We start from the raw sequence: 72,089 nt of genomic DNA, 5'->3' as shown, positions 1-72,089 counted from the left end.
GAATATGCTGAGGGAAGGAGCAGATGTCTTGGGGCAAAACTTTTTTTTTTTTTCCCTCAAAACTTTCTTGTCCTTCACAGACGGAGAAAACAGACTCGTGGTTGCTCTGGGGGAGGGGGTTGAGGAAGGAATGGAGTGAGAGGTTGGGGTTAGCAGATGTAAGTTGCTACGTGCAAAAGCGATACACAACAAGATCCTACTGTATAGCACAAAGAACCATATTCAACATCCTAACAGTAGTGGAAAAATATTTTAAAAAGGAATGTATATATATGTATACCTGAATCACTTTGCTATACAGCAGAAATTAACACAACATTCAAAATAAAAAAATTTTTCTCATCTTGAAGTTCAACTGAATAATGATGGACAATCCCTGAATTCAGGTCACATGCCCCATGGAACAGAATACATTGTGAAAATGCATCTCAGCAAATATCCTTCTTCAAAACATAGCTTTAAAATCAAGGACATGTTTAGCTTGGTAAAAGGAAATAAACAAAGTGTTCTGGAGAAACCCTGTGACCCACTGTTAAAGGAACCAAAACCCACAGGCACAAGACACGAGTCATGCTGAGGCAAGCAGCAGTTTCTTTGTGAGCTCAGAGGCTGTTCTTGTGAAGTCACACTTGGGGCTGCCCACAGCTGTGAAAGACCCAGAGTGTTCAATGCCTGTTCTTGCTAACCCTTGCTTTTGGCATCCCTGGTCTAGGCAGGTGGGCATGCACATGTAAGTTTGCTTTTGCATCAATTTCAATTGCCTCCTCATTTTTCAGGGTAAAAATGAGAAATAGTTTACCAGGAGTTACTGAATACACACATACATAATAAATCTAGAGAGACACTGAGTAAAAAATGTTATAAACTTGTTAAAATTCAAGAGACTTTTGTATAGGGAAGAAATTCATTATTGTTTAAAAGTCTGATTTATTTATTTTAAAGTTGACTTTAAAAACAGGCAACATTCTTTTAAATATTCACACACTTCTTGTCCAAACAATAAATAAAAAATAGAATTCCCTAAACTTTCATACTTTATTATAAACTTAAACATATCAAAATATAGTTTAAAATCATAAGTAAAGTATATCAGATTTTCTTAGTAGTAGGGAGAAGGCAATGGCACCCCACTCCAGTACTCTTGCCTGGAGAATCCCATGGATGGACGAGCCTGGTAGGTAGTCCATGGGGTGGCTAAGAGTTGGACACAATTGAGCGACTTCATTTTCACTTTTCACTTTCATGCATTGGAGGAAATGGCAACCCACTCCAGTGTTCTTGCCTGGAGAATCCCAGGGACGGGGGAGCCTGGTGGGCTGCCGTCTATGGGGTCGCACAGAGTCGGACATGACTGAAGAGACTTAGCAGCAGCAGCAGCAGACTGAATTATGACCACCTACAGATATCAAGTCTTAATTCCTAGAGCCTGTAAATATTACTTTATAAGCAACTGTTGGCCTTTGTGATGTGGTTAAAGATCTTGATAAGGGGAAATTACCCTGGCTGGGCCTTAAATACAATCATAAATGTCCTTATATAAGAAAGAGGGAGATTAGATGGACACACCCTGGTAGCTCAGTTGGTGAAGAATCTGCCTGCACTACAGGAGACCTGGGTTCAATCCCTGAGTCAGAAAAATCCCCTGGAGAAGAAAATGGCAACCCATTCCAGTATTCTTGCCTAGAAAATCCTATGGCCAAACACCCTGGCAGGCTACACTCCATGGGGTCACAAGAGTCAGATATGACTTAGCAACTAAAACACCACCAGATAGACATACAGAAGAGGAAGAGACAGGGATTGGAATGATGTGGCGACCAGTCAAGGAATGCTGGCAGCCACTAGAAGCTGGAAAAGAGGCAAGGGATGGAGTCTCCCTGAGAGCGTCTGAAAGCAGTGCGACCTAGATTTTGGACTTCTGCCCTCTTCTAGCACTGAGAGACAATACATTTCTGTTGTTTTAAGCCAGTAAGTCTGTGGTAACATAACAGCCAGCACAGGAAACTAATGTACTCTTTAACATCCCAAGAAGCAAGCAGAACAAGCTAAACTGTCACTATAATCATACAACTTTTTCATCATTCTTGCTTTAAAGAAAATCGATTTGATTTTGCCTTTTAATCTTATTTTCTAATCAGCTGAGATTGTGTATTCTGGGTATATTGCTTCCTTAACTAGGTCAGAGCCTATGTCCTGGTTTACAGGTCAAGATGATTCAAACCTGAGCCACTGATCATAGGTGAGGTCCTTCTATAACCAGGCCATCTGGTTTTGTCATGGAATTTTAATTGCCTTTCCTATTGACTTTCATTTATTTTTCTTTTGGCTTTTAACTATAATACAGTGATATAGACTTTAGGATATTTATTAGTTTTGCATGGGTAATTTAGTATACCAGTTAGGAAAAATCTAGCAGATTCATTTTCTTTTTTTAAATATAAATTTATTTATTTTAATTGGAGGCTAATTACTTTACAATATTGTATTGGTTTTGCCATACATCAGCATGAATCTGCCACGGATGTACACGTGTTCCACATCCTGAACTTCCCTCCCACCTCCCTCCCCATACCATCCCTCTGGGTCATCCCAGTGCACCAGCCCAGAGCATCCTGTATCATGCATCGAACCTGGACTGGTGATTCGTTTCACATATGATATTATACATGTTTCAATGCCATTCTCCCAAATCATCCCACCCTTGCCCTCTCCCACAGAGTCCAAAACACTGTTCTATACATCTGTGTCTCTTTTGCTGTCTTGCATACAGGGTTATCATTGTTTGCTGCTGCTGCTGCTGGTAAGTCACTTCAGTCGTGTCTGACTCTGTGCGACCCCATAGACGGCAGCCCACCAGGCTCCCCCATCCCTGGGATTCTCCAGGAAAGAACACTGGAGTGGGTTGCCATTTCCTTCTCCGTTTCCTTCTCCATGAAAGTGAAAAGTGAAAGTGAAGTCGCTCAGTCGTGTCCAACTCTTAGTGACCCCATGGACTGCAGCCTACCAGGCTCCTCCATCCATGAGATTTTCCAGGCAAGAGTACTGGAGTGGGGTGCCATTGCCTTCTCTGGGGTTATCATTATGATCTTTCTAAATTCCATATATATGCGTTAGTATACTGTATTGGTGTTTTTCTTTCTGGCTTCCTTCACTCTGTATAATAGGCTCCAGTTTCATCCACCTCATTAAAACTGATTCAAATGTATTCTTTTTAATGGCTGATTAATACTCCATTGTGTACATGTACCACAGCTTTCTTATCCATTCATCTGCTGATGGACATCTAGGTTGCTTCCATGTCCTGGCTATTATAAATAGTGCTGCGATGAACATTGGGGTACACGTGTCTCTTTCCCTTCTGGTTTCCTCAGTGTGTATGCCCAGCAGTGGGATTGCTGGGTTGTATGGCAGTTCTATTTCCAGTTTTTTAAGGAATCTCCACACTGTTCTCCATAGTGGCTGTACTAGTTTACATTCCCACCAACAGTGTAAGAGGGTTCCCTTTTCTCCACATCAGATTCATTTTCTTGAATGAACCATTAGCTTTCCTTCAAGTTGTCTTAGAATGCCCCTGTTAAGATTGCTCCTGGGACTTCCTGGTGGACCAGTGTTTAAGAGTCCACCTTCCAAAGCTGGGGCCATGGGTTTGATTCCTGGTTGAGGAACTAAAATTCCACATGCTTTGGGGCAACTAAACCCACGTGCTGCATCTAGAGAAGCCCGTGCACTGAAACTAGAGAAAGCTGGCACATCAAAACGGAAACCAACTGCAATTTCAAAATTTAAAAAAAAAAGCTCCTTAACTGATCATGTCTCCTTGCTCTCAACTGTTTGTACCTGGCGGTTGTGTGAGACCAGCAGCAGTAATGAATGGCTCTTCATGTCACTGATACAACTCCAGGACTCCCTGGGCATGTGCTCACCTACAGTTTTCTTCTCACAGTCTTGACTACATCACAGTTCTACAAAGTCACTAAATTTTAGACACATTCCAAATGCCTGTCTCCCACTTGAGGCCTTTCTCCTACTTTGCATCCTTAGTGTGTTGACTTTGTGTCTCTTGCTTCATGGATCACAGTTGACTGTTGCTCCAGGTGTTAGGCAGAAAGAAGAGTAAAATTGGTCAGTGACCTGTGGTTACCCTTACATCCCAAAGGCAAAAGCTTTCCCTAAATGACCAGTCCCAACAAAGCAGATTTCCATGCACCTCTCATTGGCCCAAAGTATGTCATGTGACCTCCTGACTTCAAAGAAGACTGGGTATAGGTGCTTAGAATTTCTAGTCTCTGATAGGGTGAGGCCAGCAAGGAGAAGGGTTGGGAAAGGTGTTTAATCAGCCAGCATCCTGTCTGCCCAGCAACTTCTCTTTGTATGTCTGCCTTACACTTCTCTTTCTCTAGACCTTTCTTCTGCTTCACCATTTACATGGCCCAAAACAACCACCTTTGATCTAGAGATCCTCCCAGTCCAGAAGCCTTTTTCTCTATTTGTGATCCACACCTTTCTGCTCTAGATGCATTGGTGCATTCTCAGTCGCCTCAGTCGTGTCAGACTCTTCATGACCCTATGGACTATAACACACCAGGCTCCTCTGTCCATGGGATTTCCCAACAAGAACACTGGAATGGGTTGTCATTTCCTCCTCCAGAGGATCTTCTGGACCCAGGGATCAAACCTGTGTCTCCTGCATTGGCAGGCAGATTCTTTACCACTCGAGCTGCCTGGGAAGCCCCAGATTCACTGGGGATACTTGTTAAAAAGATCCTGAGCTCCAAACCTACTGCATCAGACACATCCTGGAGATCAAAGATCCTGAAGATCAAATATCCTTCCCAAAGTCCCAAAGATATACTGGTGGAGCTTTGGAGTCTTGCATGATTCTCATGTAAATAAACTTTGAAGGTCAGTGAACTGGAGTCCTTGGGTCCCAATCCCAAATTTCTGGGGAAGGTCTCCTGATTGGTCTGCTTGGGTCCAGCATGTATAACCCTCAGTCATTCAAATGAGCGTGCCATCGAAAAGGTCAGTAGACTCAGGATTCATGGCACTGATCTCCTATCAGTGATGCTAGGAGTAGACTTTCTGAGGAGCAAGACAGGGCAAGAGAGGCAAATCTGCTAACTTCTGCTACACGACTTACAAATCCCAACATGCAATTTCTCATTTCACAGGTGCTCTCTGATGATCCCAGATGTCTATCTCACCCAGCAGGTTTCTGATTATGCAACTTAGGCATTGCCTCTGACCCAGTGACCAGCCCTCTCCTGTCTATTTGGGTCCAGCCTGCTACAGAGTTCATCTCATTTCAACTCCTTCCCGCCCATTACCTGCCCAAGCCTGACCTGACTCATGTCACTCAGTTTTAAAATGCTATAGTGTTTTTTTGTTGGTGCATCACAATTTAGCCCATGCAGCAAGTTCCAAAAATCAGATATGAAGAAATGTCCCATTAAAATTTTTTTTCTGTAATTAAAAATAGTTCGGTTCCATGTCTAGACTTCATTTGTTGTTGTTTGTTTGTTTTTTTTACTGATAAACTAAATTTCTTAATCTTTACATGTTAAGGTAACTCATTACTTCCAATTGAAGATTTTGCATCTTTTAGTAAGGTTGCAGTCAAATTCAGAGTTTTCTCTTTTTCTCCCTAAGAGTGATGTTGGTAGATAAGAGTGATGTTGGTAGACAAGAGTGATGTCAGTAGACAGGCGGCTTAGGAGTAATCTGGGTTCTCCTGTAATCCTCTGCCTTTGATAATCACTGTATTGTCACACTCTGGGTTTTGGGAAGTTCTGGCAGGTACCCATGAGGCATCACCCATCTTGCCTGACCTTTGACTTGGTGGGCTGGCTGCTGCTGCTGCTGGCTCTGCCTCAGTTCAGTTAATTCAGTCACTCAGTCATGTCCGACTCTTTGCGACCCCATGAATTGCAGCATGCCAGGCCTGCCTGTCCATCACCAACTTCTGGAGTTCACTCAGACTCACGTCCATTGAGTCAGTGATGCCATCCAGCCATCTCATCCTCTGTTGTCCCCTTCTTCTCTTGCCCCCAATCCCTCCCAGCATCAGAATCTTTTCCAATGAGTCAACTCTTCGCATGAGGTGGCCAAAGTACTGGAGTTTCAGCTTTAGCATCATTCCTTCCAAAGAAATCCCAGGGCTGATCTCCTTCAGAATGGACTGGTTGGATCTCCTTGCAGTCCAAGGGACTCTCAAGAGTCTTCTCCAACACCACAGTTCAAAAGCACCAATTTTTCGGCACTCAGCCTTCTTCACAGTCCAACTCTCACATCCATACATGACCACTGGAAAAACCATAGCCTTGACTAGATGGACCTTTGTTGGCAAAGTAATGTCTTTGCTTTTGAATATGTTATCCAGGTTGGTCATACTTTCCTTCCAAGGAGTAAGCGTCTTTTAATTTCATGGCTGCATTCACCATCTGCAGTGATTTTGGAGCCCAAAAAAATAAAGTCTGACACTGTTTCCACTGTTTTCCCATCTATTTCCCATGAAGTGATGGGACCAGATGCCATGATCTTCATTTTCTGAATGTTGAGCTTTAAGCCAACTTTTTCACTCTCCTCTTTCATTTTCATCAAGAGGCTTTTTAGTTCCTCTTCACTTTCTGCCATAAGGGTGGCATCATCTGCATATCTGAGGTTATTGAGATTTCTCCCCGCAATCTTGATTCCAGCTTGTGCTTCTTCCAGCCCAGTGTTTCTCATGATGTACTCTGCATAGAAGTTAAATAAGCAGGGTGACGTACTCCTTTTCCTATTTGGAACCAGTCTGTTGTTCCATGTCCAGTTCTAACTGTTGCTTCCTGACCTGCATACAGATTTCTCAAGAGGCAGGTCAGGTGGTCTGGTATTCCCATCTCTTTCAGAATTTTCCACAGTTTATTATAATCCACACAGTCAAAGGCTTTGGCATAGTCAATAAAGCAGAAATAGATGTTTTTCTGGAACTTTCTTGCTTTTTCCATGATCCAGCAGATGTTGGCAATTTGATCTCTGGTTCCTCTGTCTTTTTAAAACTAGCTTGAACATCAGGAAGTTCACGGTTCACATATTGCTGAAGCCTGGCTTGGAGAATTTTGAGCATTACTTTACTAGCATGTGAGATGAGTGCAATTGTGTGGTAGTTTGAGCATTCTTTGGCATTGCCTTTCTTTGGGATTGGAATGAAAACTGACTTTTCCAGTCCTGTGGCCACTGCTGAGTTTTCCAAATTTGCTGGCATATTGAGTGTAGCACTTTCACAGCATCATCTTTCAGGATTTGAAATAGCTCAACTGGAATGCCATCACCTCCACTAGCTTTGTTCGTAGTGATGCTTTCTAAGGCCCACTTGACTTCACATTCCAGGATGTCTGGCTCTAGGTCAGTGATCACATCATAGTGATTATCTGGGTCGTGAAGATCTTTTTTGTACAGTTCTTCTGTGTATTCTTGCCACCTCTTCTTAATATCTTCTGCTTCTGTTAGGTCCATACCATTTCTTTCCTTTATCGAGCTCAACTTTGCATGAAATGTTCCCTTGGTACCTCTAATTTTCTTGAAGAGATCTCTAGTCTTTCCCATTCTGTTATTTTCCTCTTTTTCTTTGCATTGATCACTAAGGAAGTCTTTCTTATCTCTTCTCGCTGTTCTTTGGAATTCTGCATTCAGATGCTTATATCTTTCCTTGTCTCCTTTGCTTTTCGCTTCTCTTCTTTTCACAGCTAGTTGTAAGGCCTCCCCAGACAGCCATTTTGCTTTTTTGCGTTTCTTTTCCATTGGGATGGTCTTGATCCCTGTCTCCTGTACAATGTCACGAACCTCATTCCATAGTTCATCAGGCACTCTATCTATCAGATCTAGGGCCTTAAATCTATTTCTCACTTCCACTGTATAATCATAAGGGATTTGATTTAGGTCATACCTGAATGGTCTAGTAGTTTTCCCTACTTTCTTCAATTTCAGTCTGAATTTGGTAACACGGAGTTCATGATCTGAGCCACAGTCACCTCTTGGTCTTGTTTTTGTTGACTGTATAGAGCTTCTCCATCTTTGGCTGCAAAGAACATAATCAATCTGGTTTCATTGTTGACCATCTGGTGATGTCCATGTGTAGAGTCTTCTCTTGTGTTGTTGGAAGAGGGTGTTTGCTATGACCAGTGCATTTTCTTGGCAAAACTCTATTAGTCTTTGCCCTCTTCATTCCGTATTCCAAGGCCAAATTTGCCTGTTACTCCAGGTGTTTCTTGACTTCCTACTTTTGCATTCCAGTCCACTATAATGAAAAGGACATCTTTTTTGGGTGTTAGTTCTAAAAGGTCTTGTAGGTCTTCATAGATCCGTTCAACTTCAGCTTCTTCAGCATTGCTGGTTGGGGCATAGACTTGGATTACTCTGATATTAAATGGTTTGCCTTGGAAACGAACAGAGATCATTCTGTCATTTTTGATATTGCATCCAAGTACTGCACTACGGACTCTTTTATTGATCATGATGGCTACTCCATTTCTTCTGAGGGATTCCTGTCTGCAGTAGAAGATATAATGGTCATCTGAGTTAAATTCACCCATTCCAGTCCATTTGAGTTCACTGATTCCTAGAATGTCGACATTCACTCTTGCCATCTCTTATTTGACCACTTCCAATTTGCCTTGATTCATGGACCTGACATTCCAGGTTCCTATGCAATATTGCTCTTTACAGCATCAGACCTTGCTTCTATCACCAGTCACATCCACAGCTGGGTATTGTTTTTGCTTTGGCTCCATCCCTTCATTCTTTCTGGAGTTATTTCTCCACTGATCTCCAGTAGCATATTGGGCACCTACTGACCTGGGAAGTTCCTCTTTCAGTATCCTATCATTTTGTCTTTTCATACTGTTCATGGGGTTCTCAAGGCAAGAATACTGAAGTGGTTTGCCATTCCTTTCTCCAGTGGACCACATTCTGTCAGATCTCTCTACCATGACCCGCCCATCTTGGGTTGCCCCACGGGCATGGCTTAGTTTCATTGAGTTAGACAAGGCTGTCATCCTAGTGTGATTAGATTGACTAGTTTACTGTGAGTATGGTTTCAGTGTGTCTGCCCTCTGATGCCCTCTTGCGATGCCTACCATCTTACCTGGGTTTCTCTTACCTTGGACAAGGGGTATCTCCTCACTGCCGCCGTTCCTGACCTTCAATGTGGCTCTGCCTCAGTAGTGATCAACCATGAAGCCCATACCTCTGCAACCTTCTGTTCTTTTCCTAGACCTTGTGATTCCTCACCTCCTGCAGCCCCTCCACACCTCTGCTTGGGGTTTCAAAACTCTCAGTTTCCTATTATTATTTTATTGTTGGCCAAAAGTTTCATTCTTTTATGGAAAAAGCCAAATGAACTTTTTGGCCAATCCAGTGTTATATTCAGGACTCTGCAAGTCTCTGTGAAGGCCTGTCTTCTTGGTTGCTTCCCTCATTCATTGCCAGTCTATTACCCAAGAGCTATGTTGCTTCAATGCCTTCAAAATCAAGGCTTTACTATGAGACTGGCTGTCCTCTTAGACTCTGACTCGGAAAGTCACGCTGTCTTTACCAAACTCCACCTAAGATTTGGCTGCACAAGGAAACAGATTTCACCACCAGCTGTCTTAATCTTATTAAGCACCTTGCCTTGTTCTCTCTGAATCTCCTTCTCTTATTCACTGGTAGATCTTTATTTTGTTTTGGGTAGGAAGATACACACAGCAACTGACATACTTCACTGTCTGTGGAAGTTACTGCAAACAGTGCTCAGTCCACCAAAGTAGGTCCTTGATCATCAAAGCCTTGCTCTTAGAATTCCATGCAAGCCATTCATTTCTCTCAGCAAAGGCTGATTCTTGTATATTAAAACAAATTAAAACAAAACTCTTCAGCTTTCAAATTGCAGTGTCTAGTCTGCATTTAAGAAATCTAGTCACAGTTTTCAAAGACTTCTTGGTTTTAGGCTGATCTGCTCACCCCTGACAAAAGCTCATATAAAAAGTATCACTGATACTTGAAAAGTCTGAGAAAGGGTAGGATAAAATCAATCAAGAACATGTAGATTAATATAAAACACTATCATCCTATTCACACTCTGGGTTATAATTTCACCTGTGACTCATGTGTGTTGATCTTGTCTCTCCTAATAGATTAATATCTCCTTGGTGATGGGGGTCATGTATTTGCAATCTCCCCTCAAACTTCCACTACTCAACAAGTTTTTTTTTTTTTCCAAAATCTATTTAGCGCCATTTTTTTTTTTTTTTTTTTGCATTTTTTTGTTTTGCTTTGGTGATTTCACTGTTTGAAATGATACCTAATCAGAGCGCTGAAGTGCTAACTCATGTTCCCAAGTACAAGAAGGCTGGGATGCACCTTATGGAGAAGGTATGAGTGTTAGATAAGCTTCATTTGGGCATGTGTTAGTGTTCTTGGCTGTGAGTTCAATGTCAATGAATCAACAACATACATTGAATAAGGTGTCTTTAAACAGAAACACATATGACAGTAAGTATTGGTTGGTCAATGGACATGTTGTGAACAAGAGAGTCTTGTGGGACCTTAACAGTGTGTTTCCCCAGGAGCGAAGTGATTCAGTTCTGCTAAATCAGTGTTCCAGTGACTTTATAGAACATAACTACTGAAAGTATTGTGAATCAAATGTATGAGTTTGCAGAACTATGTGAAAGTTGAAATCATTGGGACAATTTATCCCCACATCTTCATCTTCATGATGCTTATCTTATGGAGGGTCACAAAATAATAGAACTACACTTAGGCATAAATCTAGATATAAAAACAGAACTACACTTAGATATAACCATATCTTATGGAGGGGAGGGTCACAAAATAATAAAACTACACTTTGATATAAACATATTAACTACACTTCGGTTCAGTTCAGTCCCTCAGTCGTGTCCGACTCTTTGCGACCCCATGAATCACAGCACGCCAGGCCTCCCTGTCCATCACCATCTCCCAGAGTTCACTCAAACTCACGTCCATCGAGTCGGTGATGCCATCCAGCATCTACACTTACTACATCCAGCAAACTACACTTAGATATATACAATTAGATATAAACAAGTTCTTCCTCTGGTCAAGTAGGATCAATGAATCTCAGTTTTATTATTTTTAAAATAAAAACCTTCCAAATTAATTGCGATGATTAAAATGAGATAATACAGTAGACATTTAACAAATAGTAGGTATAACTGTTGTTATCAGTCAACAAATAGTTGATTTCTCAAGATAAATCTAACCGGATGTTTGAGTAGAGGCAGGTAACTATGTCAACACCTGATGCTCATTTCAACTGGGAGTTTGGGATTGGATTGATTGCCTTAGATCACATTTCTGAGATTGTGGGAACAGGTTAGCCTTAGGACCCTACCAGAGCAGAATAGAAAAAATTCAACCCAAATCAGTTTATCATAATCAGTGCCAAGCTAGTTTGCATATTATTATGTGTTTCAGGAAAAATACAACTCTGAGGGTACCTCACTTTCTTTTTTCCTCCCAGAAGAAAGAATTTTAGCTATACCCATCACAAGATCTGAACAAGTGAAGCAGCATTTTATCTAGAATAAATATAACTATATGCTGTAAGAATTCTGTTGATATGGAAATCATGCTTCTGATACTCCAATTGGATCATCACTTGCTTTGTCAGGTTTTGATGACCACAGAGAAATTATGGTTTTTACTGAGCCAACTCTTGTGTGTCAACAAAGTAGCTTCAGAGTCATTTAAATAAAAGTTTTCAAGAAGATCTAACTTCACAAAAAACAGTACATATCACCAGTTAATAGAGTTAACTTTTGTTTTTCAATTTGGTAAGACTGAATTGGACATTTTACATAGAACAAGTTTACATTACACTTTAAGCAAATCTTCTCACAGGAGTAGTCCTGATCTCTAGACTGTGTGCTTGGCATCTCCACTTAGGTGTCTGACTATCCTGACACCAACCATCCCTCCCTCCTCTTTCCTATCCTGGCAATGGCTTTACTAGTCAGGCTGAGGCTCAAGTCTAATATCTGGGAATTAGCCCTGATCGTGTTCCTTCGTTCACATCCTATTCTTTAGGAAGTCCTGTCAGCTCTACCTCCAAAACATATCCCCCATCCAAATACGTCTCATCCCCTCTACTGCTACAGGCTAGTCCCAGAAACAATAGTCTCTCATCTAAACTGCTACAGCCTCATTACTGGTCTGCCTGCTTTCATGTTCTCTCCACCCACAATTACTACCCATTCATTCTTCAGATATCAGACATAATGCTCTTTTTAAAGATTATATTTGATCATATCACTCTCCACTGAAACCCTCCCCATTGTAATTAAATAGACTCTGAACTCTATTAGGGACCAAGAGTTACCTGAACTGTTCTTACCAACATCTTGGACCTCATCTTGTACCCTTCTCCCTTACATTCCTCTCCCTGACACTCACTGCCCTTCTCTTTGTTTCTGCAAAACACAAGATTTGTGCTGGTCTCATAGCCTTTTCTCCCAACATTTGTTCTGGTTGGAATGGTCTTTTCCATGATCTTAACCTACTCTGGCTTCCTTTCTTATCATCCAAGATTCAGAGAAAATGATCCTTCATCAAGGGTCCTCCCGTGACTACTAGCTAGAGTAGGTACTCCATGCTGTAAGACAACTTCCATCTTATGACTGTTGCTCTAGGAAACAACACTCTCTGAATCTCTTTCTTCTCCTCCGCTCACTCCCTCTCTTACCATCTGTCTTCCTACTTTCCTTCTTCTTTTCCTACTTGTTTGTTGGCTATTTTCTCCTATCACAGTATTAAAGTCACTAAGACAAAGATTTTCCTTCATTCCCCACTGTAATTCTAGCACCTAGAATAGTACCTGGCTCATTGCAAATGTTCTATTAGTAAATCCATAATGTTTATTGAGTGGTCTCTGTGAGCCAGGCACAGGGTATCTTCATTAGATATCTATTTCTCAAAACAATCTTTCAAAGATTTAAATATGAATAAATAGAAACATAGAGAGGTTATGTGATGCAGCTAATTGGTGTGAAACTAAGTTGAATTGAGACAGTCTGTCCAATTTCAAATCCCTTTTTTTTTTTTCCCCTGTTATTCAACACTGCTTCACTCTACTTGATTTCTGGGCTCCATGTTTGTGAATAAGCTTCCTTGTATTTAGGTTTCCCTGGTGGCTCAGTGGTAAAGAATCCTCTCCCAATACAGGGGACTCAAGAGACCTAGGTTCGATACTTGGGTCGGGAAGACCCCCTGGATGAGGAAACGACAACCCAATCCAGTATTCTTGCCTTGGAAATTCCATGAACAGAGGAGCCTGGCAGACTACAGTCTATGGGGTCACAAAAGAGTCTGACATGACTTAGCAACTAAATAGCAACAATTCTTGTATTTATCTTTCTAATTTGATTTTACCAAATAATTGTCATTATACAGCTGTTTGCTATTTCGTGTCATTTTTGCTGAGATGGATATTAAGAAATTTACTAATCTTTTGGGTTATTTTTCTTTAGAGGTATAACACAACTTTTAATCAAGTACAATGAAACTGATGACAATTAGCATCATAGAAATTAGTTTTTCCCTGAGATATTAGTAGATACAGTAAATAGTACTTCGTAGTTTATCTTCCTCAATTAATTTCTTCATGGCTGACTCTGTTATAGTAATTATATCAGCTTGTATATTAGCTTCCCCTCTCTCTCCACAGAGTTTCTCATTCTCTGTTTCAGTTTGTGTGCTATGCTGTGCCGTGCTGCTTTCAGTTCAGTTCAGTCGCTCAGTCGTGTCCGACTCTTTGCGACCCCATGAATCACAGCACGCCAGGCCTCCCTGTCCATCACCAACTCCCAGAGTTCACTCAGACTCATGTCCATCGAGTCAGTGATGCCACCTAGCCATCTCATCCTCTGTTGTCCCATTCTCCTCCTGCCCCCAATCCCTCCCAGCATCAGGGTCTTTTCCAATGAATCAACTCTTTGCATGAGGTGGCCAAAGTATTGGAGTTTCAGCTGTAGCATCATTCCTTCCAAAGAACACCCAGGACTGATCTCCTTTAGAATGGACTGGTTGGATCTCCTTGCAGTCCAAGGGACTCTCAAGAGTCTTCTCCAACACCACAGTTCAAAAGCATCAATTCTTCAGCACTCAGCCTTCTTCACAGTCCAACTCTCACATCCATACATGACCACTGGAAAAACCATAGCCTTGACTAGACGAACCTTTGTTGGCAAAGTAATGTCTCTGCTTTTGAATATGCTATCTAGGTTGGTCATAACTTTCCTTCCAAGGAGTAAGCGTCTTTTAATTTCATGGCTGCATTCACCATCTGTAGTGATTCTGGAGCCCCCAAAAATAAAGTCTGACACTGTTTCCACTGTTTCCCCATCTATTTCCCATGAAGTGATGGGACCAGATGCCATGATCTTAGTTTTCTGAATGTTGAGCTTTAAGCCAACTTTTTAACTCTCCTCATTCACTTTCATCAAGAGGCTTTTTAGTTCCTCTTCACTTTCTGCCATAAGGGTGGTGTCATCTGCATATCTGAGGTTATTGAAATTTCTCCCAGCAATCTTGATTCCAGCTTGTGCTTCTTTAGTCGTGTTCAACTCTTTGTGACCCATGGACTGTAGCCTGCCAGGCTCCTCTGTCCATGGGATTCTTCAAGCAAGAATACTGGAGTGGATTACTATGCCCTCCTCCAGGGGATCTTCCTGGCCCAGAGACTGAATCCTCATCTCTTATATCTCCTGCGTTGGTAGATGGGTTCTTCACCACTACTGCTGCCTGAGAAGCCCATTTCAGTTTATATAGGACATTAAATTTATAGACCTTGGATCCTTTTTAAAAATGTGTGTGAATAGTGAGAGTAGAAACCATGAATGAATACATGCATTTGGAACTGTACTTGTGATTGAGTAATGTCATTCTGAACATCTTAAAGACAAATATTGTTGGAGTAGGAAATGGCAACCCACTCCAGTGTTCTTGCCTGGAAAATTCCATGAACAGAGAAGCCTGGCAGGCTTACAGTACGTGGAGTCACATGAGTCAGACATGCCTGTATAAGTTTCACTTTCACTTTCAAAAGAAAGACTGAGAAAGAAAAAAGAAATCACCAGCTAACAGTCACATGTGGTTCTGAAGGACACTGTTATTTGATACTGTTTTGATTTCTGGAGATCAGATTTTTTAGTACTCATGTATAGCTTTTCTCTTTTCTTTTACTATTAAAGGACAAAGCTGAAAGAGTATTCTATATATCTATGAAAAATAAAGTGCATTCCAAATGCGTATTCAATCCCACAAGGACTGATTTTATTAGTACTTGTACAGCCTTGTGAAAAGTGCACCATGTGCCAGGTCCTTCGGGGGCACATTCAGTCTCACAGAAAAGAGCAGCATTTCATGGGGAGAAGTTCTATAACCCACATCAAAAATAGTTAGGAAAACTATTATGTTCAAAGTTTAAAAATAAATGGGAAATGGATGTCTTAAAAAGACACAAAACCAGAGTCTCCACTCCTTGCAGACTGCTGATTAGAAGATTCAAGGATTTTCACAACATAAATCTTTGTTTTGTGTACTGTTTATTCAAACAGAAATTAATTCAATGATATGCAATAAAGGTTTTCTCAAAACAGACAAACAAAAGACAAATATCGTGAGGGAAGTGCTTGTGGTGAATCAAAAGAGAGAGCATAGGGTTGACTGAATTGAGGCCAGATGTTCCTCACTAGGGTCTCACGTACAAGCTGTATTTTTATATCTCAAGTTGGTGGGGCAAATCAGAACACTAGCAAGAATTACCCCAGAGCAGTGGAGAGAGTACCAGTCTCCATCCTCAGCCCTCCTTCCACCCCACCCTTGTCTTCGAACACCCACAGACTCCCCAGCATCTTCTCAATGTGCCCATCTCTGCCACCAGCAGATGGATGATACTCAGAAGCCTGGCTTACAGTTGCCCACTAGTGCCAGAATTAGCTATTGTACCTCTTTGGCATAAAAGGACACCAAAAATTAGAAGAAAGGAAATATGGAAGACCTAAGACTTACTCATCAGTTTGGAAAGAAACAGAGAGGCTACACCATGGGCTCCCCAGACACCCCATACTTTAGCTTCCTTGACTTATAACTGACAATTCCTTTGCATTCTTGGCACCAACACACACACACGCCTTTACCAGGACTCCCTGTACTCCCTGTGTGCTTTCTGTGCTCTGCCCCCACCCACTTGCCCATCAACCTGTCCTGACCGTCAGATTCCTGTTGCTGAAGGCCTAGTATCTCTGGCTTTGTCTCCTTCCAGCAGGGTTTTAAAAAGATACCTACCTGCCCATCTGCACTTTTTCACTGCAATTCACTCTTCCTTTATGACAGGATACCCCAATTCCCTCTATTAGTCTTGAAGAAAATAAAAAGCTCATTATCAACAAGGCTTATGCCTTTCCCAACCAAGTTCTAGAGGGCTGCTGAAGTGACATCTTGTGCCTGTAGCCCAAGCAATTTGATTTCATGCATAATATATCATGCAAAACAAAATAAGAGTGTAGGCAGTTCCTTCTCTCTACTTTACAGTTTCAAAATCTAAGTAAAAGTCGACTTATACTTGGTTCATTTTCAGTCTATTCTAACAGAAAGTCTGCACCACTCAGAATGTTTCAAATGATTAAACTATGTACAAAGAGGGATTTCTTTTTTTTCCTCCAGGTAATTCAATCAGATAACAGCCTAACAAAAATAACCAATTCCTTTTGTTCATATTGATCAGAAGATCACTGTGTATTAACCTGGCCTGTGGAAAAGTTTATGTGAATAATTATAATTTCTATGTAGTAATTTTCAATCCCTAGGTCAGGAAGATCCCCTGGAAAAGGAAATGACATCCCCTCCAGTACTCTTGCCTGGAAAATCCCATAGACTGAGAAGCCTGGTAGGCTACAGTCCATGGGGTCTCGAACAGTCAGACATGACTGAGCGACTTCACTTCACTTCGGAGAAAAAGAAACCAGTTGCTGAAAAGTTAAGATGCATGTGTGCGTGCTCAGTCATGTCCAACTCTTTGTGACCCTGTGGACTGTAGGCCTCCAGGCTCCTTCTGTCCATGGGATTTCCCAGGCAAGAGTACTTGAGTGGATAGCCATTTCCTTCTCCAGGGAATCTTCCTGACCCAGGGATCAAAACCATGTCTCCTGAAGCTTCGGAAAAGCTAATATAAACAAGGTAAATACTATTCTGATTAAGTTATTTTCAATATTTATTTTAAAAAAGTAAATTTTATGATAGGGTAATAAAAGTAAAAACATTTTTGTATTTCATAAATCTTGACTGTTCTGACAGTATAACAGTACTGTCAATATAGTATGAATTTATTTATTTATTATGTAAAACAAAGATACATTTTTCAGAATAATTTCTTTACTGAGCATAAATATAATTTCCCCCAGGAAAAATTCAGAGCACGTTGTGGTACGTTAGGCTGCTTTTTGCCATACTCTTTTATGAGCATTTCCCTGGGACAGTAAACATTCCTTTGAAAACATGATTTGTGATGACTACATACTATGTGATCAAATGCTGCTTCACAATTTTGTTGATATTTCATGAGATTTTGGTTGTTCTTTAATTTTGCATGTTAAAACATATGGCTGTAAGATTTTTTGGTTTCTTGAGCTCAAAATTTATTTTCCGCTGATCTGAAAGAGCAAGAATTAGTGCTGATTTAAGACCAAGCTTCTAAGCTGCTTCTGGAGTCTTCAGTCCTTCCATGTTAGCCTTGTGGATACATGGGGAGTTTTTAGGTGTCAGATTTCCTGACAGCCTTGGCCTGCTGCTTTCTTCCTCCCTGACTGAGAGCTGGGCCTTCTGACCACAGTGGGCCAGGATGGGTGGAAACAGGCCCACCTGGGTTCTAAGTGGCCAGGACCAAGCAGGAGGTGAGGATCTTGACCTCATGTTCCCACTAGATAAACTAGCCTCCCACTTCCTCCTTAGAGCATTCCTCATCTGATACTGTAGTTTTGATGGCTTGGTTTCTGTTGCTTCCAGTTCTCAAATTCCTCTTCTGGTAGCTGCTAGGCAGCTATGATAATGTGATTTATAATAAGAGAGAGATATTTGGTCTTTGATCCTGTTTCTGAAACAGAACTCCTAAAACCCTTGGAATTTCCTAAATGATGAGGGAGGTAAAGGTTATCTTTTGTGAAGTTAACAAGGTGGCTTCTGGAAAACACCTAAGGGTGGGAGCTGGTTGCCAGGAAAAATCTGCTATGTAATTAGAAGCTTGGAATATTCTGTCCTACCCACCCCCTGATCCTCCAGAGAGAGGAAAGGAGTTAGAAATTGAGTTCAAATGGCCACCAGGGGGTGGCTCAGACAGTAAAGCATCTGCCTGCAATGCAGGAGACTTGGGTTTGATCCCTAGGTTGGGAAGATCTCCTTGAGAAGGGAATGGCCACCCACTCCAATATTCTTGCCTGGAGAACTCCATGGATGGAGGAGCCTGGCACTAACACCAATGGGCAAGGATTTAATCTATCATGCCTATGTAATGAAGCCTCCATAAAACCTAAAAGGATGGGGTTCAGAACCTTCCCCTGATGGTGTAGGGATTTGGGGAGGCTGGTGTGCTTGGAGAGGGCACTGAAGTTCCCTGACCTTTACTCATACCTCATCCTGTGCATCTCTGCCATCTAGTTAGTTCTGAGTTACATCCTTTTATAATAAGCTGGTAACCTAGTGAGTATGATGTTTCCATGAATACTGAGTCTTCTAGGCCTGAGCCCTTAACCTTGGGGGATCAGATGCTCTCTCCAGGTAGACAGTGTAAGAATGATATTGAATTCTTGGACACCCAACTGCTGTTGGAGAATTGCTTGGTGGTGTGGAGAAAACCCCCACAAGTCGGAATTATTTGGAATTAGAATCTTAATAACCCAGAACTGTTTCAGTACCAGAGTCCATGTTGGGCTTTCATGATATATCCCCAGAAACTGGATGTTGATGTGTCAGTTGGGTCCTGCTCTCACTAAAGAGCTCCATGTGACACATAGTCCTGTCTTATGGACAAGAGATTTGCTCTTTCACAATTTCTTCATCACTGCAGTTAACTCCTATTTGCTAAACTCAATAGCCTTGGGTCTTTCCTCAAATATTGCCCTTTCTCTGATAAATGAAGACCTCTTTCAGTGTCTGCAACTGTACTGTTCTCTATTCTTTAAGTACCCATCCTACATCAGTGGTCCAGACCAGCTCCTGGGAGTCATCGCTTTTGATCCTGGTTCCTCTTTACTTTGTTGGCAGGTGATCCCACCTCTCTGTTCTTCTTCTGTATCTTTATAACAGTACTTGCTCATGGAATTATGAGGATGCAGAAAATTAACATGTGTAAAGAGTTTTTAACTCAGATGACTACTACTGCGGGCAGGAATCCCTCAGAAGAAATGGAGTAGCCATCATGGTCAACAAAAGAGTCCGAAATGCAGTACTTGGATGCAATCTCAAAAACGACCGAATGATCTCTGTTCATTTCCAAGGCAAACCATTCAATATCAGAGTAATCCAAGTCTATGCCCCAACCAGTAATGCTGAAGAAGCTGAAGTTGAATGGTTCTATGAAGACCTACAAGACCTTTTAGAACTAACACCCAAAAAAGATGTCCTTTTCATTATAGGGGACTGGAATGCAAAAGTAGGAAGTCAAGAAACACCTGGAGTAACAGGCAAATTTGGCCTTGGAATACGGAATGAAGAGGGCAAAGACTAGTAGAGTTTTGCCAAGAAAATGCACTGGTCATAGCAAACACCCTCTTCCAACAACACAAGAGAAGACTCTACACATGGACATCACCAGATGGTCAACACCGAAATCAGATTGATTATATTCTTTGCAGCCAAAGATGAAGAAGCTCTATACAGTCAACAAAAACAAGATCAGGAGCTGACTGTGGCTCAGATCATGAACTCCTTATTACCAAATTCAGACTGAAATTGAAGAAAGTAAGGAAAACTACTAGACCATTAGGGATGACCTAAATCAAATCCCTTATGATTATACAGTGGAAGTGAGAAATAGATTTAAGGCCCTAGATCTGATAGATAGAGTGCCTGATGAACTATGGAATGAGGTTCGTGACATTGTACAGGAGACAGGGATCAAGACCATCCCCATGGAAAAGAAATGCAAAAAAGCAAAATGGCTGTCTGGGGAGGCCTTACAACTAGCTGTGAAAAGAAGAGAAGTGAAAAGCAAAGGAGAAAAGGAAAGATATAAGCATCTGAATGCAGAATTCCAAAGAATAGCAAGAAGAGATAAGAAAGCCTTCCTCAGTGATCAATGTAAAGAAATAGAGGAAAACAACAGAATGGGAAAGACTAGAGATCTTTTCAAGAAAATTAGAGATACCAAGGGAACATTTCATGCAAAGATGGGCTCGATAAAGGACAGAAATGGTATGGACATAACAGAAGCAGAAGATATTAAGAAGAGGTGGCAAGAATACACAGAAGAACTGTACAAAAAAGATCTTCATGACCCAGATAATCACGATGGTGTGATCACTGACCTAGAGCCAGACATCCTGGAATGTGAAGTCAAGTGGGCCTTAGAAAGCATCACTACGAACAAAGCTAGTGGAGGTGATGGCATTCCAGTTGAGCTATTTCAAATCCTGAAAGATGATACTGTGAAAGTGCTACACTCAACATGCCAGCAAATTTGGAAAACTCAGCAGTGGCCACAGGACTGGAAAAGGTCAGTTTTCATTCCAATCCCAAAGAAAGGCAATGCCAAAGAATGCTCAAACTACCGCACAATTGTACTCATCTCACACGCCAGTAAAGTAATGCTCAAAATTCTCCAAGCCAGGCTTCAGCAATATGTGAACCGTGAACTTTCTGATGTTCAAGCTAGTTTTAGAAAAGGCAGAGGAACCAGAGATCAAATTGCCAACATCTGCTGGATCATGGAAAAAGCAAGAGAGTTCCAGAAAAACATCTATTTCTGCTTTATTGACTATGCCAAAGCCTTTGACTGTGTGGATCATAATAAACTGTGGAAAATTCTGAAAGAGATGGGAATACCAGACCACCTGACCTGCCTCTTGAGAAATCTGTATGCAGGTCAGGAAGCAACAGTTAGAACTGGACATGGAACAACAGACTGGTTCCAAATAGGAAAAGGAGTACGTCACCCTGCTTATTTAACTTCTATGCAGAGTACATCATGAGAAATGCTGGACTGGAAGAAACACAAGCTGGAATCAAGATTGCTGGGAGAAATATCAATAACCTCAGATATGCAGATGATGCCACCCTTATGGCAGAAAGTGAAGAGGAACTAAAAAGCCTCTTGATGAAAGTGAAAGTGGAGAGTTAAAAAGTTGGCTTAAAGCTCAGCATTCAGAAAACGAAGATCATGTCATGTGGTCCCATCACTTCATGGGAAATAGATGGGGAAACAGTGGAAACAGTGTCAGACTTTATTTTTTTGGGCTCCAAAATCACTACAGATGGTGAATGCAGCCATGAAATTAAAAGACGCTTACTCATTGGAAGGCAAGTTATGACCAACCTAGATAGCATATTCAAAAGCAGAGACATTACTTTGCCAACAAAGGTCCGTCTAGTCAAGGCTATGGTTTTACCAGTGGTCATGTATGGATGTGAGAGTTGGACTATGAAGAAGGCTGAGTGCCAAAGAATTGATGCTTTTGACTGTGGTGTTGGAGAAGACTCTTGAGAGTCCCCTGGACTGCAAGGAGATCCAACCAGTCCATTCTGAAGGAGATCAGCCCTGGGATTTCTTTGGAAGGAATGATGCTAAAGCTGAAACTCCAGTACTTTGGCTACCTCATGCGAAGAGTTGACTCATTGGAAAAGACTCTGATGCTGGGAGGGATTGGGGGCAGGAGGAGAAGGGGACGACAGAGGATGAGATGGCTGGATGGCATCACTGACTTGATGGACGTGAGTCTGGGTGAACTCTGGGAATTGGTGATGGACAGGGAGGCCTGGTGTGTTGCGATTCATGGGGTTGCAAAGAGTTGGACACGACTGAGCGACTGAACTGAACTGAACTGAAAGAGCTTAGAATATTGCCATCTAAGTGTTTAATGTGTGTGCAAGCTCAGTTGCTTCGGTTGTGTCCAACTCTTTGTGACCCTATGGACTCTAGCCCTCCAGGTTCTTCTGTCCATGGGATTCTCCAGGCAAGAATACTGGAGTGGGTTGCCATGCCCTCCTTCAGGGGATTTTCCTGATCCAGGGATTGAACCCATGTATCCTGCATTGCAGGTGGATTCTTTACTGCTGAGTCACTGGGGAAGCTCAAGTGTTTATTACATCTTAGCTTTATTATCTTAGGAAATTTCTCTCCAAGCACTATTATCACCAGTGAATTCAGGAGGGTCTTTCCTCTCAAGATGGCAGAGTAGAAGGATATGTGCTCATCTTCTCCTGCAAGAACTCTGAAATTACAACTCACTGCTAAACAACCATCAACAGGAAAATGTAGGATTCCACCAAAATAAGATATCCCATGTTCAGGAGTAGGGAGAAGCCCCCCAGCAAAACGATAGGAGGGGCAAAATCACGTTTAGAATCAAACCCCATACCCACCAGAGACACTCAGGGAGCTCAAACAAAACCTTGTGCTCACCAGGATACCCCATAGAGACTGAGCCAGACCTACCTTTGAGTATTTGAGTGTCTCCTCTGGAGGTATGGGTCAGCAGTGGCCTGCTGCAGGGACAGGGGCTCTGGGTGCAGCAGACTTGGGTATGGCATAAGCCCTCTTGGAGGAGGTCACCATTAACCCCACAATAGAGCCACCAGAACTTACACAGGAGTGGGGAAACAGACTCTTGGAGGGCACAAACAAAACCTTGTGTGCACCAGGACCCAGGAGCAAGGAGCAGTGACCCCACAGGAGACTGACCCAGATTTTCCCATGAGTGTCCAGGAGTCTCCAGTGGAGGCGTGGGTTGGTGGTGGCCTGCTGCAGGGTCAGGGACAATGAGTGCAGCAGTGTGTGCACAGGACCCTTTGAAGGACTTCACCATTATCTTCATTATCTCCACCATAGTTTGGCCAAACAACAGGGAGGGAACACAGCCCCACCCATCAACAAAAAAACTGGATTAAAAATTTACTGAGCTTAGCCCCACCCATCAGAACAAGACCCAGTTTCCCCCCTCAGGCAGTCTCTCCCATCAGGAAGCTTCCCTAAGCCTCTTATCCTTATCCATCAGAGGGCAGACAAAATGAAAACCAGAATCACAGAAAACTAATCAAACTGATCACAAGGACCACAGCTTTGTCTAACTCAGTGAAACTATCAGCCATGCCATGTAGGGACACCCAAGATGGACAGGCCATGGTGCAGAGTTCTGACAAAACGTGGTTCATTGGAGAATGAAATGGCAAACCACTTCAATATTCTTGCCTTGAGAACCCCATGAACAGTATGAAAAGGCAAAAAGATAGACCACTGAAGATGAACTCCCCAGGCCGGTAGGTGCCCAATATGTTACTGGAGAACAGTGGAGAAATAACTCCAGAAAGAATGAAGAGATGGAGTCAAAGCAAAAATAACACCTAGTTGTGGATGTGACTGGTGATGGAAATAAAGTCTGATGCTGTAAAGAACAATATTGCATAGGAACCTGGATTGTTAGGTCTATGAATCAAGATAAGTTGAAAGTGGTCAAACAGGAGATGGCAAGAGAGACCATCAACATTTTAGGAATCAGTGAACTCAAATGGACTGGAATGGGTGAATTTAACTCAGATGACCATTATCTACTACTGTGGGCAAGAAGCCCTTAAAATAAATGGAGTAGCCCTCATAGTCAACCAAAGAGTCTGAAATGCAGTACTTGGATACAATCTCAAAAACAACAGAAAGATCTCTGTTCATTTCCAAGGCAAGCAATTCAATATCACAATAATCCAAGACTAGGCCCCAACCAATAATGCTGAAGAAGCTGAAGTTGAATGGTTCTATGAAGACCTACAAGACCTTCTAGAATTAACACGCAAAAAAGATGACTTTTTCATTACAGGGGACTGGAATGCAAAAGTATGAAGTCAAGAGAAACCTGGAGTAAAATCGGGAAAGCCCAGTGTTTCTCATGATGTAGTCTGCACATAAGTTAAATAAGCAGGGTGACAATATACAGCCTTGACATACTCCTTTCCCGATTTGGAACCAGTCTGTTGTTCCATGTCCAGTTCTAACTGTTTTTCCTGACCTGCATACAGGTTTCTCAGGAGACAGGTCAGGTGGTCTGGTATTCCCATCTCTTTCAGAATTTTCCAGTTTGTTGTGATCCACACAGTCAAAGGTGGCATAGTCAATAAAGCAAAAACAGATGTTTTTTCTGGAACTCTGGAACTCTCTTGCTTTTTTGATGATCCCATGGATGTTGGCAATTTGATGACTGGTTCCTCTCCCTTTTCTAAAACCAGCTTGAACATCTGAAAGTTCACAGTTCATGTACTCTTGAAGCCTGGCTTTGAGAATTTTGACCATTACTTTGCTAGTGTGTGAGATAAGTGCAATTGTACAGTAGTTTGAGCATTCTTTGGCATTGCCTTTCTTTGGGATTGGAATAAAAACTGACCTTTTCCAGTCCTGTGGCCACTGCTGAGTTTTCCAAATTTGCTGGCATATTGAGTGTAGCACTTTCACACATCATCTTTTAGGGTTTGAAATAGCTCAACTGGAATGCCATCACCTCCACTAGCTTTGTTCATAGTGATACTTCCTAAGGCCCACTTGACTTTGCATTCCAGGACGTGTGGCCCTAGGTGAGTGATCACACCTTCGTGATTATCTGGGTCATGAAAATCTTTTTTGTATAGTTCTTCTGTGTATTGTTCCTACCTCTTCTTTATATCTTCTGTTTCTGTTAGGTCCATACCATTTCTGTCCTTTATTGTGCCCATCTTTGCATGTAATGTCCCATTGGTATCTCTAATTTTCTTGACAAGATCCCTAGTCTTTCCCACTCTATTGTTTTCTTCTATTTCTTTGCATTGATCACTGAGGAAGGCTTTCTTATCTCTCCTTACTACTCATTGGAACTCTGCGTTCAGATGCTTATATCTTTCCTTTTCTCCTTTGCCTTTCACCTCTCTTCTCTTCACAGCTATTTGTAAGGCCTCCTCAGACAACCATTTCACCTTTTGGCATTTCTTTTTCTTGGGGATGCTCTTGATCCCTGCCTCCTATACAATGTCATGAACCTCCATCCATAGTTCATCAAGCACTCTATCTATTAGATCTAATCCCTTGAATCTATTTGTCACTTCCACTGTATAATTGTAAGGGATTTGATTTCGGTCATACCTGAATGGTCTAGTGGTTTTCCCTACTTTCTTCAATTTAAGTCTGAATTTGGCAATAAGGAGTTTATGATCTGAGCCACAGTCATCTCCCAGTCTTGGTTTTGCTGACTGTATAGAGCTTCTCCATCTTTGGCTGCAAAGAATATAATCAATCTGATTTTGGTATTGACCATCTGGTGATGTCCATGTGTAGAGTCTTCTCTTTTGTTTTTGGAAGAGGGTGTTTGCTATGACCAGTGCATTCTCTTGGCAAAACTCTGTTAGCCTTTGCCCTGTTTCATTTTGTGCTCCAAGGCCAAATTTGCCTGTTACTCCAGGTCACACCTAGGGAGCTACAAAGGATGGGAGGAAATTCTCTGAGTATTGTTTCTCTACCCAGGAAACCACAAGTGCCATAATAGCCCTTCTGCCAAACTCAGGGCCAGTGATCAATAATATTTCCCATTTATCTTATCCGAAAGAAGCAAGTGAAAGGCAATACGCTCTTCTGAATTGTACACAACAGGATTCTGACTGATGTCTGTTAAAGGGAATATTCTCCATGTACCAAGGTCTTGATTTGAGCTGCATCTTCCTTAATCTCACATTTTATGCTTATTGTGAGATAGGAAGAGACTGGCAAAAGCATGTGCAAATTTAGTATGTCATGTAATTCTCAAGGGTTGGATCACAGAAAAATGTATGTTGACAAACTCAGAGAAACAGAAAGTAGAATGGTGGTTGCCAGGATCTGGTGGGGTTAGGGAACAGAAGGGGGGTTTCAGTCAAAGGGACAAACTTCCACTTTTAAGATGAATAAGTTCTGGGAATCTAATATCAGTGTGATGGCTATAGTTAACAACACTGTATCATATGCCTGAAATTTACTAAGAGAGATCTCAAAAGTTTCACCACACACACAAAAATGTAATAATGTGAGGTGATGGATGTGTTAATTAACTTTATTATGGTAATCATCCTGTGTATATACCTGTGTCAAATCATCCTCCTGTATATTAAACTTAAACGTCATCTGTCCATTATGTCTCACTAAAGATGGGACAAAGAAATGTGATGAGAACCCTTTATAGATGGGCCTCCAAATTGCAATCATGGTTTCAAATTTACTGGCAGCAAATCCATTTACTTTTGCAATGTCTACTTGTGAAAACACTGAACCAAGCCCACAAGATGATGTTGAGTAGAGCAGGTGTTTTAGCTGTAAGAGATCAGCATCATAGTTGGAGGTGATGATACCCTTCACTCCCCAGTATTAAGGTCTGTTAACCAGAACATACAAAAACTGTGCCTTGAGCATCTTCAGGAGGATGTCATCAGGGCAGTATCCAGTTATCCCCACAAACCTGTGACTATGTTGAAGGCTGACAAAAAGAAAGAGGTAGGAACACTTTTTACATGCACACAGAGACACTATTAGTCAGTATTGATGGTTGAGTGGTAATCATTCCCAACTTGTTTTGTTCTGTGTAGAGCCCATTACTCCTTTAAATCATACCTAAAATTTTTGCACTGAGTTATATATATTTTTAAAAAATTTGTTGCCACTGGAATATTCTAAAAATTGTAAAAGTGCCACTGGAATATTCTAAAAAAGGCAGTAGAGATCCTTCAAGTGCATACACAGCACAATTAGAAGTCACACAATGCAGGCGATGATAATGACAAACAAGACTGTCAAGTGGAAGACCTCTTGTTTGAACTCGAACCTTCCCAGTTTGCTAGGTCTGAGACATCCCCCGAAATAGCAGCAAGTCCTGGAAGCCTTGGTCACAGCCTGACTAGGACGTGGAATCGAGAGGAAATTGGGATGAGGTGGCCGGCTATGCCTCATTCCTCTCGGACACCCTGACGTACACAGGAAGTAACAGGCAGGACTGTCATCCGTTAGGACAAAGGATAATGATGTAAAAAGAGTCCAAAATTCAAAGATCTCAGATAATCATCCCCAAGTCATGGGAACTGCTTACCTGACAGAAAATCAAATTTACTATTGGAACTGTAACATGTCATGTCATTTCCTTGGCTGTGTATCCCCTTCTGTTCCCTGATGATGAAACACATATTTTTTTTTCTCTCGTCAGGTTTCCAAGACCAGCCTGATGATGCCTCCCTCAGGGGCACAACAGCAGCTCCTGTTGAAACTCTTTTGACATGACTCCACGGAATTTTGAACTTGTCCTAAATCCAGGTTAAACATGAAAAAACAGAAGGTCTTTGGAAAGAGATACTTTTGCTTGTTTTCTTTTTTTGCCCCGAAAACAAAAGAGAACAAAGCAGGCTAACCAATGGAATTAAATGCCCCCTTGAGATCATGTTTGCTGTGATATCAAAATTTCTTGCCCTTAAGCCCTCATGTTGATGCTGGTGTTTGTATATGCCAAACCTTTACGTTTTTGGTGTTCTTGAGCTATTTTTATCCATAATTATACCAACCACTTTTAAAAAAAACTTACATTTCCCTATGTTCTGGAATACTTTTGACTAAACATCATATTAGTTCATAATAAATGAAAAGTTTGAAGTTTTCCTTGGAAATATCAGGTTTTAAAGAGTTGCTTTTCATTATAGGCATCTGCTCAGAATTTTCAGAATACTATTGTAATAATTGCCTTTGATAGATATAGATTCCAAGGCAGTAACATCTAATACATTTTTAGTATCTGAATCCTTGCAAAGTAATTTTCTGGACTATTTCATTTTCACTCCTTCTGAACTTATGACAGGAAATCCTTGTTTTCCACGTGTCCTGTTAACTGAAACATGTTTGTATCAGAACCATCCAAACCATGCGTTTTTTAATTTAACCTTGTCAAGATTCAAGCATCACTGTTCTAATAGCAGTGGCATTTTTCTCTAAAATTATTAAAAAGTTACTCAGATTGCCTTAAATCTATGTATTCTTGGGCTACTGATGGAGTGCAGGACAAGCACAAAGGGCTTCTGCAGAGTTCTCCATGATCTCATGGGTTCCTAGTCCTGGATGGAGCAGCCACGTACTTCTAAGGAGCCTGGCCAAGCTGTGCCACTGTCCCCAGACACTGCTTTCTAAAAATCTGTCAACTGCACAGCATGTGGCTCCACTCTCTAGTTCCCATGCCTCTTGCCCCTAGCAGTCTATTCATCTCTGTTGAGAAAAAAAGGAAGAAAACTATTAGTGTGTACCCCAGTTATGGGTTTTTGTGGGGGTCAAATTAAAAGCCTACAAGGCACTCTGTAGAAAACACAGTAAGGATTCAATGAAAAGTGAAAGTTGCTCAGTCATGTCCTACTTTGTGACCCCATGGAATGTAGCCTGCCAGGCTCCTCTGTCCATGGAATTCTCCAGGCAAGATTACTGGAGTGGGTAGCCATTCTCTTCTCCTTGGAATCTTTCCAACCCGGGGACTGAATCCAGATCTCCTGCATTGCAGGCAAATTCTTTGCCATCTGAGCCAACAGGGAAGCCCAAGAAGTCAATAAGTGTTAGCAATTTAATGAGTGTTTGCCACAATTCTGTCTGCTTATAGGAGATAATTCTGAGGCTTGTAGCCATATTCATAAAAGACATTCATTTTCCCTTTCCAAGAGCCATTTGAAGCTTCCATGCTAATTTGATCTGGGTTATTGTATTAGTTTTCTACTGCTGCTGTAAAAAATTACCACAAATGCAGTGGCTGAAAACAGCACAGGGCTGCTTTCCCCAGGAGGCTCAGGAGAGAACCCATCTCCTTGTCTTTTCTAGCTTCTACAGGCCTCCTGCATTTGTTGGCACATGAACTCTTCCTTAATCTTCAAAATCAGGAGTGTAGAATTGTCAAATCTCCCACTGCTTCCAAAACCGCAGCTCTTTCTGTGACCATGACATTTTGGCTTCCCTCTTCTAAGGAACCTTGTCCTTACATTGGGCCCAGCCAAATAATCCACAATAACCTTCCCATCTCTCCATCTCAAGATCATAAGTCTTGGAGATTAGGATGTGGACAGAACTGAGGGTCCATTAGTCCATCTACCCCAACACTTGATTTCTCATCTTCAGTGAAAACAAGGGACTAGGTGACATTGGAATTTTCAGATGACTCAAAACTATCAAAGCTATTTATTTTCAGGATTGTTTACATATTATCATGTATCAGAAATATCCAGATAAAAACTCCGTCAAACATTGAGTTGGTTGATGCATCATCCATTTCTAACTCTTTTCTTGCTTTGTTACCCCTGCTCAGAAAGTGCATACTTCCTTGGAATGGCCAAGTGACACAGTTCTTGCCAATGAGATATAAGTCAAATCTGTTGGGAATTTTGGGGAAACTTTGCTTACATCATTCAAAAAGACCTATGTCTCCCCCTTATTTGGGGGTACATACCTGATTGCTGGAATTTCAGCAGTCATCCTGTAACCATGAGGAGAAGGCTAGGCTAGGGAATCACAAAGACATTGACCCTGCCATTATTAAGTTACTGAAACAACAGTAGCAACCACCCTAGTAACTTCCTGTTATGTAAGAATAAGTAAACTCATATTTGTGCTACCCACAGTACTTAGATTCTCTATAACTTACAGTTGAACAAATATAGCAGCTTAATAAATTACCGAGTCTAACCCTGAATGCCATATCCCATAGAAGTCACATAGCAAGACAATAGCAGGAATAAACACTGATAATATTTTACTGGATAATGAATTTATGCTATTATCTGATTATTTTTAAACTTATTAATGGAAAACTCCCCTCTTGAGTCAAACCGATAACTTTACAGGCCAGAAATAAATTGTTGTCCAGCGTAAGCCGGCTGAGGAAAGCTTGCCAAGTATTTTTCTCTTTAAAAGCATCTCCTATTTCTTATGCTGAGTGCTGAAGAATTGATGCTTTTGAACTGTGGTGTTGGAAAAGACTCTTGAGAGTGCCTTGGACTGCAAGAGATCAAACCAGTCCATCCTAAAGGAAATCAATGCTGAATATTCATAAGAAGGACTGATGCTGAAGCTGAAATTCCAATACTTTGGCCACCTGATGTGAAAAGCTAACTCACTGGAAAAGACCCTGATGCTAAAATGATGGGAAAGATTGAAGGCAAGAGGAGAAGGGGATTAGGTTGTTGGATTAGATGGTTGGATGGCATCACTGACTCAATGGACATCAGTTTAAGCAAGCTTCGGAAAGATGATGAAGGACAGGAAAGCCTGGCATGCTGCAGTCCATGGGGTTGTAAAGAGTCAGACACGACTGAGTGACTGAACAACAACAGCAAATTCCTTATGTTTAGTCTTCATCTCTGCTTACCCTTAAAGGTCTATTATTTCTACAATAGAAAATATTTTTCTACCTCTGTTTACATTGGACTTGGATTACTTATTGTCTCACCATTGTTTTTTTCCCTTGGGTAAGTGCAGTTCCTTTCAGTTCTGAAAGTCAAGGTTTTGTACCACTGCAGAAGAAAAACCTTTGTTTTTGAAGCTAAAATACTTTGCTCATAGGGGATTTCCAAAAGAATTGAATGGCACACTCAGGGGTGCAAATTCTAGGGAACCCCCTTAACTTCTCCTGTTCCCCCAATAGCAGCCAGTTTCCATGAAGCACTGGCTGCAGCCTGGATAAAGGGATTTTCATACTTTCTGACCCCTGAAGATACTTACCTTGGGTCAGAAGCCTGAGTGGTCAGCAACCTTTATGTAGAATTATGTGGAATATGCAATGCAGAAGTAAAAACAAGGAAAAGCAGAAAGATAAGAGACAGAGGTTCATGGTCAGGCAGTCTTGATGGAAGTATTAATCATAAAAGAATAGTCTACAAACCCGTCTTAAACATAATGGTTAGTGTGTTAGTCGAGAAGGCAATAGCAACCCACTCCAGTACTCTTGCCTGGAAAATCCCATGGGTGGAGGAGCCTGGTAGGCTGTAGTCCACGGGGTTGCGAAGAATTGGACATGACTGGGCGACTTCACTTTCCCTTTTCACTTTCATGCATTGGAGAAGGAAATGGCAAGCCACTCCAGTGTTCTTGCCTGGAGAATCCCAGGGACAGGGGAGCCTGGTGGGCTGCCGTCTATGGGGTCGCAAAGTGTCCGACATTACTGAGGTGACTTGGCAGCAGCAGCAGCAGCAGCAGTGTGTTAGTCCCTCAGTCATGTCCAACTCTTTGCAACGCCATGGACTGTAGCCTGCCAGGCTCCTCTGTCCATAAGAGGGTAGTTACTATGAGAATTGCTGCTGCTGCTAAGTCGCTTCAGTCGTGTCCCACTCTATGCGACCCCATAGACGGCAGCCCACCAGGCTCCCCTGTCCCTGGGATTCTCCAGGCAAGAACACTGGAGTGGGTTGCCATTTCCTTCTCCAATGCATGAAAGTGAAAAGGGAAAGTGAAGCCGCTCAGTCGTGTCCGACTCTTTGCGACCCCATGGACTGCAGCCCACCAGGCTCCTCCATCCATGGGATTTTCCAGGCAAGAGTACTGGAGTGGGATGCCACTGTTAATTCTTGAAAATGTTAGAAAACTTATAAAAATTTTTATAATTTCAGGTATTTCGACTCCATTTTCAGTGTAGACACTTTAGAGATACCCATATACGTGTTTAATTTTAAGATGGTACAAACTTTAGAAAACACCATCAATTTAACTATAATTTTTTTATTTTTGTGTGGAGGACATAAAGCAAACCACATTGTGTAGACAAACAAATTTTTATGCAGCCTAATTTTATAAAAATATACAGCATGAAAAGTGAGAATTTTTGTCTTGAAGGAAAATTCTAGTTCTTGTGGCTCTGCCAGAGGGATCTAAGCTCAGATTCTTCACTGTGAACCTGGAATGTGAACTATGGTGGTGGAGCACGTGGTGGGGCTTGTGTTGTGAGGGCATGCTTGGAGAAATGTAAAAGAATTAAGAATAAGGAAAGATCATGTCACAACTTGGTCAATATTTACAACAAATTTTGGACTTGAGTGCCATAGAAAGTTAAGAATTGAGTTGATTTCACATGTCCTGGTTTATCTGAAGATAAATGGGTCCTACCCTTGACAATATTGTGAAAAGATGAAGACCCATTAGAGCTTATCAGGAAACACACAGGAAAACCAAGAATGAGAGTTTGGATTTCAGCTTACAATCAATTTGTGATGTGACCGAGCACATTATTTAGGCTTGCTGGCCTACGATATCTTCTGCAAAATTAGCACAAATAGGCTATTGATCTCCCACAAAATATCTGAGCCATTGAAAGCACAGGGTTGTACTTCTTTGGGATTACCCAGCGAGTCTGGGGCAGGGATGCGATGGAGGAATTTTCCTCATTTAGGCAGAGCGGCTGCAGGGCCTTGACTGGCGTAATGTAGGTTCTGGGGCCAAAGTGAGGAGCAGCACTGGGGCCAGGAGCTGGCACCTGCCACCCACCAGCATTGTTCAACCTTCTGAACTCCAGCCCTCTGGGCCAAGGGTCTGTGAGAGGAGTGAGGGCGAGCCCGCCAAAGACCACAAGACCATGTGGAGGCTGAGGATACAGACCTTGGCTTTCAAATCCGTATGACAGATGGTGAAAGTCAAGTGGTCATTTAGTTTCTGCCATCAGGCCTTAGCTTTCTGTCCATTCCCAAGTTCATGTCTGGTATGAGGCACTCATAAGCACTACTAACCTGATGAAATTTGTGAAGGGATGGAGCTGAGGGTAAGAAGAATTCTAAGGGCTACAACATGACCACAGTGTGAGAGAAAACAACTAATCACAAGTGGGAACAAAATCTTCTGCAAATGCAAATGGGAGAAATCTTAAAATAATAAAAAGGGTTCTGGAGAATAAAAATCTATCACAAAGTAAATTGATAAGCGTCCCATGCAATGCAATCAACAATGCTCACATGCTTTCTACAGTTAAACAGACTTAGGAACAATCTCTTGGGATCTAACTGAATCATAAGAACAAGAGTTTTTGTCCTCATTCTAGAATGGTGCTTTTCAAAATGTAGATTACAACTAATAAGTGGGTCATAAAAATTAGTGGGCCATGACTAGCATATTTTCTTTCTAATGAAGTAAAGTAGAATAGATGATATCAGATTGAATGACACAAAGTGAGTTCTGTGAAGCTTTTGCTTCAATTGTGTGTGTGTGTGTGTGTGTGTGTGTGCTGGGACACAATGCAGAATATACTTCTTACTGTGGGTAGCTGTCAATAAAAGATTAAAAAACTTTTTTTGAGACTTTCAAAAAATCTGGAGTAAACTTTGTGTTGCGGGCTGAATTGTATTCCTCAGAAACATATGTTGAAATCCTAAGCCCAAATGTGTATATGAACTTATTAGTATATAGCATCTCTGCAGGCCTAACACAAGTTGATACATTAGGGAACATTTTAAACATAATGTGAATTTCACATTTGCTTATGTATGATTTATTCTGGAAGAAATACTAAATGAATGCACCCAGCTGAACCTAACTGTCCTGGAAAACTCAAAATGCTCATAAGCACACATCTCAAATACCTACCTAAGTTGAACAGGTGTTATGAGCCATACCCATCTGCTGTTACAAGTCCCCTGACTGATTTCAGACAACTCTCCTTCCACCATATCACACTTAACTCACAACTGCTACCCTTCTTGTCTTTGTCAAGATGAAGTAACATTAATTTTAGTATTTTTGCATTTCTTATCCATTCAAAATATGTGGTTATGTTTTTTTCCAAGGTTCTATTTTTCTTTACATGTTACTGCTGACATTTTTGAGTATTGTGTCTGAATCACATTTTTTAAACAAGCCCTGAGGTTGTCATTGTGTGATTCTGTAGGACACAGTGAATGTTTTAGGAATGCTATGTCCTGTGATAGCAGAAGTGATTGCACAGTATTTAAAACCATGACACTGAATGAGATTATCTAAGGGGTAGAAACAGAAGAAGTTTGAGTCCAGGGGCACATAAACCATAAACTTCACAGGTAGAGGAGAGGAGGAGTCAGCAAAGGAACCATCTGGTGAGATTGGAGGAGTTGGCTTCTAGAGCTGTGGTTCTAGAGAGTGTTTCAAGGAAGCGCTAATCCACTGTGTCCAGTGCTACAGAGAAATCAAGAAGGAAGAGCACTGACTAAGCAATAACCCTGAATATAGTCACATGGAGGTCTTGAGGGATTTTGATAAGTGCAGGTTGGGTAGAGTAGTGAGGGTAAGCTGAATTGGAGAAGGCTTAGTAGAGAAAGGGAAGAAAAGAACCTATTTCTGAGTAATCATGATATACATTTTATTTGATTTTGATACAAGTCTTTTTCAAGTAAGTTCTATCTTTAACAGGCATATTTATGTGTTGCATGGTATCTCATAGATCAGATCTACTTATAATTTTCAAAGATGACTTTGGAGTTCCTACTGTATGCCTGGCAGTGGGAGGGAGGCGCTGTGTTTACGAGGGTAGAAGCTAGAATTGAGGCAGACTTCCTTGTGAATTGTGGTCCCATCCCTCACTAGTTGTCTGAAGTAAGCTTTGCTTTGTAATTCCTAAAATGGGGTTAATATCCTATCTCAGTGGGTCACTGTTGGGACAATGTAAGTGAAGTGCTTCAGGATCTTATCTGACACACAGGATGGCTTAATAAAGATCATTAACTTTTTTAAAAACAATGCTGACAGTAAAATTTGGCTTTGAGTTTACAATAAAGTCAGGGAGATGAGACAGATAAAAAAAATTAAATATGTAAATAAGTATGGTCGAAGTGATTACAGAAAATGGGACTTAAAATGGAATCTAATAGAGCAATAGCTCTGAGAGGGATTCACTCACTTTTACTGAAACCTGCCACTCTGCATAGAGGCTGTAAGCTCTTATTTGTTCAAGCCTCACAATCATGCCCCGAGGAGGCATTTCTCCCCAGCTCCTGGGAAGAAGACTGAGGCTCCAGGAGGCTCCTTCTTTTGCTCCAGGTCAACAATTTGTTGGGTAGCTGAATGCCCAGACCCCTATATCTTCCCCAGCAGGCTGTTCTGCAATGCATCCCAGAAGATTTCTCAGAGGACTGAAGGACTGAGTGCCACTTAATGAGAGCCATGGCTAGTTCAATAACTCACCCATGTTAAGGCTTTTACTCCCTCTCCAATTCCCCTGCCTCTCATTCCTGTGCTCCGAGAAAAGTTTCCGAATAAATTATGTGCACTCAAGCCTTCACCACAGCCTCTTCGTTCAGGGAAACTCAGGCTAAGTAACCATGCTAAAATCAGCAGGAGCAAGGAGGTTACTGGATTTGAGGAGTTACTGGGGGAAAGAGAGAGGATGCAAGTCAGAGGGAACTGAAGCGAAAGGAAACAAACTGTAGTCTTCCAAGGAGGGATGCAGGGTCAGCAGGCGAAAGTCCGGGGCAATTCCCAGCCCAAAGCTGATCTTCTTACCCTCACTGTCTTCTGCCAGGACCCTCCATGGCTGGACCAGTTCTCAGATAGTGAGGAAGGGTTAACCTTGATGCAGTCTATAGAGGTCAGCCTCCTAGGGCAGAGAAGGATGGAATGTAGAACAGGAAGCAAAAAAATTCTTAGCACAACTGGGCTTACTCACACATCAGATTTTCCTCCTGCAGACCATGTCTCACACAATTGACTGTAGCTTCGCCTTGCTTCTAAAGGCCATCTTTTCAAAGTATGTCAATCCTTCTAAGATGACGTTCCTCTTCTGAGCACACAGGAATCGCTTGTCTGCAAAACAGATTATTTTTATTTATTACTGTTGAGCATGGGTTTCCCAAGTGGCGCCAGTGGTAAAGAATCTACCTGCCAATGCAGGAGACACAAGAGACATGGGTTCGATCCCTGGAACCTGAAGATCCACTGGAAGAGGGAATGGAAAACCACTCCAGTATTCTTGCCTGGGAAAACACCATGGACAGAGGAGTCTGGTGTGCTATACAGTCCTTGGAGTCACAAAGAGTCAGACACAACTGAGCACGCACACCATCATCCATCCATATATTTTATACATGTTATTTATAGTTAGAATTAATGAATATATATATTTGTATATTTATTAGAATTAATGAACAAATCTTGATACATTATTAAAGTCCATAGTTTACTCAGATTTCCTTATTTTATACATATTGTCTTTTTTCTGATCTAAGACCCCATCCAGGATACCACATTAGTTGGCATGTCTTTTTAGGCCCTCTTGGCTTTGGCAATTTCTCATAGGTTACTTGCCATTGATAATCTTGACAGTTTTGAGGTGTACTGATCAGGTTTATCATAGGACGTCCCTTTATTTGTCTAATATCTTTCTCTAAGATAGATTTTTGGGGAGAAAGATTGTTACGGAGTCCAAGCTCCCTCTGCTCACCACACGATAAGTCGATGAATCTGAGACGAGGCGTTCGGACTAGGAAGTGCCTCTATTCTGGAGCTGGTTGATGGAGAAGATGGCAGGCTAGCACCTCAAGATAACCATCTTATCCGGGCCTGGATGTTAGATTCTGGATTAGAGATGGGGGAGGGGGGAGGTGAGGAAACAAAGTAAAAAGACCATTTAATTCTAGCGAACATCTCCTAGAATGGCAAGCCTCAGGTAGGGGGATGTGTTAGTTTCACTTCCTTGCAGTTATTTCATGGGTGGTATAAAATGGAGTATCTCCTGTCATATCAACAAACAAAGATGTCACATCTATCTGTGATTCAGTCCTCTGCAAATGTGAATTTCTGAAAGCCGTAGATGAGGGGTGCCAGGGCACTGTAGTCATTTGCCACACAAAGAATTCAAGAATGTCACGTCCTTCACAGGTGGGCGGGGTCAGGTTATCTCCCTGGAGGCAGGCCATTATGCATGCTTATAATACCAAAAGTGGCAAGATAAGAGTTAAAGTCACAGAAGCAGATCCAGCCTAAAATTCAGCCTAAATTAACCCTTCCTAGTTACAAGATCACAGAGGTGAAGTATATTGTCATCACATCATATCAAAGGTACATCCTGTCAATCTGATTCATGACCATTGATGCTGACCTTGATCACCTGTCTGGAATAGCGTCTGTCAGGTTTCTCCCCTGAAGTTATTCTCCTCCCAGCACTTTTCATACTATTCTCTTTGGAAGGGAGTCACTATGCACAGCCCACACTTGAGAAATGGGTAGTTACATTCCTCCTACTTTAGGGCAAATACATCATTTAGAATTCTTCTGCATTAACTGAATATGCAACATTATATAATATATAATGGAATAGATAGCTATTCCATTCTAGTATACATGCATAGTAGCATTAGAATTGTCAGCCTGTACCTCCATGAGAAATAACCTCATCAACTGCTCATATACAGTTCCTTTTTACCCTTAGTCTTACAAACTCCTCTCATGTCCAAAGTGACTTAGGTCTGCATGTCTCCCACCACCCACTTGGGTAAGATGGTCTAAAACATTCTTAATACATTTAGATTCCTTTTTCCCAATTTCATCAGTCTACAATGGTCTTTAATTAAAATCAACAGCGATGAAGTAATTTATGAAAGACTCTCCACGACAGTTTGCCTGATTACCACAGGGATGAATCACGGAGGGAAAGGCCCGCATTTCTGTGCTGCTGGAGGCGAGCTCTGAGTCGGCTGGGCTGCAGTCTGGCTCACTGTGACCTCTGCCTGGGAGCCCTGCACAAGGGACCTGCCATAGTAAGACAGCCTCAGCTGTGCTGTGACGGTTTTGCGAGCGCATCTGTCCTCCGTGTGTTCAGGAGGGTGTGCTCTGGTATAAGTCAGCCTTTAATATCCGGGTATTTGTGACTCTGAAACACAACTTTTGTTCTTACTGTTTAGTTCCTCAGTCTTGTCTAACTTTCTGTGACTCCATGGACGGTAGCCTGCTCGGCTACTCTGTCCATGGGCTTGCTCAGACAAGAATACTAGAGTGGGAAACCATTTCCTCCTCTGGGGGATCCTCCTGACCCAGGGATCGAACCCACATCTCCTGCACTGGCAGGCAGATTCTTTACCACTGAGCCACCAGGGAAGCCCGAAACACAAGTTACTTGGTTCTTTTCTTGTTCTTTGAGAAAAATCTACCAATTTCTTTTGGAGTCATGGAGCTATGTATAGGGTTGGCTAAAAGATTCATTCAGTTTCCCCAAACATCCTATGGAAAAACTCAAATGAACTTTTTGGCCAACCCAATAAATAAAATCTCTCTCCAGCCTCAAGAATAGTTTCTTCCTCTTATTTTTTCTCTTTCCCAAATAGGATTTATTTTTCTTGAGTGTGAGTTAAAAGATACTACAAGAAAAAGAGAGTTTAATAAAAAGGAAAACATGGGCACAACCCTAGCTTAATTTTTCTTAAAAAATGATGATAGTGCATCTAACTGGATAATGAAGAAAAGATTAGATATATTATGAAAATAATAACATCTCTGCTTTCTCTCTGGATTATGTAGCTGTTAAGCCGTTTATTTAATTTGTTGAATATTTTATGGTTATCACTCTGTTTATAAAAAATGGTTGCCAGTTTCAAGTCTCATTGAGGAGAAGGAGCCAGAGGGCATTGTAACAGATATGCACTAATCCTAAAACAGTGTTTGAACACGACAGCTGGCACTCCTTAGCAGGACTCAGGTGTTACAACCAAGTCTTAAGCCACAGCAGAATTAGAAAAATATCCTACATGGACACTTTTCTCAGTGGCATATAGTTTGAATTTCTATTTTCAGTGAACAGAAGGGGAAAGGACTGTGAAATCCATTTTCAGTTGGGGACATATGAAGAGGGCTTATGGAAAGAGGGAAGTTAAAAGATGAATCCAATCTTTCCTTTGAGAAAATAAATCAGAAAAGCCCTATTTAGACTGGACATTTGGAATACCATTGCCTTTGGGACTCTTTCAGTGGGAATGTTTGAACACAGATCCTTGGGAAATTGACCAGGCTCCTTGTGTCTGTGTGTGTTAGTTACTCAGTTGTGTCCAACTCTTTGCAACCCCCTGGACTTTAGCCTACCAGGCTCCTCTGTCCATGGGGTTCTCCAGGGCAAATTACTGGAGTGGGTTGCCATTTCCTCCTCCAGAGGATCTTCCTGACCCAGGGATTGAACCCAGGTCTCTTGTACTACAGGAAGATTTTTACTATCTGAGCCACCAGGGAAGCCCTTCATTGCTCCATACTTTTCTTTATTTAAGTGTCTACCTGCCACAGAATTGTTGAAACCCTTACACCTCCTGGAATTGGAAAGCCAGTCCTTCCCAAACCCTGCCTTTTGGGGGAGAGGCAGAGTTCAGGGAAGCCCTCCCTCGTCTTAGGGAGGTGCAAGCCAGCGTGAGCAACCTGACAGCGGGCCTCCTTGTGTTTTGCATCCGAGATGCCTCACTGGTCTCATCCTTGCCTTGGTCCCCAGAGGCACCCAACGTTATCTGCAAGATTTGAGGTTTAGGCACTACAGCAGCCTGGGCATCTCCCAGGCACATGCAGGAATGTGAGAGCACGGGGTTCAGCTACAGCATTAGCCCCAGTAAAAATAAAGGGCAAGTTGCTAGCCCTCAACCTCAGCTGTGCGAAATGAGTTTACTCCTCTGATCAAAATGCACCTAGAAGGCCCAAGTGCACCTGTAACCGATTAATCTCCCAGAGTCAGCCCAGTCTAATCTGCCTTCTTGAGCAGCTGAGAATGTGTGTTTTCGCAGCTGTGTAGTTTGACTATTTTTCCAGTGGCTTAGGGCTGGCTGGCTTGGTCTCCAAGTAGATTCTCCTTGGCCCATTCTTTCTAACTCTGACTTCTGTCCCCACTACAGGTCCTCAGACCCACCCTGGGTGGTGTTCTGTCAATGATTGTTAACTTTTCTGTAATCAGAATGCCTAGATGCTGATTCTCAGCTGGGTTGTGTCTTTCCTACTGCAGGGAAATTAACTTGTTCCTGGAAAAGTCTAGCACCTCAGTGTCTTGACTGCTCAGATTTTGCATATTTAGAGAAAGCTTTTCCTTATAATTCCCAGATATGACACTTTCCTCTCTACTCCCCCAAGCACCTGGCTTGCATTTCTCGTTACTGCTTCCTCTGCCCTGTATTTACAGGGCCTGCCATACATGTCTTGCCCTCACCAGTCTATGGGCTCCATGAGTCCTGGGTCAGTATCTCATTAGGCTCTGATTCTTCACAGCGTTTAATCCAGTGCATGTGGACTTGGGATGTGCCTCAGAAAAAAACAATTCTTAAACAAATAAACTAGTGAATAGTTGAATTTATAACTATCAAAGAATTCACAGAAAGCTTTGCCTCTGATTGGACAGGAATGTCTTCTTCCTGGTGTTGAAGCTTCTCTTTGTCAGCCAAAGAGCTGCTTTAGGGAGATGTTGTGGTCACTGAGGGGTGGCCACAGGGAGCGCTAAAACAGATCCGGGAAAGAGACATTGTCATGAGTCAAACTTAGGCACTTATTTGGATAATAAAGGGTAATGCCGGAGTTTGTAATAAGGTAGATCAGACAGTTACAAAAGTACAATATGAAGAAATAACTGTTAGTTGAAATCCTGTTGCTTTCAACTGTCAGTAAAAATCTATTTATGCTGGATAAGAGCTTTTAGACTCTATTTTTCCAAGTGTAAATTTTCTTATGATTCAATACTATGTATCTGCAGAGTTGAGTCTGGAGTATTATGATTTGATAGAAAAATTCCCCAGTGTACCCATCAAACACTCTCTGGTTGGTTGTTTTCTTTTTTAAGTTTTTTTTTTTGTTTTGATGTGTATCATTTTTAAAGTCTTTATTGAATTTGTTACAACATGGCTTCTGTTCTTTTTGTTTTGACTTTTTTTGGCCACAAGGCATGTAGGTCTTAGCTCCCTCATTAGGGATTGAATCCACACCCCCTGCACGGGAAACCAAAGTCTTAAAACCACTGGACCTCCAGGGACGTTCCTGGTCAGTTATTTAATTTAGAGTAAGCTAAAGGATGCCCAAGAGCTTGCCAATCTCTGAAACATTAGTTTATGCTTCCCAATGGTTTTTGAAAACACAATTATTTAAAAACAAAACAAAAGACACAATTACTCAGAGTGCTCGTTACTTAGAGATCCAAATGTACTTCTTGTCATAAATATAATTTAAATATTTAAATGTGATTTGTTATATGTTCAATGGCTCATTTGAATATATAGTGAATAAAATGTTAATATTTCAATAAGTAATATCTATTAACAAGACCTCAAAATGTATCAGCTATTTAATTAACACAATACCCACATTTTCCTCAAATACAAAACAAGAAGTACTTTCTGCTAGAAATTCCACACCATGATGATGTTCTCATCACAATTTGTGAACGACATTTTGTCAGAGCTGAGAGGAAGGGATTTCTCCTACAGCCCTGAGAGCCAAAAAAGTATTTATTTAAAACTCCGGTGGGAACATGTCGATCCCAAACTGACACACTGCTATATTTAAAACAGGTAACCAACAAGGACCTACTGTATAGCACAGGGAACTCTGTTCTGTGTTAAGTGGCAGCTTGCATGGGAGGGGATTTCGGGGAGAATGGATACATGTATATGTATGGCTGAATCCCTTTGCTGTCAACCTGAAACTATCACAGCATTGTTAATCAGCTATACTCCAATATGAAATAAAAAGTTAAAAAAAATTCCAGTGAGGAAATGAGCATGTCACAGGACCTAAGACCTAAGTAGGAAAGGAAGGGAAAAATCATCACTCGGATTAATGCCTTCTGCTGTAATTGTTCTCCTATCACCACGTCCATGGAACCAGAAAGAAGTATGGAGGACACAGAGATGAGTTACCTATGTATCATATACAAATTGAAATCCACCAGTTCCCCTCTCCTTCCCATTATTTCCCAGTGTTCCCCTTTATGAAACAGAGTAACCTGATATCATACACAGAAGACAGTAGAGTATGGCCCTGACTTAAAGAAAACTTCTGGTGAAAATTTAATTCCTTTTGCTTCACAAAAATATATAAATTAAGTATCCCTCAAATTCTTTATGATCTGACTTGAGCATGGAATCCCACTGACTCATATATAGCATGCTATGTTTTTTGGTCCACCGAAGTGTGTTTAAAAATGAGATTTTGTGGCTTTCCTAAGCTGGTTTAATAATGAGGAAGATAGTCAGGCTTGGCTTTTCCCTGTTTTAAGTTAAATAAGGTTCTGATAAAAAACAAACCAAACTTCCCCTTTCCTCTGTGTTTCTCCTCTTTCATAGCTTTAGATCCTTCCAAAATACCTATCAGATTAAGGTGGGATGCCTTCGAGATCACTATAGATGGCAGAAATTAACTTTTCAACAGTCTTAATTTATTAGGCATTATGCTAAAAGCTTGCTATTCATCATCACTGGGCAAAGATATATTTATGTGGGATGAGGTCTCCTTGATTGGAACCATAATCATATGCTGTCTGTTGCTGCTTAACCATAATCAGTGTCCAGGGAATTGCACAAGTGATCCGGGATTTTATTTCAGAGAGATCCTGTACTATGCATAAGCTCTCTGTGAACAAATTCACCATGAAATCCCAGAAAGTCCAAAGATGAGTCATCTGGTATATGGTAGTTCTGGTATATGAATCTCTGATCAAGCTGGTGTTATCTGGTGTGTTGATCAGACTGTAAATGAGGGTGTGTAGTGGGTGGCAGATGTAGAAAGAAGGCAATTTGATGAATGGCAGCTGTTAAAATGAAACAAGGAAGGAGTAGCAGTAAATCTGTGGTTCAGGATACTCTACCATGTACAGAGGGGCCCTATGCTGACAGCAACAAGCTGGCAGAATCAAGGAAATGAATCGCTAACTTTGGAAGCATCGGAGGTGGCCAGAAGTTGAACACGTGCCCACAGAGAAAATGATTTAATTTTGTACACGATTTCCCAGTTCACATGGACCCATCCCTGAATACACAGCAAACTCCTCCTCGAGAAGAAAAAACACACACACTCCTTCATTTCCCTCATTAATTTGTATTTTATATCAACATCATACATTTGGTTCCTTCTTCTCTTATTACAATCTACGGTTTCCTTCCTTTCTCTGGCAGAGTGAAATATGGAGAATCAGAAAAAAAAAAAAAGAGAGACTATCTCAACTTGTCCTTAAAACAGAGAGTCCTAGTGTGGCTTTTTGAAAAGAGGCAAGAGTTTGTCAACTCTATGGGGGGAAAAAAGTACCAAACTGTGCCGGATTTCTTGTTTGTTTTGTCTTTCTTTGTGTATGTGTATGATAATAGGTTCTGCATATGAGTTTGCAAAGTTGCTGGTTTAGGTAGGAGGATATTTGTACTGTTTGTCCTTGCTGATTGAGGCAGGGCATGGGATCCACAGCTGTGAGAAGGGCAGGGATAGTTGGAATGGACACAAGGCACCTGTGTTTTCTGTTCATTCTGTACTCTCACTAGCTACTCATTCAGCTCTGGGTTATCTTTCAAAACCTCCTACAGGTTCTGCCTCTCAGGAAACCATTTTCAATATACATTCCCTGATCTCCAACTCCATGCCTCATGGATCATTTTCCCCGTACTATTTCTACACTTTGTGCATATCTCAATATATTGAATCCTTAAGTTTGCATTCAGTTTACACAAGTATGTGAACCCCTACACAGAACTAATAGTGAATGGCAGAGTAGAGACCAAGTAAATGTACATTTAACTGACCTGGCTGCAGTCATTTGGATATGGCACATGGGCAAGCCCAGGAATTCACTGCTCTCCAAGGGTAGGATCAATCTCATTGATACCTTATTTATTTTTTGGCTCTATAAGTTTCCCTCCAAGTCAGTTCTGGTCTGTTGTGAAATGTCTTTCTCATGAGCCACTTCCTCTTCCATCCTGTTAACACACAAACTCACATAGTCCAGGCAGAATGTTTCTTTGTAGATTCTAGGCAGTGATGGGGAAATGAAAATACCGTATTGCATTAATCCTAAAACACAGATTTTTTTTTTCACCTTATGAGTTGAAATTAGGGCATATCTTAACATTCATGACTGACATTGGGGAGTAGTATACTCCTCATTGGAGAAGGCAATGGCACCCCACTCCAGTACTCTTGCCTGGAAAACCCCATGGACGGAGGAGCCCGGTAGGCTGCAGTCCATGGGGTCGCTCAGAATCGGACAAGACTGAGCGATTTCACTTTCACTTTTCACCTTCATGCATTGGAGAAAGAAATGGCAACCCACTCCAGTGTTCTTGCCTGGAGAATCCAAGGGACGGGGGAACCTGGTGGGCTGCTGTCTGTGGGGTCGCACAGAGTCGGACACGACTGAAGTGACTTAGCAACTTAGCAGCATACTCCTCATTGGAGAAGGAAATGGCAATCCTCTCCAGTATTCTTGCCTGGAAAATCCCATGGACAGAGAAGCCTGGCAGGCTATAGTCTACAGGGTCACAAAGAGTCGGACACAACTTAGTGACTAAACAACAACAATATTCCTCAAAACTAAATGAATGGTATTTTACCATTATGATTGGCCATGTCTTTTGCTTTCTGATTTGCACCTTTCTGAATTTGAATGATGGTGTCTTAGATCTCTTAAAATATGGTACTTAGGGAAGTAGTCCTACTAGCTAGCAGCCAGCCCAGCTCTACCAGGTTATATGGTGAATTCTGGATATGGTCCAAGTGGTACGTTAAAAATAAACTCCAAACAGACTTTTTTAGAATAAAATGAGAAGATCAGACTTAAGGATCAGAAGGCAAAGTTCACGTGATAGTCATTGTTACATCTCTGGCTTTTGACTATGTGCCTGCCATGTATATAATACATAAATCATTAAAATAATTACTAACAGCTCTGGGGTCTTTACTCTGTGGTCACTGTGTATTAAGTGCTTTTCATATATAAGGTCATCTAATGTTTAGGACATCACTTTGAGTGGATTTAAATATGATCTCTATTTTTCAGATGCATAGAGATAACATGCTTAAGTCTGTAGACAGTAAGTGTCAGAGCTGTGGTTGGATCCCTAGGTCCATCTGACTTCAAAGGCCATGCTCTTGTTCTCAGTGCAAAGCTTTCTCCCCAGCAGATACTGATATTGGACAAGTGATATTTCTACTGATCTTGCTTGGTCAGAGTTGTCAATTTTTAATTTTCTTTCCCAATTGTCCACTTTCCCAGGCACCATAGTGTCCACTGGTCATTAAGTGACTAGATTTCATATTTGGATAAATATTGCTAATTTGTAATAAACAGTATGTTATATTTTCTTAATTTAATGATAATAGGCAAAATTCTATCAAAACCAAAACCCTCATAAGAGCCATTTCGGTTCATGATGGTATTATACTTCATAAGTGCAATATAATAGAGATAAAATTTTTTAGAAGTAGAAGGAAAAACAAGTACGATCTGTCTTTGATATGTCACCTTGAGGTCATGGAAAACTAAGTTCAATGGGCTTGAACAACCTTCTCTGTTTGGGCCAAGATCTGGTTTTTCCAATACCGAGAATCCCAAGCGTAACCTTGAGAAATGACTGAGGAAATTCGCTTCAGGTACAAAAGATTCTGTTAGACCAGTCAGTCACCTTTTCTCTCTCTATTCATTACAGAGCTCAGAATGAGGTGGAGGTTGGTGGGGGGCAGGGCAGGGGGAGTGCACACCATGCCCGCAGTGGGAGGCGCACTAACTTAGCCCAGACTTCAGGGAGCTGGTTCATCTCCCGCTGCTGGGTGTGGCAGGCACTCCCCTCCCCACCCCTACCTCACAGTCACCTGGAGGCCTTGTTCCAACATGGACTGCTGGACCCACTCCGAGTTTCTGATTTATTAGGACTGTGGTGGGTCCTGAGAATTTGTGTATAAACAAATTCCCAGATGCTGCTGATGCTGGTCCTAGATGCCACATTCGGAGAACCACTGGCCTCAACATTAGGAGTCCTAGGCTTGGATCCTGGATTCCTCACTTGACTAGCCGTGATGTAAGGAAACTGTGATATAAGGAGTCTTGGTTCCTTATCTGTAAACCGAATGATAAACTACCTGTTCTACCCATTTTATGACTTGTGTGAAAAGAAAATAATACACTTGCCAATTACTTAAAAGCCTATTATTATCATTACTAATATTATTGTGAAAGAAATTATAGATTTATGGCACCCCAGCAAGGAGCTGGCAGAATGTTTTAATTACACAAGGCCTAGGAAACAATTCAGAGAATTCAGAGTAAATGTTAAACCCTGAAGTGTGCAACACAGCAGCGTTAGGGACCAGCATGGAATGTGAACCGAAAGAACATGGGTTCTTATGTGGCCCTCCAAAGCTGCATGTATGTGTTCAAATCCTGGCTCCATAGGACTGGAATCAGTTTCCCATCTAGAAAAAGAGAATGAGAGGACCCACCTTGCAAGCTTGTATGAGGGCTGTTCAGATAATGCATTTAAAGAACCAGCACAGTGCCTGACACACAGCTGGTACTCAACAAATATTAGCTCCTTATATAGATGTCACCTTTGGGAAAGATTGAGGGCAGGAGGAGAAGGGGGCAAGAGGATGAAACAGTTGGATAACAATATTGACTCAATGGACATGAGCAAACTTGAGGAGGTAGAGAAGGACAAGGAGGCCTGTTATGCTGCAATCCATGGAGTCACAAAGAGTTGGACACAACTGAGTGACTGAACAACAACAAATACAGCCATGTCCCACAAGGCAGCCAGCTTCCTAGTCCTTAAAGGCCATATTCCAACAATGCTGCTTTGAATGAGTAGTTGGACTCACTGACCTCCAAGGTTCCTTCCCAATGAGACCCTAATGTCAACACAAGGCAAATGCATCTGGTCAGCTGCCAGCAACCAAGGACTGTTTCCTTTAGCCTTCTGACTAACAGCTATACCACTCATGTCTTTGCCATGACCTACCATATAACCATTAAGCAACACTTTCTGGAATTCCCTAGCAGACAGAGTGCTAACAACAGAAAAATTGAAATTACAGGAGGATCAGTGAGTGGAGCCCTTTATTTTCCCCCTGGATTATGTGACAATCGAATCAAGTCTAAACCAGAGAATGCATGACGGTACAGTGAGCTCTTCACTCGCAGATGCCAGATAAGCTTCAGCAATCTGCTCTGGGTGGGTGGAAGTTCCAGACTTGCAAAACCTGGTAGTTAATAGAAGCAACAACTGGAGCAGAATTGCTGACTGAGTCGTGGAACCTGACGCCATGTCATGGGTCTGGAATGCAGTTAGCTCATGGTGCCATGCTGAACAGATTTGACTTTTATACCTCATGCTGATTAGAAGTTATTCACTCAGGCTGCCTGTCTTCTTGCGTATTACATGGACTCACACTTGGTCTTTTCAACTTGACATCACAGGCGATACAGATGGGCACGGGGTCCTTGAACATGCCAGCGTGTTTCAGCGATAGCAAGTGACTGACTGGACAAAAACGGGAGTGAATTTGCTCAGCTTCTCTCTTTCTCTTCCTTACTAGGTTCGTAGAGACTGGGAGAGTTGGTTGCCAGACAAGTGAGGAAAGGTGAGGGAGGGTACGGCAGTATAACTTGATCTGACAGCATTTGTTGCCTCTCTTGACATTCCTTGCCAGCAAATATAGAAAATGCAATTCTTTATATGAATGTCTAATATTTTATTTCTTTCCAGATAAGTGAGGAGTGAGATGCCTTTTTCTCATGAAAATACTTCCTATGATTGCAGGATAATACACTCTCCAATTTTCAGACATATTTTTTTTTCCTGATTTAAAGTAAATTTCCAACTTCTCTGCCCTCTGCTCTTCTGCTCCTGAATCCCAGTTGCCTTTAATTCTGAGGGCTGTTTCTCATTTTCTTCAATGGTCTCAGCCTTCAAAGTACTGACTTCTTTCCATGTGATTCATTGCCAACTTCCATGATGACTTCTAGATTCGTAGTCCTTCCATCTCGTCCACTTAGATGAGCTCTGTTTTCATCCTGTCTCAGTCACTCCCCCAGCAAATTCACATCTACACTTGGTCACAACTCAGATCTGCTCTGCTTCCAGGAGAACAAATTCTAAAATCTGTCTTCTTTTCTCTCCCTCATTCATTCTCTCTCTCTCTTTCCCTTCTCCCTCCCTCCTTCTCCTACCCGATCTCTCTGCTTTTTCTTTCAGCTTTAGTAAGACCTCTAGCCCATGATCCTGACCAGGTCACCTACTCCATTACCTGAATTGGTTTCATTGCATCCACAGGAGTCTGGACGTAGTGATTGATCATTTCAATTCACCAACACCTACGATCCCCTCTGCAATGTCTCTTAAAACTTTTCATTCCTACTGGTTCTTCTGTCCTATCTGTTCTTCCTTGCTTATAATCTGCTTTGCTCTAACCCATATTCATTCCTGTTTCTAAAATGATCATCCTGATTTTCAATCTCCCTGAGAGCTTGTGCAGCTCATCCTCCAAATGTGTGTGTATGTTCAGTCATGTCCGATTCTTTGCAACCTCAAGGACTGTAGCCTGCCAGGCTACAGTATTCTTTTCCAGGCAAGAATACTGGACTGGGTTGCCATTTCCTCCTCGAGGGGATCTTCCCAACCCAGGGACTGAACCCATGTCTCCTGCATTTGAAGGTGGATTCTTTACCATTAGCCACCTGGGAAGTATCTTCTACTTTTCCCCATGGACTTTCTCATCCCTACCTTAAAAAATACCATTTTTTAAAAAATCTATTTCAAATAACACCCCCAGATCCCCCCAACATCCCTTCTCAGTGTTATATTTCTGCACTACTTGTAATGCTTTGTATATTTGTTTTATATTCTCTGTGATGAGATTCAGTATACAGCACACGAGCTTTGGATTTAGAAAGAGATCTGGGAGAAGATCCCAGCTCTAGTATTTACCAGATGTTTGATCTTGGGCAAGTCACTCCATTTCACTAAAACCAAGATTGCTCTTCTGTATAAAGGGGATAATACACTCTATTTCATGGGATTGTTTTAATGATTAAATGAGATGAAATGACTGCCATATAATAGTCATTTAAGAAATATTATTTCTCCCCTTTTCCTCCATTCCTTGTGTCCTTGAATATGCCTTATTCATTTTGTAGCCATTGAAGTGTCAACAGGGTTTGGTCCTTTTTTTGTTTTTGTTTTTTGTTTGTTTAGTCACTAAGACATGTCTGACTCTTCTGCGACCCCATGGACTGTTAGCTTGCCAGGCTCTTCTGTCCCTGGGATTTCCCAGGCAAGCATACTAGAGTAGGTTGCCATTTCCTTCTCCAGGGGATCTTCCTGACCCAGGAATCGAACTCAAGTCTCCTGCATTGGCAGGCAAGTTCTTTACCACTGAGCCACCAGGGAAGCCCTATTTGATCCTTATGGACCTTCAATAAATATTTACTGAATTCACATGCCTGTATCATTATCTTTTTCATGTTGAAAGTTGTAACTCCAGCGACAGTGCTTTGTAAAATTTGCAGTCCATTTTTCTGCTTAATTTTAGTAAATTTAAAGCATATACTGAGAAAACAATAGGTTAGCCTAGTACCAACAATTCTGTCTTCTCCATTGAGAAGGACCTGTGGCTGTGTGTTCTGGGTCCTGGCCTGGAGTTGAGACAGTTTTTTTGTGTGTGAAAAAAACTCAGTTCTAATAACGACATCTGAGAAGATTCCCCTTCTGGTTACTGATTCCCCTTCTTGTTACTGACTGAACATGATCCAATAGCATCGGGCCCCTCTCCTAGATGCAGAGCTAACATGAAATGAGATGGGGAAGCAGATGCATTTCTTTGAATGCAGAGGTGTTACCAAAAGGGTGTGTATGGGGGTCTGACTGCTTGCTGCCAATAAATAGGCCAGGTTGATGGAAAGGAAAGTTTGCCTTATTTCAGGGTGCCAGCAACTGCAGGGTTGGGGGAGGGGGGAATAGAGGACATCTGTTCAAAGGCTGACTCCCCCTCATTGGGAACCAGTGGGACAAGAGATTTTACAGACAGAAGTGGGCAGCGGGGAGGCAGCTATGTTTAGAAATAGCAAGTCAGTTCTGACAGTCATCTTCAGATTGGTCATCGGTGGTCTGACCAGTGCCATTTTGATTGTTTTAGGTGTAGTTAATCTTCAGTTCCAGGGCCCATATGTTGCCATTTCTTTGAGGCCAATTCTGGAAACTGTGGCAGCTTATGTTGTGAATACAGTCTGGTCATCACGTAGTTAATTTCTCCACCTGGTGTCTTAGTGTCTATAAGACAGCTCACGGGATATGGCTCAGAATATTATCTATAACCCTTGAGAAAGAACTAAAAGTCCTTGACTATGCTCAGTGACTACATTATTATTATTTAGTCTCCTTTGACGGGTTCCTTTGTTTCCATATTTCTCGTGTCTCTGATAAAGCTTATTCTTTGACTGAAGCTTTCCACATGCAAAAGCAGGCAGAGGACATGGTGGGGTCAAGGACCACAGGGGCCTGCTCCATTGCAATCTCCCCTTTTCTCTGAAAGAGAATAAATTTTCATAGCACCTAGGCAAACATTTGAAAGTTACTAGACGTTTCAATGCAGTCCATGGGGTCGCTAGGAGTCGGACACGACTGAGCGACTTCACTTTCACTTTTCACTTTCATGCATTGGAGAAGGAAATGGCAACCCACTCCAGTGTTTTTGCCTGGAGAATCCCAGGGATAGCGGAGCCTGGTGGGCTGCCGTCTATGGGGTCACACAGAGTCAGACACAACTGAAGCGACTTAGCAGCAGCAGCAGACGTTTCAATGAGGATGATAATCAAAATGCATCTTGTATTTTTCTCTGAATATATTTTCTGTTAATGATTAAAGCAGATGTACACTGTATTAATACACTTAATAGACCACAAACAGGCTGTTTTAGTTAACCTAAAAGTTCAAATTAAATCACAATAGGCCAGAAAGATTTCCTCATACCAAATATGTGAAAATTTCTTCCATCATTTTCCGCTTTTAATTGTAACTCCTTTCCTAGAAAGCACTGATAGTCAAAAATATCTTTCCAGCACTGCCAGAGTGGCTCTTCTGCCTCCTCTGGGTCCATCCATACCCCTCAGTGCTAGGCCTCCTTTTTATTTATATATTTGCCTAGCTGTCCATGTTGAATGAAAACTAATCAGGTAACATGAATAGGCTCAGAGATATGTTATTAGGGAAATGCTTTATAGACCATACATTTCATTATTTATATCCAGCTGTCATGCAAACATTGTACATGTACTTTAAATAGTAAACTTAGAGCCAGGAGTGCTACATATGACAGCTTTCCTGGACAATTTCTTCATCTTGAACATTAGGATCAAAAGTATGATTAGAAACAAAACAATTATTTTCCATTAGAAATCTGTCACCAAAATCAGATCAGTATTCCAGGACAACTTTGTTTTCTTAGAGAGAAAACCAGATTCAGTCTTGCATCAGTTTACTGTTAGTAACAAAGTTCATTTAACTAATTAAATTCAATCTAATCTTAATTCTGGCAATGTAAAAAAATTTTTTTCAAAATTCCTTTTTAACAAACCCTTTGTTATATAAACCCTTTGTCATTTTTGATATCCAAACAAATTTGTCCTGTATTTCCTCATCCAGAAACAAACAACTGTAGAAAAAAGTTATTATCATTATTTTTCTTCAACAAAAATACCTCTATTCTTTATACCTTCTCTTTGCCAACAATACATATCCTACTTGCTTTGTATACAGAAATGTTTCCCTTATTATTTTCACATATTACAATTTTTTACCCTTAAAACCTTAACAAAACCAAGAAACAAGTGATTGAAATGTTACATCAGCATTTTCTGATTAAACTTAAGAACATATTCCATAACCTCAAAAAATTGCATTTTTTATAGCATAATTTTTCTTCGGTGGTATAATGTGTATGTTTAATAAAACTAAACATCTTTAGTTTCCCTCTTGGTCTTCAGTTCAGTTCAGTCACTCAGTCGTGTCCGACTCTTTGCAACCCAATGAATCGCAGCACGCCAGGCCTCCCTGTCCATCACCAACTCCCAGAGTTTACCCAAACTCATGTCCATTGAGTCGGTGATGCCATCCAGCCATCTCATCTTCTGTCGTCCCCTTCTCCTCCTGCCCCCAATCCCTCCCAGCATCAGGGTCTTTTCCAATGAGTCAACTCTTTGCATGAGGTAGCCAAAGTATCGGAGTTTCAGCTTCAACATCAATCCTTCCAATGAACACCCAGGACTGATCTCCTTTAGGATGGACTGGTTGGAGCTCCTTGCAGTCCAAGGGACTCTCAAGAGTCTTCTCCAACACCACAGTTCAAAAGCATCAATTCTTCGGAGCTCAGCTTTCTTCACAGTCCAACTCTCACATCCGTACATAACTACTAAAAACCATAGCTTTGACTAGATGGACCTTTGTTGGCAAAGTAATTTCTCTGCTTTTGACTATGCTATCTAGGTTGGTCATAACTTTCCTTCCAAGGAGTAAGCTCTTGGTCTTAAAAGAAGACAAAAGTAGGTAAATTCAGATTTGCTTGATTTGTAAGTGCTTATTTCTATTTAAGGTCAATTAAATAGTCCTCTTTTACAAATTAACCTCAGCAATATGATCCAAAGACAAAAGCATATATTGAGACATACAAGCATCCTGTCAGAGATCTCATTGTTTCATCTTTATACATTTCATGAATCAGACATTGCAATTAAACTTATCAGTTTATGGATAATAGTCAGAATAGCTGAATTTACAGACTCGGTTTTAAAAGGCTTCCCTCCTTTTATTTTTTCCTTAGTTTGAAGTTTTACAATTAACCCAAGGCTGGAGTTCCAGGCAAAGTGGACTGTATTTGTATTTCAATGACATGATAAGTGTTAACTTAGATTTTTCTCCTAGGCATATTTTTGTTTTTTCAGGATCTGAAAAAACTGTTTTACCAAGCTAGTTTTTTCTAACTACATATGTGAAACAAACTGGTTTTTGGATTTTCAAGAGTTTCATCTTAACCAACTGTCTCTCCAGAGTCTAAAGAATACTATTGCCATGTGAAGTGAAGTGGCTCAGTCGTGTCCGACTCTTTACAACCCCGTGGACTGTAGCCTACCAGGCTCCTCTGTCCATGAAATTTTCCAGGCAAGAGTACTGGAGTGGGTTGCCATTCCCTTCTCCAGCAGATCTTCCCAACCTAGGGATCGAACCCAGGTCTCCCGTGTTGCAGGCAGACACTTTACCATCTGAGCCACCAGGGAACCCCCATACATTGTCCAAAAAAATAAAATTACCTTTCTTTTTCTTTAGTCATAATATTACAGCTAAAATTTTTCTTAATAAATTGAACCTAAATTTCCCATTTTACAAAAAGCAGCAAGAGTACCAATCATACAAGTGAAATACACACTCACACACCAAATGACAGATCTATCATAAATCCTCTCCAAGGGTGACTGGTACGGAATCCCAAACACTTACCCAAAACAAATGGTACTCAAACAGCAGAACCAACTGGCAAAATGCCCAAACAGCATTAGCACTCACAAATGGGAAGGTTGCCCATGCACACACCGGTAGACTTACCCGGTCTCGGAGCTCATCAGCTTATCCCAAGTGCAAGTTTCCATTCTATCAAGAAAAAGCATTAAGTTGGCAGCCAGTGCTGAGCAGGGGAGAAACAGGGAGAATCCTTGAAACAAATAATTTTGGCAGATTCTAGGAGCGTCATCCAAATCCTCTACTTGTGGCTAAGTAGCCACAAGCCGCAAGCACATACACTGTCATGGCCACAGCTCTCCCCTGGAAAACTCAGGAGAACCATGAAAGCACAGGAGCCAGCAGTAGTCAGCCCCACGCTGGGCGACAGATCTGTTACCGAAAGGTGTATGTGGGGTCTGGCTGCTCGCCATTCAAAAGCCAATGAACAGCCCAGGTTGGTGGAAAGGAAAGCTTGCTTTGTTGCAGATGCTGGCAGCTGGGAATGGGGGGAGCAGACATCAGTCCAAAGGCTGACTTCCTCCCACTGGCAACCACTGGCAAGAGCTTTTATAGACAGAAGTGGAGGGGGGACTATATGCAGAAACAGCAGTCAGCTCTGACAGTCATATTCAAATTGGTGGTCTGACCAGTGCTATCTTGATTGTTTTAGGTGGAGTTAGTCTTAAATTCCAAGGTCTTTGAGGCCAATTCTTGGAATTGTGGCAGCTTATGTCATGGGTATAGTCTGGTCCCATGTAAATTAACTTAACTTCTCCAGCTGGTCATCAAGTTAACTTCTCCAGCTGGTGTTTTAGTATCTAGAAGACTGCTCACAGGATATGGCTTAGAATATTATCTATAACCCTTGAGAAAGAACTAAAGGTCCTTGACTATACTTGATGACTACATTATTATTATTTAGTTTCCTCTATTTTCCATTGCACCCACATTTCTCACTTCTATGATTAAACGTATTCTTTGACTAAAGATTTCCAGAGGCAAAAGGCAGGCCGAGGACATGGGGAGGTGGGGCAAGCACCTGCTCCATTTCAGAGGGTCTCCCTTATGACAATCTCATAGTATGACAGAATTCCTGGCAAAATAACTGCCGCTTCGAGGAAAAGCGAGGCTTCAAATTGGGTGTTTGTTAGAGGTATGTGATGTAGTAGAAAGATCAGTGAACTTGGGGTGGAAAGGCCTTTACTCACATGATATATTATCATGATGTATATATCATATATATATGTGCTCCATGATACATTGGCTATGGAACCTCATGCAAGTTACTGGTATCTCTTTTACCTTTAAGAGATGATAACAAGGGACTTCCCTGGTGGTCTGGTGGCTAAGACTCCACATTCCCAATGCAGGGGGCCTGGGGTTGGATCCCTGCTCAGGGAACTAGATCCCACATGCAGCAACTAAAGAGTCTGCATGTTGCAACTAAGACCAAGCTCAGTAAAATAAATAAAAGAAACCCCCCAAACAAAAACTTGTACTCATTTCACTGTAAAAAAAAAATAATAAATAAAGGTGACAGCACTACCCATATCACAAGCTGTTGTGAGTATTGAAAGTCATACAAGTGGAATCCCCCACTGGAGTAAACGGCATATTCAGAGAGAGCAGTTAACAAATATTAACAAGTTGACATGTACAGAGCAATTTCTCGTGAAAGACAGACCTAACTTATGTTGCAGACATATGATAATATACATTGTGCTGTCATGGATTACCTATGTACCTGAAGGACAGTTTTAAGGTGTCAACTTGGCTAGGCTTTGGTGACAAAATGTTAAGCCAAACACCAGTCTAGATGTTGCTGTGAAGGTTTATTTTTAGCTGTGATTAAAATTTAAATCAGTAATCTTTGGGTAAAGCTGATGACCCTCCATAATGTGGGTGGGCCTTGTTTAATCAGGCAAAGGCCTTAAGGAAAAAAGACTGCAGTCCCCTGAGGAAGGGGAAATTTCACCTCCAGACTGCCTTCAGACAGAAGCAGCAGCATCTCTCCTTCCCCCATGTCCAGCCTGCCAGTCTGCTCTGCAGATTCTGGGCTTGCCAGGCCCCACAGTTGTGTAAGCCAATTCTTGAAAACAAATCTCTTTACGAGATATGCCTCCTATGGGTTCTGTTTCTCTCAAGGACTTTGACTACTACAGCCTGCTTTGTTCACTAGGTGGTAATTGAATGTCCAGGGGTTATACCTAATTCTTTATATCTTCCAATAGCACAGTGCCAGGTTCATAGTAAATATCCATGTTTATTGAAATGAAAAAGAAAGGAATATCTTGCATTCTTATACTATCTCATAAGAAAGGTGTTTGCACATATGTCCAGTGAATTCATTCCTCTACTTATTTATTACTTATTTCTCAGACATTCTAGGGGTAGTCTATTCCATATTATTGTGCTTGACCAAGATGAGGCATAGAGAAAGCCAGAATGCCTCCTCCTTAGAAGCTATTTAATGGTTGATGTGAGTGGATGAGGCTGATGCATACATGGAAGATAGAAGTAGACATCAGGAGCCAGTGTATCCAGGTGAGAGAGCATGAGAGCCTAACTTTAGACAGGAGCAATAGGGAGGAACAGGAAGGGATGAATTCAAGAGAGAAATGGTAGGAGTTGAGAAACAAGGGAGCAGGGCATCTTCTTGACTCCCTGGTTTCTGGCTGAGGTATATGGGAACTGGGGGAGGACCAGGATTTTTCACAGTCTTATCTGATCCTCAGCATCATAAAACACAATGCCCTCATTTTAGGGGTGCAAACACAGAAGCTGAGAGCAGATCTGTTGCTCCAGACCTCATAAATTAGGAGCTGGCAGGGCTGGTCTTAAACCTAAAGCCCAGGCAGCTTGGGCCCCTCCTCTGCCACTCACCATACTTCTTTCTCAGTGAGGAGTGAGGAGGGGGCCTCAGAGCAGCCCTGTCGTTTCTCTGTGTTGCCCACCATGCTCTCTGAATGCACCTCATAGACAAGCCCGTGGTTCTTTTCCTTTCCTGCTAACTCAAGTCTAGCAGACTTGCTCTGCTGCCAGTTGCCTGTCCCACAAGGGACAGGGAGAGACATTTATTTGTAGTTGGGGAAAGAGAATGTTTGTTGGTGAAAATGAAAGTACACTTTCTGCAAAAGCTTGAGGTAATCTTAAGTTTTCCTCAGAAATGTTTAAGTCTTGCATGGGAATCAGGGTTGCCTTTCCAGTAAACGACAGCCCTGTCACTCCTGAAGGAAATCAGTCCTGCATATTCATTGGAAAGACTGATGCTCAAGCTGAAGCTCTAATCCTTTGGCCACCTGATGCGAAGAGCTGACTCATTGGAGAAGACCCTGATGCTGGGAAAGATTGAAGGCAGGAGGAGAAGGGGACGACTAGAGGATGAGATGGCTGGATGGCATCACCGACTTGATGGACATGAGTTTGAGCAAGCTCCAGGAGTTGGTGATGGACAGGGAGGCCTGGCGTGCTGCTGTCCATGAGGTGGCAAAGAGTTGGACACGACTGAACGACTGAACTGAACTGACTGTGCTGCCTTTTACAACCTGCCTGTCTCACCTCCTTCCTGTCCTCTCTGCTGTCCATAGTTGCTGACCCTGAGTCATAGATTAAGACGTACTTAAGCAGCCTAAGCCCGCTTTCCAGCCTGGCAGGCATGCAGCAACTGGTAGGGAGTGAGTTTCTCTTTCTCTCTGAGATAGACCTGGAAGCTGGAACCCAGAACCCAAACCAACCTCTGGCTCCCCCTTCATTCTCCAAAGCCCTCTTTGTCCTCCCCTCTGCTCTTTTTTGTCTTGACTCACTTAACCCAGCCCCTGAGTTGGGGTGATCCCCCAGACTACTAATCTGTCTTTGAGAGCACCGGTTCATTCATATACCTTTCCCTTGGTCTCAGTGTCTGAATTCTTACCTAAGCCCTCCAACTACATTTATTTTTCTAGCTCTTTTCTCCCTGCCCTGCAGGACTGCCCACACATTAACCTCTTAGCATCATGGTTACCAGGGAGTTCTAGTGGAATTTATTGATAGAACTCTGCTAGACCCAGAGTAATGGCTCAACAAATGGCAGGGCTTTTTACCACTGCCTGGACTCCCAGCCTTGCCCATCCTGAATTGCCCGGAGGTTTGCTTCACCCACCGTTTGGAACATCTTCACGTTGTGGTTGAGGGCAGCCTCCACCATCACAGAGTGAGTCAGTTGAGAGGCTCTGAATCTGAGGTCAGCTGGGCCTTGACCCAGCACTCGACTCATTCCTGGGGGAAAGATATCCTCATGCCAGGGTTCAGCCCCCACCTGACGCCCACCCAAGTTGTGTGATTTGAGTCATGACTTCCTGAATCTCAAGGGATGGCATTCAGATCCTTGCCAGATGGATGCTATTTTTACATAAAATTACTGCAAATCTTGTGGCTTTCCTGGTGGTTCAGACGGCAAAGAATCCACCTGCATTGAGGGAGACAAGTGTTTGATCCCTGGGTTGGGAAGATCCCCTGAAGAAGAAGCCATGGCAGCCCACTCCATTATTTTTGCCTGGAGAATCCCCACGGACAGAGGAGACTGGCGGGCTACAGTCCACGGGTCACAAAGAGTTGGACACAACTGAGCGACTAAACACAGCACAGCAGCTGCAAACCCTTGTGACCATTAGAACTGCCATTTTCATGGAGACCAGCTCAGGCTCTCTAACTAAGCAAATCTGGAGCACCTCAGAGCCTTCATTCACTTGAAGTCGGTGCTCTCCAACTGTGCTACATTATTTTGAGATCAAATTCATGGTTTACTTTACATTGGTGGTTTCCTGAGAATTGTCATCCTGAGAATTGGGGCAGGGTACAGGAAATATCAGCAGTTACCCCTTAGTTGCCAGATGACTTTTGGTGAACTAACATTTCTGGTCAGAAAAATAGTTTGGAGAGTTTAAAACTGCCCCTTAGCCCGCATTCTTTTGCAATTTAAAAACAATGATATAATTAGACTTCAATATCCTACTGCTTAATCCCTTGCTTAGATCTGAAGCTTTCAATTATTCATTTCACTCTGTGTTTCCAGTTTGGCAACGGAGAGTTACCAGCCTGTGCATGAGACTTGTGATGTGGTCCCTGGTGGAAGGTCATGGTGATGCCTCATAGCCTAGGCTGAGCCCAGCTTTGTCTGCTTCCGGAGCTCTGCTTGTCCTGAGGAGTTTGTTTGCTGACTGTCGGGCTGTGTATTCCATGAGGCCAGAGCCCTAGGCTGCCATGTCCACCGCTCTGTCCCCAGCACTGACTCAGGGCCGGGCACACAGAGATATAGAAAATAAACATTTATGGAGCGAATGCCCTGAGATCCATCATCAGCTGCATGATGGTGTTTTTGGTTCTTTTCTACAAGATTCTTAATGGTCAGGAAGGAGAGTGTAACAACAGGACTGAATCAGATAACCTTAGGCACAGCATCATCTCTCATGGTACCTGGATATCTGCAGTCAGGCTTCTGCTCAAATCCCAGGTCCTTTGCACAGCATTTTTCTCTCTGCTCTTAAAAGAAAACTGGGGAATTCCATGCAATTTGAGAAGTACAGTGGGGGAAAAAAAAAAGCGGGATAAAGGGAAGGGAGTTCAGAAGGACAAGTCTAAATATCCTCTTGATAATAGCAAAAATAATAAGACTAAATTGCATCAAGCACTTTCTGTGTGTCAGGCACTGTCTTTTAGGTTTATTATTTAATTAATCCTTGCAACAGTCTCAGGAGGCAGATATTATATTCACGAACATTTGTGGGGGGAAAAAAAGCCAGGATCTTAGAAGAATTGAAATAACTTGCTTAAGCCGATAAGTGGAGAAGCTGAAATTCCACCCCAGGTCTGTCTAAGTCCAGAGCTTAACGACCAGCCATGTAATTGTGTTCTTTGTCATTTGCTGGTTTGAATATTTAAGGACAAGGTCCAAGTCACATTCATCTTTGTGTAACTCATAGCACCTGGCCTAAGATCATGCATGCCACGGGGAGGCTTAAATATTTGTTGATTTGAAAGTACAGATAGTCCAAAGGCACTGGGTTAGGTTTATTTTACTCAAAAACAGAGCTCATACAAGAGAGGAAATTCCACAGCTAACAGAGGGAAAACAGCCTCCACAAGTGATCCTGTAGGCTACAAAGGGCAGAAGGTATCATTAAAAGTGTTTGGAATTCATAGTTTCAAGTTAAAAGAGTATTTTGAAGAGGCTATATTATCAGCAAGAATGAATCCTAGGAAACAGCTGGAAGGATCCTGAAGGTCTTTTGCTCTGACTTGTTCTTTTTCAGGATGATTAAACAAGGCAGGCTATGGTAAAACCACACCCTTCACATGAAGATATGGTCATCACAGGTAAAACATGCATAAGACAGTTATCATAGATTTGTGCTGTGTCTGCAGCCCAATCTTCAGATTGTTTCTTAAAGAGCTCGCTCCTACTGGGCAGGGCTGTCAAATCAGCTTCCAGAAATACCATCACAAGCTAGTTTCCTCTGTCAGCCTTCTCTAGAACTTTTGTGTGGTGTACCTAGATCCTTCTCAGAATGCTACCTCATTTTCTGACAGTTAAAGAAAACTGATGAAAGAGAAAGCTTAGATGAGAAAATGAGTAAGCACTCCTAGAACAGAACTATTAAGCTCACTTTCAATTCAGCTTAGAGTTAGCTCCTTTTTAGATAGATATCTTTAAACCCCTGCTGTCTAGAACTCTTATCTTTCAATAAGTTGATATTCACTACATATTTATCGCTTGAATGCATGCACAAATGAATATCTACTAAATATTTCTTAAATGTTACTGTAACATGTTGTGATGATAGAATCATTCCCACCGATCAGAATAAGAGAGCTCATGTGGATGCTTACATCATGAAGAACCTGATGATATTCTAACAAATGAGTAAATAGTCTCAAGGGGCAAATGTGATGATAAAAAAAAAAACTCAATAACAACAACTTATTGACAAAAGGTGCTATTTCCTTAAGAGAAGAGGAATTAATCTTCTTCTAAGTATATGTGGCTAACTCCATAGTATCTCAGATTGAGTAGATCCCAAAACATCATATTTGCCCAAAGAAGTTCCTGCTTCCAGATCTTCATTTTCCTGTTAACCCTGGCTCCATTACCTAATCTTCAGAGTCTAAATGAGCTGTCAGGGTATTTCCCTGAATTCAATAGTTTACCAAGACCTACTGATGTAAATATCTATTTTTTATGCTCTTGCTCTTGCCATTCCTTGCTTCCTTTCCATTCTTATCCTCCACGGCTCTCAGTCAGGCTGCGGCATTTTCAGCTGCTCATTTTTCACTGGTGGTCCTACCTACCTCCTTGCCTAAATTTCCCTTCCCATTAGCTGTTGGGGACTGAACTGTATCTCCCCAAAATTCATGTGTTGAAGCCCTAATCCCCAAGGTAACTGCATTTGGAAATGGGGATTTAAGGAAGGTAATTAAGGTTAACTAAGGTCATAAAGGTAGAATTCTAATCCAAAAAGAAGAGGAAGAAGTATCAGAGATTCCCCCCACTCTGTTTAAGCACAGAGAAGAGGTCATGTGAGGCCACAGTAAGAATGTAGCTCTATTTACAAACCAGGAAAGAAGGCCTCCCCTGGAACTGAATTTTCCAATAAGTGGGTCTTGGACTTCTGGTCTCTAGAATTGTGAGAAAACACATTTCTGTTGTTTAAGGCACCCACTCTATGGTATTCTGTTATGTCAGCCTGAGCAGACGAATACAAGGGGCCATTTTACATGTTATCAGAATTGTGTAAACAATATAAAGCATATAAAGATAGAAAGCAATATAAAACATATGAAGATTTTATAAAACAATAACCTGATCCCATGCTTTAAAATCCTTCAAGGTCCCTCACTGACTTTTAAGTCCAAACTCTTTAGTTGTGAACCTGAGGTCATCCTCCTCGTCAATCCGTTAACAACCTGTCCAGCCTGTAAGCCTTTTAACATTGTTTTGGGCAAATATTCTATGCCAGTGGTCTTCTAACTGTCCTCAAAGCATCCTGGGTATTTTCTGAAGCTGCACTGAAGCTTGATGCCCTTGGGGAACTGTCAATCATGTTCCCTGGCAGAAGGATGGGTTGAACATTAGAGGACAGGACAGTAAGATGTGAGGGAGAGAAGCCATGTTACAGACATGGTTACTTCCTGCCTTTCTTCCTTGTCAGCAGAGTCCTCACTGAGTTTGGGAGACGTGCTGGACCAAGGTCCAGAGAGAATATAACGTCTAAGGCAGAAGGGAACACACTTATTCCATAAAAGGCCAGGTGATGGGTCAGTGTTTTGGTTGTAAGGGCCACATGGCCTTCGTCACAACTCTGCCATTCTGATGCAAGAGCTGCTGCTGCTGCTAAGTCGCTTCCGTCGTGTCCGACTCTGTGCGACCCCAGAGATGGCAGCCCACCAGGCTCCCCCGTCCCTGGGATTCTCCAGGCAAGAACACTGGAGTGGGTTGCCATTTCCTTCTCCAATGCATGAAACTGAAAAGTGAAAATGAAGTCGCTCAGTCGTGTCTGACTCCTAGCAACTCCATGGACTGCAGCCTACCAGGCTCCTCCACCCATGGGATTTTCCAGGCAACAGTACTGGAGTGGGAGGCCATTGCAACAACAGGCAATATGTAAAAACAAAAACAAAAAACAGAGAGAGATCAAGGCTGTGTTCCAACAAAACTTTATTCACAAAAATAGTCAGTGGGCTAGATTTTGACCTGTGGGTCATATTCCTTACATGCTAATCCCAGAGCACTGACTTTGTTGATCTGAACCAAATCTATTGATACTTTCAAATTTCTCTGTTTTTGTGAAGGAGGGAAAATTCCATTCTGTGAAGGTATTGCTATTCATATTGTAGGCTATATACCAACAGAATCAGCATCACCTACGAGCTTGTTAGAAAAGAATTTCTCAGATTCTGCTCCAGACTTCCTAACCCACAACGTACCTTTAATAAGACGCCCTAGTGATCAAACAGAGAAGGCAATGGCAACCCACTCCAGTGGGTATCCCATGGATGGAGGAGCCTGGTAGGCTGCAGTCCATGGGATCAAGAGACTTCACTTTCACTTTTCACTTTCCTGCATTGGAGAAGGAAATGGCAACCCACTCCAGTGTTCTTGCCTGGAGAATCCCAGGGACGGGGGAGCCTGGTGGGCTGCTGTCTATGGGGTCGCACAGAGCCGGACAAGACTGAAGCAACTTAGCAGCAGCAGCAGTGATCAAAAGCTGTTGAATACAGTATAACTTGAGAAGCACTGGTTGAAGCCACTGTTGATTCAAGGTTCTGAAAGTAGGGGCCAAGCCATGAAAAATCCTTATGCTTTCTAAGGACTTTGGTTTTGTGCTGGAGAGCATTAAGATAATTTAAGCAGGGAGTGAAATGATAAGTTTTTGCCATATGTCTAATCTCTTATGAAACGAGTTCCTAAAAATCAGACTGTGCACTAAAGAAATGCCCCTATTATTCATCCTTCTCTCTAAGATCGGCCAAGTTGACCCTCGACTGTTGTCATACCTTTGGAGCCTCTTCTATTAAAACCTGCTCCCTGGCCTGTAACATACTGCACCAGGCCACAGGAAGAGTTTCTACTTCTGGCATATTCTTGACGCTTAAGAATGCTGTTAGGCTATAACTCCAGCATTCCAATTTGGAACCTGCATTAGAAAGCTTTAAATTCAGTTAGACTCAACACTTGGTTTATTTTCTGACTATTATATTTGCGTCTTTTACTGGACTAAAAGCTACTTGGGTAGAAGCAATCATATTTCTGGCTTTTTGCATTCTTCCCACAGGTGCTCGTGGGAAGCACAAGCACCTGATAAATATTAAATTAATTTATTAAATTAATAAATATTAAATTAATTGAAAAAATATGAGCCATCACCTATTGCTCATACAAGTTTCTGAAATAATCTTTAAATTGGATAAGCACCATGAATGTGCATGTCACCCATCAGCTAAGTTATAAATTAGAATCAAAAGGATCTAAGTATCATCAGCTCCTTTGCAAGATAGGTCTTTTCATATTTCTTATGTTTAAGTTTTAACACAACTCAGGAATTTTTAATGAATAATTATGTACAAACATTGGTTCTTAGGATAACTTCATTTATCAAGTCACCACATCCTCCTGCGGTTCATTCATGAAGAGCTAAAAACTCAAACACCACCTTTAGCCCAGTTACTCAGTGTGCATGTTTGTGCGAACACTGAAGTAGCACGTCAGAGGAAGCCTTTTGTAAACAGTATCTCATTTAACCCAGACAAATTATAGATCATCTTCCTATGACTGATGAGGAAATTGAGGCTCAGAGGCTCAGACCTAGTTTAAGACCTCACAGCTAGAAATTTGGTATTGATAGGAGTGGAACTTGAATTCTGAGCCAGATGATCATTAAGCAACCATTAAGCAACATCTGAACCATTAAGCAACATCTCCATAAACAGAGCTTCAATATGTCCAAGGCCAACTTCTCACTGCCTTATTTTGTTTTCACCTGCAGGCACCTTCAGCTAGAAAGTCATGTGACATATAATTGATACTAAGTCTTCCCTGGTGGCTTAGATGATAAAGAATCTGCCTGCAACACAAGAGACCTGGGTTTGATCCCTGGATCGGGAAGATCCCCTGGAGAAGGGAATGGCAGCCCACTCCAGTATTCTTGCCTGGAGAATTCTGTGGACATAGGAGCCTGGTGGGCTACAGTCCATGGTACCACAGAGCTGGACATGACTGAGCGACTAAGCACAGCACAGCAGTTATAGTAGAAAGTTTTTCTCAATCATTTCAGGGTCTCCAGGCAGGAAAGACTGTTGAAGAAATGCCTGTAATTATAATCTTATTAATCTGTCTAAATTCTAAAGACTTTGTTTCAAAGCCCTTGACCACATCCAAACAGTTCAAGTAAAGCATGGAACAATTCTTCAGTGATTCTGGGAGCACAGACAGCCAGGTGCAATTATTGAAGCTGAAAAGTGATAGTTTGGACTATTCTGATCATTAATACCTTAATTCATTTAAGAATTCATATCTTAGGTTCCCCAGGTTTTCCATCCCAGCTCTGTCATTTTCTGAATCAATAAGACCTCTGAAAAGACATAGATCATCTCTAATGAAGGGTCTTTCTTCTCCAAGAGACTATAGCTATCTCTTCACGCTAAGAAAGTTGACACCAAAAGACTGGCTTGTGTAGACCTTAAGATTTTGTATTTGTTTCTAGAGAATTTTCTTTTCTACTTCTAAAACCAGGGGGCATTAATTATTTTAAATGGCAGCAAATTAAACTAGGTAAGTTTTACAGAAAATCTCATGGCCTTACTTCCTGTTTTTGCCAGCAGAAGCTTCTATTTTTAATGAAGCTATCCCGTCTTCCATGAGTCGGTCTGTTACTTACCACTAATGTTTGGTGTGTGAGTTCTTCCGTGTGGGAATGTTGTACCATAGAGTGATTCGTTGTACAATACCTTTCACTCTTTTCTAAAAATGTATTTATTTTTAATTGAAGGATAATTACTTTATAATATTGTGTTGATTTCTTCCATACATCAATATGAATCATCCATAGGTATACATATGTCCACTCCCTCTTGAACCTTCCCCCCACCACCCACTCCATCCCACCCCTATAGGTTGTCTTGACATCCTTTTTGGCCTCCTCTCCCATCTTTTCGTGTCACAAGTCCTTTATCCTCTACAAAATGGAATAAGAAACAAAGTTTTGCAGATTATACCTTCAAAACAGATCTCAAATCAAGTTCCTTTTTCTTTACCACCCTCCCTAAGTCCAAGCCATCATCATTTCTCTATGCAAATGTTGAAACCTGGTGACACTACTTGGACCACGGCAGTGGCTTTTTAAGCTCTTTTTTCCACTCCTGCCTGGTCATCCATTCTTCATACAAAAGTCAAAGTGGTATTTCACCCCATTGTTTAAAGCTTCCGAAAACTTCAGTTGACCCTAGAATACAATCCAAACTCATGCTGGTTCTGGCTTCTCCCCAGCCTCAAGGAGAGCTCTCACTGTGCTCTAGTCTTGCTGAGCCTCCAGTTACTTCTCTACCATGCCAAGTTCTTTTCCATTTTGCAGCCTTCTCTATGACTGAGTAACTAACAGACTTTTACTTTCAATTCTGCCAAGAAATCCTTCCACCCATCCATCACTTGACTTTTGAAAGCATTCTTTAGGTCTTAGTTCAAATATTACTCCCTCAAGTATTAGCTGCTCAGTTGTGTTTGACTCTTTGGGACCCCATGGACTGTAGCCCGTCAGGCCACTATGTCTATGGGATTCTCCAGGCAAGAATACTGGATTAGGTAAGCCATTCCCTTCTTCAGGGGATCTTCCTGACGCAGGGATGAAACCCAGGTCTCCTGCATTGCAGGCAGATTCTTTACCATCTGAGCCATGAGGGAAGCCCCTTTCTAAACTTACATACTAAATTAAGTTCCTATGCTCCTGCCCCTGTTCTCATAGAATTCTTCCTCATAGAATATCCTTGTGTTTATATGTTTATATATTTATGTCTTGCTTCTCATGAGATTGTAATCTCCAGGATGTCAGGGGCCATAGCTTTTTTGGTTGGTCACTTAGCATTGGGTTGGGTCCATGCTGAGCTCTCAGTTATTATTTGCTAAACAAGCAAGTCATTATAATCTATAACATGTGCACATTTCATGAAATACAAAATGGATGTCTCTTTGGGAAGTAAAAGAAAAACTCTCATGGGTTCTCAAAAATAAATCACACAATTTAGCAGCAAGATATTATGGGCCAACCTACACCTTAATACAGGATTTATTTCTCTGAAATGCATCAATACAAATGGAAATATTAATATGTTTGAGAGGGGTACGGTAGACAAAGGGATAATTTACGTCTCAGGCAGGAGGGAGGGGAGTGGCACGAGATTTCAGCACACTTCTCAGAATGGAGTACAGTTTAAAACTTGTGAATTGTTTACTTTGGAAAGTTTTCATTTAAGAGTTTCTACCATGGCTGACCAAGAGTAACAAACCAAGGAAAGAGACCCTGGAAAAGTGGGACTCCTGTAATTCTAGAAAGCTGTCTAGAAGCTGTTCACTTGAAGATAGGCTTGGACTGCAGCAATTTTTGGCTATAAGAAGCAGGCATTTAGACTGATTACTGCCAGAAATGGGAATAAAATGTTTTCATTCTGTGTTCACAACTATGTAAACAAGTAGTGCAAAGGTGTCATCTAGACTCACCATCAACTTGTCACGGACAATGGAACTCGTTGCCCCCAAACCAAGTCTCGAAACTCAGTCTGCTGCTTCCGCTGTGAGCGGAGAGGTGCCTAGCATCTGCCACCACTTTTCTACTAAAACTCCTAAGAGGTTTTCCCCATTCAGCACTCAGGTGCAATGAGAGCCTTGAAATAGCAAGTCAGTCCTCAGTTATGAGGTGGTTATCCGGATGACCTAAGATGAACTAATAATAACAACCTGGAGTTAAGGTGAAGATGTAGAAAATACTTCAGTCCTTTGCAAAAGATGTCCATAGACCTCTAAGGGTCTGTGAGTCCTCATACCTGTATCCTACTTACTGTGTTAGCCCTGTCTAAGCACTTTGCAACTCTTAACTCAATTAATCCTCAAAACAATGACCTGAGGTAAGTACCACTCATATTTTCATTTGCAGAGATGAGGAAACTGAGGCACAGTGAGGGTAAAGAACTTTCCAAGGCCCACAGCTACAAAGGATGATGCTTGCAACCTTGGAAGTCTGGCTCCCAAGTCCAGGCCTGTAACTGCTGGTCTGTGTTGAGAACCACTCACCATGTGGATGAGACAATGACTCTGAAATTTGGTTAATGGCCCACAGTTGCATAGTAACAGGTGGCAGGAGCCATGGAGCTGTAGATTTCCTTCCGTGCGGTGATAGCAGAAGACAAGACAGCAAAAGAGGCAGCATGGATTCCTCCATCCCTCAGTGTTACTGACAGCATACCTGAAGCTGTCACTGACAACAGTCACACGGGCACGCCACGCAGAAGCTCTGAACCGCCCTGAAATCGTTTTACATAATTAAATTCTTCCTCTTACGACCTCACCCTCGCTACACAAACATGTCCCAAATACCTATGGGAACTTTCTCAAAGAACAACTGCCTAGACAACAAGCTTTTCCACCTCTAGTTACCACTCATTTCATTTTCAAGTGGTTCTTGCCTTTACAGCATTCCTACTTTGGGAGGGGCGCCCATCACAAAGGTCGCAGGGGTCACCCATGCCCAGGCCAGTGTCAAACTTTCCCTCTGCTCCATGTGATCAAAGCCCAGCAGGCTCTTCCTGCTATTCCTGTGGATTTGTGGCTTTTCTTGCTCTGGAGATAGAAGGGAGGCAAATATTCTGCAATTTCTTCCTCTTCATTTTGTCTTTTTCTCCTCAAGTTCTTAACGTCTGAAGATGCCCTTCTGGTTTTCCTGAATTTAATATTTCCTAGTTTCACTAGCTGAACTTGATACCTTTCCCTTCTTCAAAATAAGTTAAATGTCTGATAGATGATATTTACTTAACATCCAGGCCTAGACTCCAAAGGTCCTCATTTCTAGGCCTTTCCATTGTGTAATCTTGGCTTTGGGGCACTTTACAAATCGCTGAGGTCTGGTTCCTCAGAAATGGTCCACAGAACAGCTGCAGCAGCATCACTGGGGGATTTGATAGAAGTGCAGACTCTCAAGTCTGGCCCCATTTCAGACTCGTGAAATCAGAATTGGTTCTGCATGATTCTTGTGCACTATAAAAACCAAGAAGTGCTGAGTTCAGGGTATCAAATAACCTTCATGTTTACAAATAATTTCAGCATCTGACCTGGGATATCTGCTTGCCATCGCTGAGGAAGCAGGAGTTACCTGTCTCTAATTGCTGTTTCAGACTAGCAGTGCCCAGAAGCACAGGAAGCAAAATCTGTTTGAAAGATTCCCTCTCACCTGGAAAATAAAACCTCACTCTTTATAATTCTGCATAATGCTCTGGGTCTGTATGGAAGAGAAATTGAGGTCCGAAGATATTTAAGCCAAATGTTGAGCTAAAGTAAAATGGTTGAAATGGTGTAACCCAGCCCTCGGATGTGCTGACTTGGTGACTCTGAGTTTTCCCTACATTTTCTCTGTCTCAATTCTGTGCATGCCACCTTCTCTCTGGAATCTCCTCCCATCTCCAGAGCTGGTCACCCTTAGAGGCCATGCTGTAAGTGTTCCTCTACGAAATCTTTGATTCCCCATGGCAATCAGAACAAGCTGCTCTCTGTATACAGGTATGCCCCACTTTTCAGAAGTTCATTTTATGCCACTTTGCTTTTATGAAAGACCTACAATGGTACCCATCTTTGCTAACTGAAAGAAATTCAACAGGATTTTTGCTTTTAAGGAAAACGACGAAAAGTGAAAATAGCATTCAGCGTTTGTTTTGCAGTGAGCCATTGTAGAGACAGTGGGCATTGTAAGCAATGAGAGTGGCACTTCCAAGCACCTTCCCTGGACACTACTCTTGGCGTCTCAGCATCAAGCTGCCGTAGCTATGAAGTGTGTCAGTGAGCACCTGTGCTTTATCTCAATTTATTTTGTGCATCCATCGGCATGATGTGTCCTAAGGTAATTGCATCTGCACTTTATGCCATTTTGGCTTATGAAAGTTTTCATGGGAGCATTCTGCTTTTGGATGGTGGGGAAAGTGAAAGTGAGAGTGAAGTTGCTCAGTCGTGTCCCACTCTTCGCGACCCCATGGACTGTAATCTTCCAGGTTCCTCCGTCCATGGGATGTTCCAGGCAAGAATCCTGGAGTGGGTTTCCTTCTCCAGGAGATCTTCCAGACCCAGGGATTGAACCCATGTCTCCCACATTGTAGGCAGACACTTTACCATCTGAGCCACCAGGGAGGTCCTAGGATGGTGTGGAGCCCTGTCTAGCCCCTCTGCCTGTGTACTCCTTTCTGTTTCTTTCTTAAATATGCTTTAGGCTGAGAGACAGAGAGGTGAGCTTGGAAACATGACCTTACTTGAGTTGATTCTTGGCTCCAACAACTCACTTTCTATTTAAGTTTCAGTTCCTTCTTCAGTAAAAAGATACTAACTTCTCCCAATTTTCTCCTCTTACAGTTAATGGTATCTCTACCTCCAGTGGTTAAGGTTTAAATCCTTGGATTCACCACTGATTCCTTCCCTTCTCAGTTCTCACATCTAATCTGATAGCCAACTCGGTTAGCTCTGCTTCCAAAACATATCCAGAGGCTTATCACGTCTTACCAGCACTACTGGCACCATCTTGGTCTGAGCCACCATCACCTTCTGCCTGGATCATTGCAATCGTCTCCTGCCCTGCAATGACCTCCCTGCCCCGACTCTGCTCCTTTCTAGTATACAGCAACCAGACTGATCATGTTAAACGTAAATCCAACCACTCTCCTATCCAAAACCTCCCAGTGGCAATCATTTTAGTTTTTGCTGTTTAGTCACTAAGTTGTGTCCCACTCTTTTGCTATACCATGGATTGTAGGATGCCAGGCTCCTCTGTCCATGGGATTTCCCAGACAAAAATACTGGAGGGAGTTGTCATTTCTTCCTCCAGGCAATCTTCCTGACCCAGGGATCAAATCCTCATCTCATGCATCAGCAGGCAATTCTTTACCACTGAACCACCAGGGAAGATAATCATTTTAGAGTAAAAAGCCAAAATTCTCATAGGGATCTACAGGGCCTCTTGGGACAATCTCTGTGCTGTCTCTCACTTAACTTCTGGCAGGCCTCCTTACTGTCCCTGGAGCTTGCCAGAAAAGCTCACAACTGGGGCTCTTTGTATATACAGTTCCCATGTCTGGACTGATCTTCCTGAGGATGGCTATCTGCCTGTCTTGCTCCTTCAACCCCTTCAAGTCGTTGCTCAAATGTCACCTTCTCAATCAGATTTTTCTTAAACTACCCCCCATCTCCCTTCTGTGCTCTATTTTTGATTCTAAATTACTTTTCATTTTTGTCACGTGGAAAATTATTTCATGGCTGTGACAACCTCTAAGGTCACAACTAGGCAAGCTCTCACAGAAAGGCTCACAAGTTGAATGAAGATGATTGAATCACATAATTTATTAAATTAATTAAAACTAGCAATGGTTTCCCTGGTGGCTCAGATGGTAAAGAATTTGCCTGCAATTCAGGAGACCAGGGTTCAATCCCTGGGTCGGGAAGATCTCCTGGAGAAGGGAATGACAATCCACTCCAGTATTTTTGCCTGGAGAATCCCATGGACAGAGGAGCCTGGTGGGCTACAGTCCGTGGGGTGGCAAAAGAGTCGGACACGACTGAGCAACTAAGCATGCACACACACACAGCAGAATTAAGTACTCTCAAACAATACCGCTAGAAGGTACCTTACTGCCTTCTAGAACATCACATGTTTTATTTATTTTGTTGATCATCTGTCTCACCCAACTAGGATGGAAATGCTGTGAACACAAGAAATTTCATCTGTTTTCTTCACAGATGTATCTCAGAACCTAGATGTGTGCTTAACACAAAGTGAACACTTTCTAAGTATTAAAAATTGTCCAAAAATGAATGAAATCCTGAAAACCATGGGGATTAAACCAAATAATGTGTGAATTGCACTAGGACGGGGTGGGGACCGATGACTTGGAACAGGAAAGGAAGAAGAAAGTGAAAGCCAGATCCAACAGCCCCTGTCCTGCCGGATGCCTGCCCATCCCTCTCCAGCCTGCCGGCGTAGGGCTGAGGAGAGTATTCATTCTGAAACTGTGGAGATCACCTCTTCTGGAAACGGTCATATTTCTTCTCTAAGTTCTCAGGGTAGCTTTTTCTTTTCCTTACTTTACTCACCGTCAAACAAGTTTTAATCACATACTCTTGAAATATTTGTTTCATGAACAAATATCCTGTCAAAGTTGTATTGAGATTTCACAGCCATTGTGAGGATTGATGCCTTAAAGTGACTTCAGACACTTAACCCAGTTAGGCTTACATCACTCAACCTGAAGTATAACTGGGGCAGAGGTTGCAACCTGAAGAACCTTGGGCACATCCGGCCTTAGGCCTTGTATTAGAATGTTCTAGCTGCTGTCACAAAATACCACAAACGGGTTGGCTTCAACAACAGAAACACATTTCTCGCAGTTTTGGAAGCTAGAAGTCCAAGACCAGGTGTTGGCAGTTACAATTCCAGGTAAGGGCTCTCTTCATGGCTTGTAGACAGCTGCCATTTTGCCACAGGCTTACATCAGTTCAATTCAGTCGCTCAGTCGTGTCCGACTCTTTGCAACCCCATGAATCGCAGCACGCCAGGCCTCCCTGTCCATCACCAACTCCCAGAGTTTACTCAAACTCATGTCCATCGAGTTGGTGAGGCCATCCAGCCATCTCATCCTCTGTCATC

At 41.9% G+C, this 72,089-nt stretch overlaps 1 long non-coding RNA gene across 1 annotated transcript; it reads right to left on the bottom strand.

The window, feature by feature from the left end:
• Window positions 1–34,616: 34,616 nt before the first annotated feature.
• Window positions 34,617–54,203, bottom strand: LOC138989233 (uncharacterized). The gene is made up of 3 exons (XR_011465479.1): window positions 53,782–54,203; window positions 35,874–36,010; window positions 34,617–35,804 (listed from the first exon to the last, which is right to left on the bottom strand). It is a non-coding gene; the product is annotated as an uncharacterized lncRNA (long non-coding RNA).
• Between the last annotated feature and the right edge of the window lie 17,886 nt (window positions 54,204–72,089).

This window comes from Bos mutus, chromosome 9 (genome assembly GCF_027580195.1).
Source record: "Bos mutus isolate GX-2022 chromosome 9, NWIPB_WYAK_1.1, whole genome shotgun sequence".
Lineage (NCBI taxonomy): Eukaryota > Metazoa > Chordata > Mammalia > Artiodactyla > Bovidae > Bos > Bos mutus.
Note: the sequence above shows the minus strand (reverse complement) of the source record. Positions and strands in the feature narration are given on the sequence as shown.